Here is a 72,089-nt window from a genome sequence, read left to right as displayed (position 1 = left end):
TCACCCTTCTATTAATTTAACTAGGTTTTGATGAGCTCTCATGATTCACAATTTAAAAGGATGCTCACCTGGGAGCTGTGATATAAAAGCTGGCCTGTATTTACGACACTCAACTGTAAGAAGTGAGCATCTATCAGGAGAATAGTAGTGCTGATACACAGCAGGACTCTCTGAGGACGAGTTAGAACCATTTATCCCTTCCTGAGAAATGCACATATTTCTTACTTATGCCCTGCTAGTGCACCTGGAGAGACTCTGGAAGTCTGGCTGCTGCTGGTAGCTCCCAGCTAATATACATTGATTTACTTTTACTCCAGAGTACACGAGGATAGATATGAATCTGCTGATCTGTCTTCTGTGTTCTCTGTTATGTTGTGTGCCTTGCTTAACTTGCGAGATAGCTGAGTTTTTAGAGTGTTTGTGAGGCCTTTCTCTTTTTTGGCAGCCTCTGTGCTAGTTTTCCATGTTAATGAGATGTAAACTGAAAACATACGGGTGTGTTTTCGTGCATATTTCTTTGTATTCTGTGCAACATTTTAATGTGTCAGGCAAATAAAATACTCATTGCTTGATGTCAGCAGTGGATGGAGGTGTGGCACAGTTGAGGACACACTTCCAAGGCATCTTTTAGACCAGGCTATTTTGCCATGAAGTCTGATGGTAGCTGCTTTGTGCCCAGACAAAGCAGTTGGTTTCTCTACCTTAAGTAGTATCAGTTCTGTTAGCAGTGAGACTTCTCCCAACTCCATTTTTGATGGCTTTGACACATTAGTGACAGATGCATAAAATCTTTTTTGTACTCAGTGTTTATTGCACTCAGTTTTTGTACTCAGTTAAGCTACAAAGAGTTAAGAGTTTGCAGTGAGAATCCAGCATGTAGACAAGTGCCTGCCCCTCTCTTCAGTTGTGCCTTGTTTTATGTTTTGATGAAAAAAAATTAATGGACTTAAAAAACGTTCAGGATAAATAATGAATGAAATGAGGCTACCAATAATCTATTCCAAAGGCTACCATGTGTTAGAAAGAACTGGAACTGCAGTGTTAACAAAAACTCATTCTTTTAAGGCTGGCTCCAAAGGGCCATTAATGCTGACAGTGCTTTTGTATCCCATGCAGAATTTTGGAGGGAAAACAAGCAGAGGGGAGGGATTGAGCTGGTGGGCATTTTGGCTGTCAGAACAGCACTAGAGTACCAAACAAGGGTTGGATGGGCTGCTCTGCCCACAAAATCTAATCCTGGTGTACAAATATCCCTGCCTGTGAGCCTTTCAGGAGTAAAAATGGATGGTCAGGTTGAAATATACCAAATAATGTGGTGGTTTGTTTGGGTTTTATGTGGAGAAGTAGAGGTTGTCAAAACCACTGAATTTATTTGCACTTGAGACCCAAAGGCAGGCTCAGCTTTGATTTCCTGAGGCCATGCAGATTGCCCCACCCAAATCTTTATAAAAATGTACCTCCACCAAACGGAGATATGCTGTGATTTCCAAGCCATGTGGGTCACTTTTGACTAGAATGAGGCTCTTTCAGTCTTCTCTGGAACAGCAGATCCCATAGGAAACTTACACTGCATTTTCTTTTGATCGGCTTCTCTGAACACAGTCTGCCAGAATATGTGAGGTGATCTGAAGTGTCCATCCAATATTATGGATTACTTCTGCTGCAGAATTCCAAGGGTTCATGACTAGGATATACAAGAAAAGATGTATACAGATAGTCTTAAATCCAGCTTGTGTTGGTTTTAAAATGGAGATGCTCTTCCTCAAAGTTTAAATTTGCGATTGATGAAAATTCACATCTATGTAGTACATAAGTCCATCTGAAAATCAAGAGTACCTTGTACTTAAAGTGTTTCTGAAATTTGGAGTGAATTTGTCTTCCATGGTCACAGTGCTTTTTGACAGTGAGTAGAAGAGAATTTTAAAGAAGAAAATCTTAGAATATCTTGAGATGGAAGTGACACAGGAGGATCAAAATGCACAAAATGGATTGGTTTAAGATACAAGATCGTGTTTCTAAGTCCTAAGCTGATGACATTGTGGCATCTGGTGAACTGTGAAGAAGCTCACCTTGGAGAGAGAGCACTGTGCCCTGGTCAGAGGACTGTTCTCTTGAAAAGAACAGGGAAAATCCAGATGCAGAGCACTTAGAGTTTTAGAAAGGGAAAAGCTGGGAAGCTTAAACAGGACAATGGGATGATGAACAACAAATGCCTTGTTAGTGTACAGGTGAAAGTCCTTGGAACAGATTTTTTTTTTTTTTTGTGGAATTGTTTCTTGGATTGGTTTGGTATTTTTTCCAGGTCTACATATTCTAGATGCTCTCTAGTTTTACATCCCATTTTAACACTTAAGCTTTTGTATCTTGATCCTCAGAGCGTACTTTTGAACAAAGAAAGACAGTACCTGCACATGGTGGTGTGTCTTATTTTACATTGTGATAAAGGTTGTGTTTCCAAAACCGTTTCCCAAGTTGATGTGGTTTTGGGCGGCTCTGGTGGATTTCTGTCCCAGGGAAGCCAAACAAACTTTTGCCATTGATTTAAGGATAGGGTTTAATGATCAGCTCCACTCTAAGTCAGTGAAGAACACAAGTTTTCCCTGCCTCTAAAAGCAAAACTGTTGTCTCAAAGTAGGTAGCTACTGTGGGGAAGAAAAAGTAGGTTTTGTGGAAATGTTAGGTGTAAGTGTTCTCTTCCAGGATATTTCTGGTATCTATTCTGTGAGTGAGGACAGGTAAAACTGGTTTTTTTTTTTTTTTTTTTTTTTTCTCTCTAAAGAAACCCATCTCTTTCAAAGAAGCACTTCTGCCATTTTAAACATATAATTAATTTTTAAAATGTTTTTATTACACTTGTATTTCTTAAACCAACTAAATAACAAGTACACTATTACTTATCAAGCTGTTTTAAACCACAGACTTCTCTCTCTAAGCCCTGATTTGAATACCAGGATCTCTCATTTTTCTTGTGCCCCATTCATGCACCCTGCATAATAAATGTTAACATAGGCAGGGCTTTGCATCATCAAAGAAAACATGCTCCATCAAATATCGCCTGTATAAAATATATATAATCTTCATCAGAATTTGACTGCCTGTTTTCTCCCTTCTGCCTTGTATTTTGTCAAACATACATTGTATATTAATGTACTGCTTCAAAAAAAATAATAGATTGTTTCTGGTTCATTTAGCCCTGCATGTGTTATCTCATTTTACGAAGCATATGCATGCCTTTTAATCTGCTATTAACGTTTTCTTCAACTTTGCCCCTCTCTGTTTTAGCCTGGCAGTAGGCAAGGGAGATTTGTTTATCCTGCTCCAATTCTGGGGTATTTTCATCTTTAATTGCAGGTCAGGGAGCAGGGACCTCTCCGGCACTTTTGTTTTCCCCAGCTATGTAAATGTGAGCATGCCGGCTGTGCTGGTGGGACCTTCTTTCCCTTCAGGGTTACTTATGCAGCAGATGCATTGCCAATCCTCTTATTGTACCGATATTGATCCCACCTCCCCATAATGAACTGTAACAACAACTCTATTATTCGCAGGTACCTGATTGGCTGAGGATAATATGAAATTAGCTGGCGTGCATCGGGCCTGTCAGTATCGATTTCCCTACCCAGATTACTTGTTACAAAAGAATAGAGCTGTCTGCACCGTAATTGAACAAGTTAACTCCTTGTCTCATAAAATGTAAGCCCATATTGATTGCCTACTGTAGTATGCAGAAGGAGGAAAGTTATAATGGTATTTAATCGCCATGGTGCTGAGAGGCCTTTTTTTTTTTTTTTTTTTTTTTTTTGGTGAACCAAGTGACAGCTGCTGAGAAAAGGCTTGAGGCTTCCTTGCAAACAGAGAAAACAGCAGGATTTCTCGGAGTGATACATAATGAGGGACCACGCTGAATAAAGAGAGCTCCTTGCTGCTGTTCCATGGCTCATAGCACTTCTGCTGCTGCTAAATGCAGTAATTTTTATTTTAATTGCTTTGTGAATGAATGGCAGGGCACTCTTGGGTGCACATTGGTTAGTTTCCTTAAGCCACAGTGTGTCTTTGAAACCTATGATTTAGGTGCATTCCCCTTTTTAGGCATCAAGAAATACAGCTCAAGATTCAGAGCTGAAAATGTATCATGAGCATGGAAAGTCCTGGGTGCATCATCAGAGCAGATGTGAGAGGAAGGGGGTGGCGTGTGACATTTTGGGGAACTGCTGGGCATCTCCTGTCCCCAAAATGAGGTTGGATGTTTGCAGCTTTAGAGGAGCCCATCCGATTCTGCTGTAACACTGCTTCTCAGAGTGTGTGCAGTGACATTTTAAAACAACAAATTACTGCAAGTCTACCAAGTATGTGTTTCAATGTCACCTAAAGGGCAGTTTGTAGCAAATGATGGAAGCTCTGTGTGCAGGGAGAAAGGGATGGGTTCTCCCCATGGGTTCTCCTGCAAGGTGGGGAGTGGTGGTTTGCAGCACTATGTGGATGCTGTGGCCATGGGGTTTCAGAGATGGGCAAAGGCCCTGGAGAAAACATCTGGTTTCCAGGGACTGACTGTCTCTTTCATGCTAATATTTTGCTGTGCCATTGTTTGATTTCTGTCTGTCTTCAACACTTTATTTGTAGTTTCCTGTCCAAATTCACATCTCCACATGGTGCTGGCTCTTTGCCCCTCTAGTTTGTTCCCCTTTCCAATCTGTCATTCTCTTTTCATCTGGTTTTGGGTGGGGTTTTTTGTTAGGTTTTGTTTGTTTGGGGTTTTTGTGTGTGTGTGTGTTTTTGTTGTTGTTGTGGTTTGCTTTGTTTTGTTGGTGTTTTTTTTTCCCCAGAGGTGTAGCAAGAACTCAATACTTAATACCTAAGTACATGATGCTATTTTTTTTTTCTTCCTTCCTCCCCCCACCCGCCCTTTTTTTTTATTTCTACTATGGTAATATATTTATTTCTCCTTGCTTTAACCTGGTAAATATGAAGAACTGTTCTTGCCAGTCCTGATATGGATGCCTAAGAATTGCTTGAATTGACTTAGCTCTTACTTTTCCAATAAATTCAAGGGAAGCAGCAGTTTGTCTTCACCTCTTTCTATTCCACCATGCCTTCCCATCAGCTAGGTTGGTTAGATTTTTCAGAATTGCTGTGTAAGTTCCTCTTCTCTCCCTTTCCAACCTTAATTTTTCATTACACAAGATTTATTACGTGGCATTTAATAGGGATATAAATGCATGAATAATGGCAGCAGATTTGCTGGGATTTATTTAATTTCACTTCTCAAGCAGGGAGGGGATAAGACCAAATGATTTTTGTTTTCCAGAAGAGTTGTGCAAGGCTAGAGAGAGATCCTAAACAAAAGTAGAAGAGATCACAGGAAGGAGAGAAATAGAACAAGTGATATAAAGCTGATGGTGAGGGAGGAGTTGTTCCAAATCACAGCGTCTGGCTGTGCGGCATGGGGAAGGCTGCACTGATACTGCCTTCCAGGGGCTCCCCGCAGAGCCTTGAGGAAAAGAATCCAGATAAGCAAGTAGAAGTTAGAAACACACTGCCAAGTGGAAGAACAAAGCACAGGGCACCATCCACACCATTCCTTCAGAAAGTACAGAATGACACCAGAATGACTACAGCAAAGGAAATAAATTCATTTTTGTCTGCATTAGGGTTCAGCATGGTTTTGCCTGCAGATGTTATTAATTTTATCCCAAATCTGTGTCAAAACACTGTAAGGCAATTTACAGATGTATTTTATATACTGAAATATGTTAAAGGAAAAGGATGTGTACTAGACCAGAATGCTATTGCCTTCATCTTTGAATTCTGTATTAGTTTCACTGCCCTAAAACTAGACTTTGTGGACTGAATGTATACATTAATCTAACCACATAAATCATCTACAGGGGTCCAGTAGCAATTGCCACTGGAGATGGTGCCTTCCCGTGTCCATTTCCATAAAACTCTGGGGGGAGGGAAGCAAATTAATTCCCCTTTTCTGTGTTTATATATCTACCCATACCAAAGGAGAATTAATATGGAAACTGCTGCCTATAGCTTGGTTGTAACAGTCTGTAATGCATATGAGATAATAAGATGAAATCAGGAGAGGGTGGGAGAAGGAAGAAAAGGAAGTCATCAGTGTTGTTCCTTTCAACTCTTCACAACTGGAAGCAAGCTGCTTTGCCAGGACAAAAGCTGCAAGTACACTGTGGATTTCCTGAGATCTCTAAGATGGATTGTGGGAGGTGGGTAAGAGCAGGGAGCTGCTGGTCTTTACTGTATTCAGCCTTGGGTGCCACAAAGCAGAAGGCAAGTTTCTACTGCAGCTTTTAGCTTGGGGTCTGGTTGAAAAAATAAGGTTGACAAGAAATTTCAAATAGGCTTTGCAGTTCCCCTGCAGTTCCTCAGCAATGGAGACAAGCATAGCTTTCATTCTTTTCCATTCCTAAGATTTAAGAGCTTATCAGTCAAATGACACCAAATATTCCCCAAAGCTGTGACAGACTCTTCCTGCTTCCATATCCAGTCTGCCGTTGTGGGCAATGAGAAACGCAAACCATCGCTTCAGTAATTGCCTTGATGCTTTTCTTTAGACTTAACATCTTTCCCAATAGAGAGCATTTTTTTATTTCTATTTGGTTTAATTTATTTAGTGAAAATTGAGTTCTGGGGAGTATCAGTCAGCTCGGCTTAAAGTCAAGGTTCCATGTTCATGACTATTATCATGTGGCTGTGAAATGTGTCATTCTGTGGAAACAGATGCATCTTTTCAGGGTCCTAGGTGTCCACATCTTTTCAGGGTCCTAGGTGTCCACATCTCCAGGTCTGCTGGGACAAAATGTACTACAAATGTGGTTGTGTAGAGGCAGTATGAGTATGCAAATGTGCAGATTCTGTTCTGCTTGTTTATTGAAACTTGTGATTTCTTGGACTCATTTCACCATCACTTCATGGTTCCATTCTATTCCATATGTAGGGAAAATGGGTCTAACAGAAACAAGCAAGAAGCTCAGTGAGTCCATGCTTGCAAAGCTTTAGACATTTTGCCCTCTACCCAGATAATGTGCATCCCAGACTTTTAACTGGTACAGTACTGAACAGAATGGGATCCAGGCTGGAACTACTCAGTGCTACTGCAGTACAAACGATAAATAACAATAAATAGGGAAAAAAACCATTGAGGCTAGGACATGACCTTAGAGCAACCTAATAAATAATGCATCTAAAATCTGCCAATCAAAAACAAAAGAAAAAAAACAAACTAAACAACACAACATTGCAAGTATTTACTTGGGCTGCAGACTCAGCACAGTGGGTGCTGTCTTTGCTTGTACTTCTTTTATACATCCATGGCCTGAATTCCAGCCACAGCTTTGCAGCAGAGGAAGCTTTACAAACTGGGGTCTTTTCATTGTTTTTACTGCAATGTGTGAGTGTATAGGCAGTCTATCTCTGTCTACATAGAGAAGACCTAAAGTACCATGGTAGTATGCAGGGGGGAAAAAAATCATATTACCCTAAAGTAATATCTGCTTTTTATTTTCCCTGTTCTTGAAGCTAGTTGAATTTATTATTCTCCATGACAATTTTGATATGCTGACATTTCTGTCCATAATAAATGGTAAACATAAAGCTCCCTCCGTGTGCTCTGTCTACAAGAAGATTTTTGGAACTCCTCTGATGCTGTGATGAACTTGCTGCCTTGAACTGGTGCTGCCAGATGTCGTTTGTGGTGGACTCCTGTGGATGGGTCCTTAACCACAGAAGCTGTACTGCTCAGGTGGAAGCAGTGAAGTTGCATGCTTGTTTTGCTGCATTAATGTTCCTGATGCCATAAATATGTTAGACCTGGTGGGCATTGGTCAGGTTGATGCAGGAGCTAACAGCCAGTGGAAAGGGTTTTGCAACCCAAGCAGATAAATTTTGCCTGTTGTTTTTCGCTCTTGCAGAAACTGCCCTTGTGTGGGGGCAGTCCATGTTACTGTATATGCCTTTTGGTCCAGAAGGTAGAGTATTTTGAGATTGTTCTGAGGACAGATAGTTACTGTAAAATGAATTGAATTATTTACTTTAGAATGATTCTGAGTGCTTTTCTGCCCTGAGAAGTTATGTCCTGTACTTGGGGTCCAAGCTGCTGCTGTCTGCAGTCATGCCACCTGGCTTGCTGTGTTTGGTTGACTTAGTTTCTACTGAAGTGTTTTGAATTTGCAATATTTTCTTAAGCCAGTTTGTTTGTTTTTTCCACCCACAGCATTCAATAACTAGACCGATCATCTTTTTAGTCCTAAATAATTTCCTTCTCTGTAAAGCCTTTTTTCCCTTGAAGTACAAATATAACCTCAATGCTTTTCTTTTTTATTTTTATTCTGTATTGAAAGTGTGCCTTGATTCTCCTCTTGATTGTGTATGGGTCTGTTTAGACTTTCGAGTTTGATAGGAGAGAATAAGGCTACAGAAAAGGCAAGCAGAGTTTAGAAGGACGTAGAAATATTTCACATACAGGCTGAGAGGGTAATAACAAAGAAAGGACCTGTCAGGCAAACAGCATGTATTAAGAAGAATTATAGTGCTGAGACCCCCTCGAGGTAGCAGTTCGTTCTCATTCTCTTCTATATCAGTTGCCTGCAAGACTCCAAGACCTCTGGAGCAGATATTTTCTGTTATCTGTGTGATAAGTGTCCAGAACAGTACAGAGCCCAGCTGCAATCTTTGGGTGCTACAACTAGAAATAATAGTAGGGAATCATCCCTCTCCACAGATAATCTTGATATGCTGCTTATGGGTTTACCCTGCACTACAGAAATCAATGAAAGTTTAACAGCTGACATGAGATAAAAATCCACTGTAATTAGGTTTGTGATAAAATGATCTTTGAAATTAAGGTTGCTTTCCAAAACTGAATGGAGTTGGGAAATATTCCATTAACCATTTAAAAGCCTGTGTCCTTGTGAATCACTCTGCATTTCTGCATTGTAATACAAAACCACCATCGGTTTACAGCAAAACATTGCTGCATTGGGCTTTGGTGTAGGATAGAAAGTGTTGAGGTATTATGCAGAACAGACTACATATATGCCCAAGATTCCTTCCCATTAGTTAGGTCATCTCAGCATCACCTCTTTTTTTTTGTTTTACTTTGTTTGGTTTAGGGTTTTTTGTTTGTTTTTTTGGTGTTGGATTTGGTTGGTTTGTGGGGTTTTGCTTGCTGCTTGCTTGTTTTTAATTCAGATCCAGTTTTGGTTTTTTCACTTGCTACTGATGAAACGAACAACTTGTAGTTCAACAGAATGGGAGGGCTTTTGCCTTCCTGAAACTTTTTACTGGCTGTAAGAAAAGAGAATTGAAATCTCTAGAGTTTGTCATAATGACTTCTGTGCCAGAAAGCTGTGATTTTTTTTCTGCTCTGGGTGTTGTAAAAGGATGAGTGTTTGGATTTACTCTTACCAGTTAAGTAAGGAATAATGATTGAAGAAAAAAAAAAAATAAAGGGCAGAAAACACAGAGAATGTGATGCTTCTGTAGTAATCTCAATTTAAGGTCAGGCTGCCTTAATAAAGAAGTCAGGACTGATCCAAAGCAGGAATTGAAGTCAGTGATAAAACAGCTATTGATGTGCTGCCAGCAGAGTTGGAAAGTGAAGGTGGAACAGAACACGGGCACAAATGTGTCTGTAATATTGGTGTTCACTCTTTTCAATTTGCTATTTCTGTTTAAAAAGCTTAGAAAGTTGATTTATAACTTACAGTTTGAATGGAGGCTGTAGGTCTCTCGCCAGGTGCTTGTACATTCAGGAGCTTGTACATACCTGCACTTTGACATCTCCAGAGCAGCAGTGCAGGATGCTTCCACCCTTGCAGACCCTGGTAACCTTAGCTTTTTGGCAATTTGTACATCTCGCTCTCACCAGCTGGATTTCTTATGCTCCCCCAGTTCTGATTGTGTGCAAGGGGGTTTCCAGCTTCTCTAACAAGCCAAGGCAAGCTCCCTATTTACTCTGCCTGTTATGAATGCTCAGATCTATGTGCAATTGTATATCAAATAACCTTGCCCCTAAGCAGATGAGTATTTATTTCAGTCAGTTACCCCTTATAATTACTATATTGAACCTAGTTGTCTATAAAATGGATGGTTTGCTTATACAGTTTACCAAAATAGTTCATTAGGGGTTAAACAAAATGAAATCCCATTTGCAAAGAGTATAATAAATTGTTTCATCTGTGAATTTAGCTGTTCTCCCTAATGCAGACATGGATGTTACAGTGGTTCTCCCTTGATAGGGTTATGGGTTAATGAAATGCTTTTTCTGTTGCTTATTTTCCTCTCTTCTGTGCTGAGTGATAAGTAGCTAACCAACGAAGCTTGTAATTACAATCTTACAGAAACCGGGCCGATCTGTATATAAATCTCACCATCCAATTACAAGATGTAATAATTTTGCACTCAAGCTGGTAATGAGGTCTAATACTTGTGCATGTGATAATCCCCTCTGGATGCCGGCTTGATCAGATGTTGGCTTTGTAATTAGACGGGCAGAAAATCATTATTTCATGTTCAGGAAAAAATTAGGTTGGTGGGAAGTTAATTTTCTCTCCGCTCTCTGAAGCGTAGACAAGAATTTAATGATTTAATCATGATTGTTAGCTCTTTTGCAATCAATTTGTAATGATTGTGTAGCAACTCTCTTCAAGGGAAGCTGCATCAGGGAGGAGTATGCAAACAACTGTCTAGGAGGGCTGATTATAAATAGTATCACATGTCTCCAAAGCCCATTAAAATCTTCTTAATGGTGACGTACCTATTCTCACATTGTGTCTGGGCAAGAGGGGGACCTGGGCTGGGTTGTTTTTACCACGTGTACAGGAGCTTCCAGGTAATTTGGCAGTCGCTGAGTGCTGGCAGAAAGCAGAATATGTGGACTACTGGGCTGCTAAAGCTGTGATGGGCAGTGATCTGTGTTAGCCACTCTTGTGCATCCTCTTTTCTACACCTGCCTTTTATTTTTCCTCAAATATTGCACAAGTTTCTATAAAGTGTGACTAAGGAGAATATTTCAGTTGCTTACTTTGAAACAGACAGCAAACCGAAGAAAGATAAATGCTCTAGTTGTAAAGGAAAAACTTGTGTTTGGTCATTCAGAGCTCCTGGAAGCAATACTATTGATTGCCACAACCAAATACACCTTAAATATTTGAGCATAGCTGATTTACCAGCTTACCAAAAATAATTTGCTTTTTCATTTGGGAGGAAATTCAAGCAATACGTGTTGCTCCAGAAAGTAGAGTGAGGAAAGTTTAGTGAATGGGAAATTCATAAAAACATCTAGCAAGCCCAGTAAGCAAAATATTTTAATAATTCCTAAACCATTCAGGAATTTGGGTTGAATGTAGCTCAAAAAACTTCATCAGGAAGAGGAGGGGTAAAAAAGAATTGGGTACCATACCAAATGCTGAGAGAGTTCCCTGGAGGAGAGAGTCATATAACAGATCAGCTTACTTTGTTTGACTTAGGGGGCTGAGAAGGATAACAGCCTGAACCTCTGTTTTTTTAAGTCTTTGTATTCTGACAACTTCTCCTGTTACATGAGCAAGCAACAGCCAACAGCCTTGAGGAGGACATTGTCTTCATGTCATTCCTGGTGGGCAGCTGAGGAATCTTTGAGCAGGGGGGAGGGAAACTAATTACTGCTACACTTGGAGCTTTCTCTGTTCCTATTAATTTCGATGCTATTATATCATATATATTAACTCTAAATATTAGTTCTGTTTCCATACTGTGCTCTTGAAATTAATTCTGTATGTATTCTACAACGGTTTTGACTTGTAGGTGTCTTCCTTCCTCCACGCTTCTTCTATGTTTTGCTGATTTGTTATCAGTACAGCTCTTCTTTTTCAGCTGGATCCAGGAGCTGATCTAGGGGTTAAGCTTTCATACAGTCCAGTCATATCTAACACTAATTTTACTAGACATTGTTACAAGGCTGGCTCAGGTTGAGCCTGGTTCAACCACATTAGGCTTTACGATGCACATGTACAGCGTTAGATGTGCCTCAGCAACAGGACCTTTTCCATCAGGTTTGTGAGCTTACTTTTCCTTTTGTTCTTCTTTCAAATATTCATTCAAGATGTTTGTTTTCAAGCTGAAACCTGTAAGTTGTAATTTCCGAGGGGAGGGAAGAAAAGTGGAATATTCACTTCATTTTGAACCATGTTTCGTAGCTGTGGATTTCATATATTGCTAGCTGTGCCAGCTGTGACAGACTGTACTTAGATGCCTGGCAATAGGATAATTAAGGAAGCATACTCAGGGAAAATCCCCCTTTTCGGTCTCACAGGATATTCTTTTTCTCCCAACCAAATTTTCTGTGGTTGGCACCAAATGTTATTTTTCTATCATTCAGCCTTGTCAAGAGAATAACTCAGAATAATAGTCAAATAATGCTTAATTCCCTGATGTTGGTACTCAGTGATGTGCTTTTTGTCATATTTCTTCTGGGACTGAAGCCTTTTCAGTTGAAATCATTATTATCTTGGGTAGGGGTCAAAGAGGCTAAACAGCTGGTGGTGATCTAATTACAAGAGTTTGCAGAGAATCATTTTAAGTTTCTCTTAACACTTCAGACCCATTCTAATTGCTATTGCTGCTCAACTCAGCCTCTATTCAAGCAGGGGTCTGGGGGTGAAGATCTCCACATGCATGCTTCTTGGCTAATCCTTATCCATCAAGTCCTAGAAAATCTGTGGATATTCTTGGGAGCTTAGCTTTTTGAAAGAGGAGGTAAGGAGAGAAATATCTGCCACAACATACAAAGTGCAGTGGCACATAAACAATGCCTTGTGTGATGTAAGTTAGGACCTGTGCTATCAAATGGAGTTATAGCAAGGAAATCAGCGCTGTCTTTGAGGCCCTTGCATCTTCATTTAATTTTGTTAGCTGAACCTTCCCATGCAGCAGTAGAACAACTGATGGTATTTTTGATGTTTTTGAAACAAAGATTTACTTGGAAAATAAGTAATTGCACGCTGGATTATATTTGTTATAAGATCTGAGCAATGCCATAAAGATAAAGTCTCTCTTTCTTTTATTTTATTTTTTTTAAAATCTCTTAGCACTTGCATTATTTTGTTTATAAGCTTGATGTGTAGGAAAGAGAGGGATCAAGGAAAGAGAGGGAAGGCAGATAGTGCTTCCTTCATAAAATATACAAGGGGCTGTGCGTACAGAAGTGCCTCTATGAATCTGTTTATGGCTTTTTTTTTTTTTTGACTGGCTAAATTACAGCTTCATTGTTCTAAATCCCCAAGGACTTTTCCAGAGATGTTGTAACTAAAGCTGTGCATGTTGTGAAGCTCTTCCTACCTGTCACTATCAGCTGCAGATACAACTAATTTACCTATTTCAGTTAACCTCTTGAGGAATAATGTAATAACCTTTTAAAAAGCATGGTTGTCATCAGGGAAATACAATGACAATTTCAGATATTTCTATCAGGCAATCATACAGTGGTTTAAAGCAGTGCCAGTGTCCAGCAGCACTGGCATGTCCTTCCAACTGCATTTGGGGTTAGAAAGCAGATGCCAGAAAATGTTGTGCTGCATCTGATCATTTCTTTACGCTGTTGTGTGGAGTGCCTGGCAAGAGCGATCCCACTGTGGTAATGTTCCTCCAGAGAAAACCCCTCTGCACTCACACAGCTGCACAAAGAGGTGGTAGACTCCTAGGACATTCCCAGCAAACATGGCCCACTAAAATGGCTGGCATCCTGCATTGTCACCCTTTGGATTGTAACAGTGATTTTTGGCTGTGACTGGTTTTGTCCAAGCTCTGGGATTCCTGTCAGTGCTGTAGAAGGAGGACTGTATTCTGACATGGCTTGCTTAGTGGACACTAGGAATATTTTCAATAGAAGAAGAGAAAAAAAAAAAAAACCCAAAGGCAACAACCTAACAGTACTATCTGAGGTATAGTGAAATTATATGAAGGGTTTTGAGGGTCAGCTGTTTTTCAAGGAGACTTAGGTGCGTTCTTGCTTTTTTCTGTGACTGCACAGTGTTCTGTCTGTTCATGTGACACATCTCAGCTGAGGAAACAAAACTTGCCCACACTACAGACCTGCTGCCCCATATTTCTAAAGTTGGACACTTCCGGGAAATAAATCCTTAGAACAGATTTTTCAAAGCAGAGAAATCAAGTTCTGTTGTATCTCTTCCCCTGTTGTGACTGTACAGATTTCCACATCTATTACCTTTTTCAGTGCTGATGGGACAGTTCAGTTGCTGGTGCAACTTCAGGACATTTCACACCTGTCATTGCTGACCAGTTTGTGCTCGGACAGCAAGTTCCTGGGTAGGAGAACCTCATGGAGAGTCTTCTGTCCTGTCTTGGTCCCTTCCCACCTGTCAAAATAACAGAAGAGCAGTTATTTTTCATTACCTGTGCTTTACCAGCCATGGAGCAATGGCCTTATGGTTATTTTTATTTTGTGCTGTTTAGGGCTACTTACAGAAAACTTCAGTACTATTATTATGGTGTTGTAACTGATGCCTCTCTCCAAGAGCTTCCTGGGAATGGAAGGAAATGCTATGGGCCTTGTGCATTGCACTGTCAGCATTTGTTTGATGTATTTTTCAAGTACTGTTTGGTTTCAGGCACAGTGATGTGATTTAGTTCTTGAAAAGATCCAGAATAGTAATAATTGTCTTAGGACGTGCACTAGAACTTTGCTAGTTCATACTAATGACTGTAAGAGATTTGTTTTATGATAATACTTCATAATGTGCAAGTAAATGGTAGCAATATATTTTGTAAAAATAATGAGGTCTTAGTAATGTGAGAATGCTTTCAGCACGCTGCCATTAAATCTTTGCTGAGAAGTAGGGAGATGTCTATTTTTTGCAGAAAATCATAAAGTTGGATGGTGAGATACAGTTTATTAGGCAGTCTAAAAAGAAGAACAACTCTACTCCCATCCACTGCACAGTTCTTCATTAACACTTTCCCCCACCCACAGCAGACTCTAGGTAAGCATTCTGCTGAAGATGAGGCAAGGAACTGGGAGCTCTGCCACACACCAGCTCACATGAAGGTTTTCCTTTCTAAAATCTTCACTTTAGTAACTTACTGACTTCTTTTCTTTGTAAGAAAATAATACTGAAATGCAGTGTGAAATGGGTGAGACTGCCTCCCTCTAGTGTAGTCAGGGGCTGGAACATTGGGCACTGCAAGACTTCAGCAGTGACAATGGAGTGGCTTGCAGAGTCTGCCTTACATTGAGCAGACTGGAGCATTCTCTTCTTGGTGCTGGTTGGGGGCATCTGGGCAAGCCTTTGCTATGTGATCAGCTGAAGTAGAGGGAGATGCTGTTTGCTTGGCAGCATGGTCAGTGAGCTGCTATGTTCTCCAGCCCGTATTTTCATTCAGTGCAAGTAGTGGGATCTACATTGTATAGTGGGACACACTTGCCTACATCAAATCTTGCCCACATCAAAATACTTTCTTCTTGTTAGCAGACCCATAGGGGCTAGACAGCTGATATCTGGAAACATGATGCTTGTCTGTGCAAGCTAAGGTGTGACCTGGCATGGGCTGGGTGGAGGACAGTGGGCACTGTGGGGACGTTACCTGGTAGCCCTTCTGCAGTCCCTGCCAAGAAGCATTGTTGCAATTGCAGATGAGCCAAGAAAACTGTGGGTGCAACAAATTGTCCTTGTGAAACCACATTGATGTTGCCACTGAAAATATTTGAATCATTTTCTTTCATTTCTGTGCTTATTCCCACACAAAGCTGTTTCCTGGTGGTCTGGTACATAGCTGTGATGGTCATCACGGACTGGATTTTTCCCTTTCTCCATAGTTACTCTCAGCTTTTCCTAGTGGGGACCCAATAGCTCTGTGGCCGTCTCTTCAAAACTGACTGTACTCTGCTTGCACTCCCTTCCACAAGTCTTTGAAGATTTTTGGCGTTCCTTGTTCATAGGCTGCATGTTAGGGTCAAGCTTTTGAGTCTCCTAATCACGCAGTTCTGGCATAGTCCCGTTGCCACTAAAGCCTCTTTTCATGCCTATTTAATGCCTCAGAAGTGCTTTCAAGTGGTCTTTGATAAATCATAGTAAGTGTTATTCCAGTCGCTCAATAGCAGTACCTGCTAGAGTCTTTTTTAGCTCCCAAGGCAGCCGTTCCCTCTTGCCTTATTTTACCAGTGACAGTAATTCATTCCACTTGAGCTGACTAGCTTATTTCACATTTATTTGCACATTATGAGCAGTGTCATTCTACTTACCCTTCAAACAGTAAATGGTTTGAAAAATGCAACTGTAACAAATATTAGGCATGGGGAGGGGAATAGGAAAATGAAACCTTTGCATTTAGAGCCCAAATAAAAACATAATGAATAAATAATATTTTGAAATTATCTCAATCATTGAGTGTATGCAGAATCAAAGGTGCCGCATAAACTTGCATTATCCCTTTGAGAATACATTTCTCTTTCCCGCCAGCTAGTTTAGCTTCCCTAGTGTGGACTTAAATAAAATATTACCCATCAGGTCAGGAAAATAATTAGTCCAGTATTATTGCCTCCTTCCTAAGCAATCAAACTTGACCCCTATGTATTATGCATGTTTGCACTCTGTACATCTGAGAAGTGGGATGTGTATAAACAGATGAATTTGGGCTCCATGGTTGCTACTGCCACGCCCCACTGCAAAAAAGGCAAGCTGAAAAATTACCAGAGCAAAAGCAAGCCCTTTTTTTTTTTTTTTTGTGTCCTGAAGTAATTTCTTTTGAATAATCTTTTGCTGGCTGTGGCAAGTAGTTATGACACTACCATAACTTAAGATGATGGCAAGTGTTCCCCTTGTACGTGACAAATTGCAGAGCACACATAATGATGATGCTTTCAGCAATTTAGAAATGTGTTGTGTTTTATTCTTGTAATGGAGACAGACAAAGGAACCTCAGTCAGGAGGGAAACAAACTCAGAATTTCCCAGAGCCTGGAGAGTCCTTGAATTGAAATCAGGATGGTCTTTTGCAGTTCTTATGAGGAGGATATCTTCTAGGGGTAAATGAAAATACAAGATTTTTTTCTTTTCATTCATTAACATTAACATTTCTAGGGCTCACAGCTTCTAAGACCAGTTAAGGACTCCGTAATTATTACTGACTGGAATAGGTAGCAATCTTATATTTTGGTTAACAGGACTCAGCCTAACTTATGGCTTCCAAGTAATGCAGTGAGATAGGAGATGTTCGAGAGTGGGCTAAAAGGAGGAATGATGGAGGTGCAGGGAAGTCACCACTCAGCACTAGGCTCAGGAGTTTGGGTCATTTTAAGGAAAGGAGTTTTCCTTGCAAGGTGTGAGCTCCTTCCTGCTCTCCAGCCAACCCAAGTTCTCTTTGCGTTTGCAGATCAGGTGTGCTGTAAAATTCCTTTCCCCTGTGGAGATAGTAAAATGCTGGATACAAGCTAAACCTTGTATTTACAGTTCTGAAAAGTTGCCAATAGGTTTGGGACCCTGAGACGTTGGGGGTTTTTGGGTTGGGTTGGGTTGGGGTTTTTTCCCTTCAAATTTGATCAGGATAGTTTTCTACATCTGTCCAAATCTCTTCAGTCTCCTCTGAATCTCTGTAGCTGGAGGGAAGCCAGGATGCTGGTCTTCCTGGCAGTAGTGTGAGAACCCACTTCTGGTACTACTGAGCCATCCCTGATGTTTTGTCTCTCATTGCAGCACAGCTGATAGTCTAACAGATTGGTCCTTCAGGGCCTGCAGTAGTGTTGGAAATAACCTTGTCTGACCTTCTTCCCATGTCTTCATGTCTCTTTCTCTACCACTGTGAAGGTAAAGTGATGATGTGCTAAAGAGTGCCAGGAGATGGGAAATAGGATTTGTTCTATTTGGCTTGGATATTCTTGTAAACAGTCTTGTAAATCATCCCCTCTCTGTTTCCTTGCTCTTCTCTGTGTGGTTGTATCTTTTATTTGCCTCATCCTTTTGTTGTAAGTTGTTTGTTATTTCTGTTTCTGTGCAGCTGATGTCAGTTGAGAGTTCACATGATGTTGTTGCCCTTGTGGCTATAGCATGTTCCTTTCAGTTCAAAGATTTCAGGAATTATTCCTTCGTGGTTGCAGAATAATTAAACAGGGATGTATCTGTGAATTGGGAGGGTTTATGGTTTATGCATCTTCTGTCCTATGTTTTTAAAAAGAAAACAGAGTATAACAGAAGACAGATGTTTAAAAAGTCTTTAATGAAAATCTGCCATGGCTTGTCATGTCCTTTAGCACAGTCCATCTGTACCAAACTGGAGAAGCAGCAAAAGGGCTGTTTGTTCCAGCCAGCAGTCTTGCCTCCTTTCCCTGCTGTGCTGCAGACCTCTGGCATGCAGAGCATTGAGCCAATTTTGCAGCTTCTCCTCTGCTTTGTGCATGGTGAGGGAAGGCCTTCTTGAACATCCCTAGAAAGCAATGATGTGGCAGCAAGTGCATTTAAGAATTGTGATCTACCCATTTGCAGTAGAAATGAAGCAGGAGGGGAGGACATCTGCCGATAAATATCTAAAAATCTATATTGGATGCAATTATATTTCCAGGAGTTTAATTCTCAAGTGCCAGACAAATGGGTAGGGATTCAGCAAAGCAGCAGGATTTGGTTGACTCAGATCCCATAGGCACTGTTGCAGCATCTATATTAGAGGAGCTGCAGGAACTGTGAACATGGAGTGTGTCTGCTCATTTTTAGACAGTTGCAACAGTGAGGCACGGAGAGGAGTGTTTACAGACTGCAGCCTGTGTCCTTGGGTGGCTTCAGGTCTGTCTATGTCAATGCTGTATTTACTTCACCTTCTCATCTCTTGGACAAATACTGGCCTTCCTGTGAATCTGATGTAGTGATTGCTCTTGGACCTGTGTGCTTTGGTGCCTGAATATCTTGGGATACATATATATGTATATATATTAATGTTGGTGTGGGATCCAAAAGTGGTGGAACAGAAAGGCTGCACGTTGGAGCAAAATACAGGCTTTGCAGCCTCCAGAGAGGCCTGGCTTCACTTTCACAAGCCCTTCCTTGTGGCACATAGGCTTCTCAGCTCTCGCAGAGCACACTGTTTGGAATGTGCATACAAATGTACACACAGATACATGAAACGGTTCCTTTGGCTATTTCCCATATGGTTTAATTTTTCACAGCTCTGTGAATTCTCATGTGCAAATTCTCTTTTCATAACTTCTATTGTATGTTAAAAGCAAAGTTTTGAATAATTATTAAGAAAATTCTCTCCTAGTCCCTTTTAAGACAACATCTTTGGTTGTTAATGACAGCACAGGGAGCTATTATGAATCTTGGTTTTGAAAGTAACTTTAGAAACTTTTTCCTGCTAATGCTTTATGTTTTAAAAGCAGAAGGAATGATCGCTGCCTCCCTTTCCTTTCATGGTTGGTTCTCTTCTATTTCCTTCTTTGCATCTCTGAAGTGTTTATTCTCATGCAGAAATTATAGTAGCTGCTACAAACCCTGTGAGCCTGCTGAAGCTGTGAGTTAGCTCCTAATCCCAGTACTATTTTCTTCTTCTCTCATCTCACTTACATATCCCTGTGCAGTTTGTATTCCATTTGTTAATTCAAATTTGATTGACTGTAGACATCTTTTGAACTCCATCATCAACAAAATGCCAGTGTCTCACTGTGTAACTTAGTATTACATCCATGCTCTGAGCCACTATATCAGATGTTGTAGACATCTAGATTTACTGTTTCTCTTTGTTTGAACTTCCCCCCCCCCCCCCCCACACACATACAGTTCAACACTGTTGGTCTCTTGTTTCTCAAAGCTCAAAGTCAGCAGGCTGAGACAGTGGCTCAATCCATAGGAAAAAGAGTGACAGATACAAACACAAAAAATAATTAGCTTCTTGTTTGCCATTTCCAAATGTAATACCACACTTCAAACAAGACATTGCTATTCCATAGATCACAGTGATTGAGTGCAGATTAAATTGTTGTCTTATTATCTATGGTAGGTCCCTGTATGAGCCTAGTTCCAAGCAGTGAAAAGAAAAAGTCCTTGCTGTGAGTGTTGTACATATTACAGATAGACAAGCAGAAAGATACAGGAGAAAAGGAAAACCAGGAGGAGGACAGGCAAATTTTGTGTAAGTTCATGTAATGAATATGGCAGCATTGCTTTTGGAAGGGACTTGAAATGTGGCTGGAGTGAGAACCTGCTTGGTGCAGTCTGATGGGTCACATCTGTGACTGCAAATCTGATTTGTTGGTTGTAGCTTGCAGTACTTTAGGCACAGAAATGATGGGGGAAGAAACTGACAAATGAGCAGACAACTGGGTCTTGAATAAAGATGTAGATTAAATCTTCCTCTGCAGAAAATACATTTGTTTATGGTAGAGCAAGAGATTCATGAGGATGAATAGAGTGAGGGTACAGTCTCTCACCAGTGCTCCTCACAGATATGCTAATGCTTTTCTACCTTGTCTTTCATGCTGGTTTGGGTTTTTGTGATACATCCTTACCCTTCACCTGCCACTTCTGCATAGATATTTATTTTCCATACAAACCCATCCCAGCACATCTCTGCCTTTCAAGGTATTGTTACTCTGAAACACTTCATTCTTTTGTTAGAAAATAAAGGAAAAGAGGGAGAATTAGGCAGGAATATGTTTATTCCTGTGATGTACATAACTTTCTAATACAAATTTCCATTTTATGTAAAACTAGATGGGCAAAGAAAATGGTGTGAAGTGGTTGATGTAGAAATCTTGATTTTTCCAAATGTGCTTTGTTGATATATTTGAAATTCCAAGGCCTAATAAAAACATTTTGAATAAAGCAATGTCTCCTTTTTGTACATTAAAGTCTTTTCCGTATGGGACTTGGATCCCAAAAATATGTTGATGCTATCCTAGTATGACGGTTTTCTTGCACACCTCAACAGAAACCTTAGAATTCCTCTGAGACAATTCTTGTTTCAAATTAATAGATTATTATTTCTATTGCCTAAAAGTAATGAAAAATGTAGGGTAATGCCATGCCTGATTTATTTTTAAATTTCTTTTTTCTTTTCCCTTTTTTGTTTTTCAAACCAACTGTTTATATGGTCCTTTATAATTATGTTATCAGAGTGATTCAAAGACAATGGTGAAAGATGACAAAGAGAGAAAGGAATGTTCAAAATCCAAGTGCATCAATAGGTTTTTCTGGGGAACATCACAAAGGCTCTATTGTGTATACATTGGAGAGATAGAAAGATTATGAGCCCAATCTCTACAAGAAAATGCTGCAGACTTTTCTGCAGCTTGGTTGCTGGTGTCATAAAAACTCTAAAAATATTCTCAGGTACAAAAATGTTTCTTGTAACATGCCACTACATTTGTTCCACTCATAATTCAAATAATGTCCTTAGGTAATGTTTGCATATTGGTGTGGTCAGACAGCATTATCTGTCTCCTGCAAAGTACTTCTGGCCTGAGAGAAAGCACTCCTGATGTGTTCGTTGTGGGCTGTGGCAATCAGATGTTGATAGCTGTGCTTGAACTGCGTGGTGGCTTTTCAAGGTCAATAAAAATATTGGGCTGTAAGAGAGGGAGTGGAAGACCACCGACCTCATTTTGCTTGTGACTTCATCTCAGTTCAAAACCCTCCTGATGCATTATCTGAGTGAGTCTTTGGGAAAAAATATATTAATGCTCTCTTATGCAGTGCTGTTCTATTACCTATTCATCAAAAATATTGCTTTTGTGCATTTTTCATTATAAGATTCAACATTACCAATGTTAATAAAGAGAGAACTCCTTTTCTTTTCTTAGAAATAGAATATGTAAAGACATTGCCTCTTTGATGTTTCTAAGCCAATACAATATGTATTTGAATGAGGATAAAAGTCATTCTTTTAACAGAAGATCTTCCAAGTCATTTCTGATGAAACTCAAGAAGAGCTGCCTTTTTTTTTTTTTTTTTTTTTTAAGAGGTGGTTAGAAATGAAGATTTTAAAAAGGGGGAGCACCTCTTCAGAAGTAACAGCTAATGGAAATAAGTCATGTATTTGACTGTCAGGCAGCTGTTTTCATGCAGGCCTGCAGTGATACCAGCTTCCATTGCTGGGCTGAGCTGTTCCAGCCGCAGATGCCTTTCCTTCAGAGGGAAGACACCTCTCTGTCTGAAGCAGGTATTTCACATGATGCTATCCTGAACTGTGAATGGACAGCAGGCCAGATTTTGGGATTCTCTCCCAAAATTTCCTGGGCTGCCAGGGCAGCTTGTGTCACTGCCCGGTTTCTTCATGTGGGAGATTTTAATGTGGAGTTTCTGGAGCGGACGGGCCACTACATAACTTTCTGTTTAAGAGGTGCTATAAACTTGCAGCTAACAAATTTTGTGAGGCCTGTGAAACCCTGGGACTGAGATGCTTCTTGATTTGTGTCCCCGCTCACTACTGTCTGGCTAAGTGCCTGTGTACAGGCACAGGACAGGGTGGTGGCTTTCCTTTATAAGTTATCAACTTGTGTGTACGCTGCAGTGTGTCTTCCTTGAGGGAGCATGAAGGGGGTTAGACACTTCCTCCACTGATGGAACATCCCTTGAAAATCTGTCTGAAGTTTGATCTTTTGGTCAGAATGTAAGAATGCTCCGTAGAGTAAATAAATAGTGGAAAAGTTTTCTTGGAGCCCAGCAGATGAATCTAACAGGAGAGAGGCAGCCCATGCAGAATTATCACTGTTGCTCCAGTATTTGCTCCCATTCAAGTGCAAACCTATCTGTGGACAAGGGCAGTGTCTTAAGTCCTTGCCTTGCTATTCAAGAACGTGGATCTGTGCTGTGTAAGACTGGCTGCCTAGGAGCACTGCAGCACTGTCTGGAATTGGACTTTACATGGATTTAGGTCTTGTGCTGCAGCAAGAGATTTTTGGTTTCAACTGACTGTCAGGGAGCCTGGGGACAGCTACAGGGGTTTCAACACAATGAAACTGATTTTGTAGGGCTGGTGCTTTGCTTTATTGCTGTTGGGTTTGGTTTTTTCTGCAGTTTGAAATGAACTTATGAAAATGGATATTATTGTTATCAGGAGAATAAGGGTTTCTTTTCTCACTAGAGATATGTTTTCTGAGGTGGGCTAGACATTAGCAGCCAGACATAATAACCCTTTTCTCTTATCCCCAGTTCACAGCAAGTGTTTTCTCAGCTCACAAGCCAAGTGGTACGAAGCCTGCACGAATTGAAACTGTCTCCTGAAAGCCCTAGTGTTTGCTGGCTGCTTTGCAGCCTTACTGAGTGGCATGCAGGCTTCTTTTTTCTCAGTGTATAGTTTTAAAATTCTGACTTTAACAAATTGGAAGCCACTTCAAGAAGCCTCTGTATCCACAATACTCTCTCTAAACTGTGAAGTGCTCTGCCCACACTCTCCCAGTGACTAAGGCACACATGAGCTTGGACTCATCAGGCTCTTTGCAGCAGATGAAGTTTCTGAGAGTGCAGCTAAAGGGACAGGTCTAAAACTGAGCAAAAGCTTCCATTACCTGATCTGATCTGAGACATCATCTAGGTAATCTGCTGGTATATTGGAAAAAAAACCCTGAAACCCTTGTATATAAATAACATTTTTTTAAAACTTAAAATGCAGGAGCATATGTTACAAGTCTTGTAAAATGCTATGGGAGAGCATTGGTGCCGTGAAGCCAGAAGATGCTGTTAAGGGGCTGTGTTGCTCCAAGGGTATTTTCAGGTAGGATTTTTGGCTCAGCACATCCCTCAACTTCTATAGGAGCAAAAATTGAGGTAGCAGTGTTGTGGACAGCATCAGTGCCTTGCCTGTGCACTGTGACAGGACTGAGGTAGAGCACAGTCTGGAGGCCATTCAGAGCCAGCACCTTGTGCTCTGTCTTTCTAAAGTTAAAGGAGAGACAAGCACCCGACCAGAAATGCCCTGCAAGGAAGTAGATTCTACATGGGCGTGATGGGGTCTGTTACTCTCCCATTACCTCCTGCAGACACATGGCAGTGGGCAGGATGTCAAGGCAACTACTGAATGATGCTGAAGTAATTTCTCAGCCATTCCAGACTGTTAAATATTGTGCCTATTAAGTAACTTAATGGTCTTACTATCATAAAAAAAGCCCATTTCACTCCATGAACTAAACACACACAAACATTGAGTTCAAAAATCTGTAGAAGGAAGATGGGAAATAAATCTGTTTCACTTTTCAAGCACCCCCTTGAATTTGGACAATACCAGGCAAGCAATCGCCATTAGGAGAGGCTGAGATGCAAAACTTGATTGTTCTGAATATTTATCTAGAAAATGTATTGCTACAGCTCTGGTAAGAAACAACCTACTATCCTGTATCTTCCATAAATCAGGCAAGCCTTCCATTTTCTAAATTATTACATTATAAACCATGTTGTAATTACAAAACTTTAGTTGTTCTATTTATGATCCCTATGGTTTATTGTATTATTGGTTGGACTTGAAAGCTGAGGCTCTGAATTTATGAAGTCCACTAAAATATTATATTCCCCATCCCTTTCTCCAGCTGATCAAATGACTAAATCAATTGCTGGGGCGATGCCAATGGTATTATGATCAATAGGACTGTGAAATTTATTGCACATTTTTGTTGCTGTATAAAATTAGATTGCAGACTTTATGACTGTTTGTTCTTCTGAGTACTGGATTTCTGGTTTGTCTGAAACATACATTACAGGAGTTTAGTCTTTGCTTCTTATATAAACAGTTCAGTAGCAATGCTTTAAATGTTTTCTCTTTTTAAAAGTATTAATAGCTATCGGGTTTGTATAAGTTTCATCCAAATTAATTTTCATAGTTATTCAGTCTTTTTCAGGCCCTGAACTGACTCTACAAAGTGTGTATTAAAATGTCTTGCTGAATCTGGGCCATGCAAACAAACTGAAAGCTAATGGAAACTTTCTTGATAATTTTACTGGTCTCGTGCATGGCCTCGTGCTCTTTGTATCAGAGAATCTCCTGCCCTTTTTAGCTGGTCTGCTTCAGATGCTTTAGACATTGTATAGTGAGGTGATTTTTTTTTTTTTTTTTATAACTGATTCAGCCAGCTCTCTTGAATTTTGGAAAAGAGGTGTTTAAATTGCCTCCCTGACTTTCTGCCAAGGGGCCAAAATTTCAGGAATGTTTCTCTGTGGGTCCAATTGCACGGCAGAGCAGGTGCCCATCAGTGCCAGGCTGTAAGGAAGTGTACAAAAGCAGCAGCAGCAGTCTTGAGGGAGAGTGAACCTGAATGCAATATTGGGGACAATACGAACTTCTGTTTCACGGTCACTAAATATGTATGAGGGGAGTGATCTTTTTAAAAATGAGCACAGGGGAGAAACAATCCTATAAACAAAAGCTTGGATGTTAGAGGATCAGGGTGCTAGCAGTGTGTCCTGCAGTATTTAATGTAATTACATTCGATTTGGAGCTCTCCCCCAGTTTTGACATTCTCTCCTGTCTCTCAGACAGGCTAACCCCTACACTGACATATAGGTGTCTGTAGGTTTCTCAGCCCTCTGTGAAGGAACTGGCGAGCTTGTCCTGGTACAGTGTGATCAGATCAGCAGCAGTGCCTTCTGGGATGGCAGAGTCAGCCAGGTGAACTCATGCAAATGCAAGTGACTCTGTTGGAAGTGCTTTAGGAAGAAAGCTGTCTCAGCAGAGTGATTCAATTGACAAACTGCTAAATTGCATACTGCTTGTTAGCTTTCATCCAGGTTCATGTGTGTATTTGCACATCCATTTCTGTACAGGGGAGGAAAGGAACAGATGCTTTCTCATTTTTCAGATGTTAACCAGAAAAAAAAAATCATTCTGTCCCCATTGCTTTGCCTTCAGGCTTCCACTTCCACATCGCATCATCAGAGGGATGTCTAAATATTTTGATTAGCTCAGGCTACTGGAGAGGAAAGTATAGGCTGCTGCATCTTCCACACAAATAGCACGTTGCTGTGTAATTAGACTAGGGGCTGGAAAACACTGGCAAGATTGGTGATCTTTTATTTATTTTCCTTTCAGTGAAGAGTCCTTTGTCCAAAGTATGGTTGTTGAGGCAATTCATCAGCTTTCTTGTAATGTTCAGTAGAGGCATATTAGACAATATAATTCGCTTTCTAATCTGGTTTATAGGCTTAAACACGACTCTTAGGAAGGAGAGATCATGCAAGAAACTGCAGGCAGTGGGTACTCCTACACATGATCAGTTTTAAAGAATACATCTATGAGTTGTGTAGCTGCTTAGGTTCCCAGCTGGGTTTCGTCCTGCATAGGGTGAGCTTTGACAGGGAAAAATTCATCAGTTGTCAGCAACAGAATGGGTTTTAACTTCTGACTGAACTCTGGAGAGGAAGGATGAGCCAGTGACCATGGCACTTTTTTCATGTAGAAGCCCAGCATGGTTTCTCTGCAGACTTCCTGTGTGCCGTTAGACAAGCCTGTCATCTGTGATCCAATGCTATCAACAGGACATTGGAAGGAATACTTCTCCACTAAAACTGAGCTAATATTCCTTACAAATGTGTTTCACAACTGCTTAAGAATTCCAAGTCTCTCTAATACCTCAATAATTTAGAGCAGTTAAGCTTCATAGAGTCTTGTCTCTGTCATGGGATTTAAAACTTCTTTTGTTAACCTGGAGACAAGTGTATGTGTTTTCATTTTAGTTAAAAAATAATTAAGTCTGAGAGGAGGGGGAATGGAAGAATGGGTAAAAGCTATATGAATTTTTTTTCTTCGTGTGAAAACCTTCCCATGTAGCTCTAAAATTCTTACTCTGTAAAAACTTCTCAGAGCTGCTTGGCATGTCTTTACAGTTAAAATGCTTAGCTGTCGTTATGTAAATATAGGTTGGGTGAGGAATGCTGTAACAATACGCTACTGCTAGTAGCTGTGACAGTAACAGAAAGGGACAGCATTAAGATTTTTATTTTTCTGTTTGGTCTTTCTTGAATGTGATATCTTTATTTTTAAATAAATAACTCTTTCTGAAATATTTATAAAGCACAGATATTGCATAAGGGAAGAACCAGAAAAATGAGTTCTTGGTAGTCAGCTTTTAAAGTAGAGGATGTAATTCTGTTTATCTTTCAAAAATTAAGCTTTTCAGAGGTGCTGTCTATTAAATCCAGTAGAGCAGCACATGGATGAAATATGATGTTTGAAAAATCTTTATTTGAAAGTATTAACTTTGCAATTTGTATGTAGGACAGTGAGCTATACAGTAACAGCTAGTTACATGAGTGACAAGGACGTGGGGGGAATGAAGGAGACAGGACTTGAACCCAAGCTTCTTACATCCCAAGTTACTTGGTAATAGGTTATGATGGAATGTTCCTGTGTTCTTTTTCCCCTTTTTACCAAAAAAGCCCTAAAGGAACTCAAAAAGAAGAAAGAACAGATATTGAAACCTGTCTATGTTTCATACTGTGGAGCAAGCTGATCACAACTGACTCATTTCCTTGGATTTGTCTTGTATAAGTAGCTTCTACCTTCCTTATTCAGGTGCCTAGATCTCATTTTCAGAATGTTTGTTTAGGGCACTCCAGTGGACTGGGACTACACAGGAAAATGAAGCGGTGATAAAATACCTAAGGCAGCACAGAAAGCCAACTTGCACATCAATGGCTTTAGCTTGCATCCTCCAAGGTCTTCGTGTGAGCTGATTTACAGTGTGTTTTAGATGCTATTTCAGTCAGATTGCTCCTAAAAATGGGCTACTCTGCAAGTAACTTCAAGTGCCTGCAGTCTGGATGCCCTGGTGCTTGCAGGTCATCTTGCTGCAGTTATAAAGGACAGTTTAATCTTAGAAGTCAGTCGATGGTTTCTCTTCAGTGGACTGAAGAGAACTGCAGACCATGAACGTCTATAATGCATTGAAGCAGAGACCTGAGCTTGAGGTGAGGAGAAAGTTCTTCACAGAAAGAGTGATTGGCCAGTGGAATAGGCTGCCCAGGGAGGTGGTAGAGTCAAAGTCCCTGGAGGCGTTCAAAAAAGATTGCATGTGGCACTTGGAGCCATGGTTCAGTTGTCAGGAGGTGTTAGGTATTAGGTAATAGGTTGGACTTGATGATCTCTGAGGTCTTTTCCAACCTGGTTGATTCTGTGATTCTGTAATTGGAGTGTAGCTGTGTCACTATTTTAATCATAGTTGCAAGATGCTGAAGTGTATAATACAAACAATCGTTGTAACAGTAAACCAATGTATTACATGATAAAGATTAGTTTATTGATGGAGCACAGGTTTGTTTGGAGCTGTGGGGATGGCTCTTCCAGGGTGTACCAGTAAGTATTCTACAATGTAATAATTTAAAACCATTAGTGGCATGTTGTTGTCTTCTTTCATTTTAATTGTCTTATGTCTTCTGCTGTATGTTTTTTAGCACTGGCACATATGCCAGACTTTAAAGAGTCTATTGTGGAAAGTTTGTCACAAACAACCAGGACTAAAAGGCTTGAGGGCATGAAATAAACATGCATTTACATTAAAAAATAATTGCTGAAGGAGTTTGCTTTGTGTTTTTCTTTTTTGTCTTGAAGGAAAGGATGAACTCTTTCCTGCATTTGACAGGGGCAGAAATATCCAGACTTCAGAAGTGCATGCAGGTTTGCTGAGATGTTGGGACAAGAGCAAAAGCAGCCTGTGCTGGCCCACCCACCTCTCCTGCTCCATTTGGTTTAGTAGTCCCTCCAGATGAGAAAGGCAAACATGTTAGACCAGGAATACTTTTATTCAGCTGCCTGACATATGGTACCGCATAATCTCTGTTTCATTTTGACAGTGCCAAAACCCAACAGCCTTGAACAGCAGCCTTGAAATGTAACAGGATGAACACACAAAGCCACAACAAAGCTGCTGTGTGGGGTGTGTAAATCTATCCATCAGTTAACAAATTCCTCATAATATTTGTTTTCAGGAAGTTGTTCTGATCCCCATTTGGTTTGTTGAATGGGGTTTGCGTGATTTGGTTTTCTTACTTCTACTAGAGGCAGACCTTTGGTTTTGGGTGTTGGGGTGCTCTGTGTGCAGCGTTTCTATTTCCAGTCTCCCTTTGCTGTTGTCCTGACCTCTTCCTTACTCTGTAGGAAAGCATGAGTTAACACAAAGATTACAGTAAATTTGTTCTATGGTAAACTTACATCAAGAGAAGAAGCAGGAAGGCACTTCCACAAACCAGTAATGACTGCATGTCACTACAGTGTGGCTCGTATATCACTGGAAACAACAAAGTGGTTTGGAATGCATGAGAGCATCAAAAGGCCCCTTGTTTACTCAAGGTCACAGACAGATGGGATCTGGTGGATGGCAAGGCTATATGAAAGTTACGGTTGTTTGGAAATGGGAATGGATGAAACCAAAATTGGAACAAGATGTAGCCATAAAGGCAGAAGATGGCCTCGAGAAAGATTATTAGCTCAGCACAGTTAAACTAAACTGGGTTTATCCCAATTAAGAACAATGATATTGGGGAAAAATTAGGTGGTTTTTTTAGGCCTCAGGCATGACTAATTTCACATTTGGTGCCTAGGAAGCTTTTGGGGTTGGTTTAGACATTGTCTTATTTTTCATCTTTCTCTGAAAGTGTTGACTTTTTTTAAGGTACTGCAACTTTGGTCTTGCCTTTTTCCCTGTAAACTGGCATGCTGAAGATCTAGAGAGCTTTTTATTGGAAATCACTGTTTCCAAGTATCCTACTCTTGAATGTTTTCTCCACATTCACATTGTAAGGATAATGAAGAAAAGCCTCAGATGTTTAATTGCAAAATAATACATTCAGTTTAGGTTTTCATCACCACAGAAAAATGTCTTTGGTTTCCTCCTTCTATACTCAACAATTAAAAATAAATGTCAGTTTGTTTCTTGTGGAACATCCAGGCATGAACTCCATTTTCCACCTCACCTTTATTTCCAAAAGCAAAACCCAACCAGCTTCTCAAAACTATTTTAATCACGTCTCTGTGGTTAAGCAGCCTAATGACTTGGCTTAGATTTTCTCCAGCACAAGTGTCAATAATTACGAAGATCTGTTTTCCCAATATTTACTAGTCTTCTGCTATGGGGGAAATTTGCTGCAATAAATCCATTGTTCATCATAATTCATGTTTTCTCCTTCTTTTTCCTTATTTGAAGATGGCTTGAATCTTTAGTTTCAAATTCTTGAGTGTACTGTAACTTCACCCCACCCACAAAGGAGGAGAGGGGGAAATGGGGAGGAGAGGGGAGTGGAGGTGTCTACCAAAATGATCTACATGTTTTCACATCCAAAACCAAAGGTGTGATTAGTATCTGCAAAACCATCATTGCACACAAGAAATGATTTCCTGTCGAAATTTGCCCCAACCCTCATTTTTATAGATAAAAATTATGGTTCTTGACTTAAATATTTGCAGAAGATGACTTGGTAGCTATAAAACTTGTTCATCCAAGAGGCCCTGTTACTATTTCAGGCTGTGAGTACCAAATTGTCTGTATAAATGTTTCCTGATCTGAGCTCTTCCTATGTTTAGAGAAAACTTCCCTTAAACTTGTCACACCCCTAATTAATGCCCTGGACCACTAGGCATGTCAAACAAATTACATCATATTTTGTGTATGTCACAGATTGCAAGTTTATTAACTTGGTTCAGTAATTGCTGAACTCAAAGTTGTTTTGATTAATACAGAGTTTGAAGCCAGTTTACTGGCACTCTCTCTGTTTTGGGAAGAGACAAAGTCTCAGAACAAATATTACTGGATTATAAAATTGATGGGAATTGATTTTTTTTAATGAGGCTTGAATTTCGCAGGGAAATAATCTTTGCTATAATTAATGTTCAGTTTCTGTCTCCTTTCTAACCTGCTAGTAGGAAAAAAAGGAGAGAGGACAAGGAACAGTTCCTCATATTCTCCTGTTGAGAATTAGCAGAAGGTACAGAAACAGTAAAATTTGACTAGAGACTTATTTGGCTTGAGATTTCTAGTCACCTTTTGAGAACTGCAATTTCCTGAGTTAATAAACCAGTTCAGCTTACTTCTCTGTGGAATATCTTTACTCCAGATGAACTCCACTTTAAATGTAGAGTTTAGAAGGCAAGACTTTTTGTTCCTGTAGTGCTCCCATGTTTCATCTCCTCATTGCCATGAGAGTTTAGAGAAATGAGCAGAGCCCATGGAATACTCGGGCTCATGTTGAATGGTGGCCTTTGGAATGATGCCATTACACATGCACTGCTAGAGACACAACTGCCTTGTTGCTGGAAGTCTCAGGACTTCAGTGATTTCTGAGTCACTTGCAAACTATCGTAACTCCAAAAGTCTGCTCCATTTACTATTTTTTCTATGGCTTGTAATTCATGCAACTATCATGAGCTCTTGTAAAATGCTTGAAAAATCTTTGTCTCCTGCACACTGGTATTTTTAGGTAGCACTTGGTAAAAGTGGGAAAGTTTAGAAGAGAATAGTGTTTTTCAGTTCTAATGGACCTACGATGGTCATGTAGTCCAACTGCCTCTGTGTTCAGGGCTGACCAAAAGTTAAAGCATGTTATTAAGGGCATTGTCGAAACGTCTCTTGAATCCTGACAGGCTGACACCACTTCTCTAGGAAGCCTCTTCCAGATTGTAGGTTATATATTCTTTTGGTGTCTTACTTCCTAAATGTGGGTGGCTTGCAAACTGAATGTAGCCTAACTACTCCTAGAGTACAGTTTTCTCTGTACACTAAGTTCCCACAAGTGACTGGAGAACCAGCTCCAGAGTCTTGATCTCATTAAAATAATTGTGAAATACAGTTTAGGAAAGTCTGAATTTTAATCGTTAATGAGAGACTGAAGTGATAAAGTGGGTCTAGAAAGGGTTATTTTGTGGTCTAGTTATTTTCACTTTGACTTTGGCCAGTTCAAGAGGTGTAACTCAGGTGTTGATATCCTGAGTTAGCTCCATCTGGTAAAATAAATACCTTAAAAGAGGGCCAGCATAATATTCTATTATTCAGTTATGGCCTTCCTAAATCTGTAAAATACCACTTAATCATGGCTAATCACTTGGTAAATCTTGTGCGGATTCTTTACACAGAGGGTGAATTTCATCCTTATGCAATAGATCTCCATGGATCTAACATATCTTTTAAGCTGTACTTTCATATTACAGAAAGCCATCTCGTCTCTTTCAAGAAATACAGCTATTTTTTCTTTTCCCCAGTTATGAGTGCTCTTTTCTTCTTATATTCTGTGGCTGCTGAGTGATTCATTTCCCAAATGTTTACAGAGAACATCTAGTGGAAAAGGGGATCATGACTTTTTAAAATACCTATTTAAAGAAGATGTCTCAATAGTGCTGTGTAATCCAGTGCAGCTTCTCTCTCGTGGCCAGAGCCCACGGCAGAGCTGAATTGGTCTTAGTCGGAGAGAAGGATTTTTTTTTCCAGGTATACCTGACTATATATATTTTGAATTTTTTTTCCTATATATGGTGCAGCAGATATTAATTGAAAAGGCCAGATGGAGTATTTTATTATTACTCACCTTTAGTATTGTTTTAGGACAATCTAAATTATTAGACTCTCATTTTAATTTATGAATGCTATTTAACCATTTTGTGAATGTAGAACAGTGGTATAATTTTATGACTAAGATAATAGAAAATTCATCTTGTCTGCAGTGTTACATTCTTTACATTAAACATACCAAATATAAAAAGTGGTTTAAAACTGGACATTAATTTTCTCAGAAGTAGATTCCAATATTAGTTTCTAGGCTTTGCAAATGATACAGACTGTTATGTTTAAATCCTGAAATGTCCTTGGATCACATTTATCTGAACTTTTGTATTCAGAATTTAGAAGGGAGGAAAAAACTAGAAAGCTTTAAAAAATAAATGTTTAAAGCCATTATAATAACAAACCTTTCAACTTTTGCTTTTTTTAGTTGTATATAGTGTGTTTTGCTCAGCAACGATTCTTCACATGGGACAGAACTGGGTTTTGCTTGGATCATTCAGTTTTTTTCTTCTTCTGTGTCAAAAGAAAATTGTCCTTCTGGTGGAAGAAGATTTATACATCCATAGCCACATCTCTGCCTCCCTTGAACCAGTTTTGACATTATGGCTCTTGTGCAGTTTTGCAGTTGTATTCAAATGGTAACAGGCTGTGATCTGAAAATGTGAATATACATATGGTATACATGTGTGTTTCTATGGATGTCTGTGCGCAATATAATGCAAGCTAGCTCAGCAAGTAACCTGAGCATCCAAGTTTTGTTACATTCATACACAAGTAGAATTGTTTCTGATACTGTGGTGTCTTTCTGAAGTGCTGAAAAGCTTTAGATATAAAATCTTAATGCAGATCAGCTCTGTAACTTACAAATATCACTGGCGTCCCTGCTTCTTCCAAGTACTTTCATACCATATGTATCCAGTAATAAGTAATAGGTGTGTTTGCTGCCAGCTTTGTCAGAGATCCAAAATTAAAGCTAGGTTCTTTGCAAGAAATCACTGTTATTCAATCAGTTACCAAAAAAAATTGTTTAGAACTCGTGAGTCAGACTAGAATCCAAGTCACTGTTTTATAGCTCTACAGATTTTGCAGAATTAAGGTGAGTGGAAAACAATAAAATTCTGTTCCTGTTGCTAGCAGCGAGGAATTACAGCTCTGAAATGGATTTCTTGCATAAGATAATGATGCCCTAATCACAGCTGCGCTTTTCAAACTTGTGCCAATTTCACAGCATTCATCATTAAACACCTGGATTTGTGTGTTATGATAGTGATTTTCTGCTGTGTTTTACATATCTGATGAGAATACTGTAAGAGTCCTCTCCTGATATCTCTTTTATATATTGTTTTAGCCAGCTGAATTTAATGCTCGAAAGTTGATTAACAGCCTGAAGGTATCAAGCTGTCTGTACTCATCCAAATTACTTTCTATTGCAGCATTACACAGATGTCAATGGATTTATATTGGTGTCCATATGCAATATCTATGTATACATCCACAGATTAGAAAGAAACGTTAATTAAGATTTCTAAGGTCTGTGAAACATAGGCAGGTCTATTTAATGAAATATGTATTTCACTGGGTTAAAATATTGGGGTTTACATTATGAATTTGGAAAACGAGTTGCAATTATTACTAAATGAAAGGTGTTACAAAACAGACTTGATGCTGTACTCTTACCCATGTGTATATATTCTGTAGAGTGTGGGTGCAGGAAGATTGCTCTAAGTGCTGCTAGAAAAAAATAAACCCTGCTTAAATCCTCCTAAATACCTACTCTCGGTTTAAGTGAAGAGACTAGAACGTGGAATGAGGCCCACAGAAACAACATTTAAAACAAACAGCAATATTTAGTATTCTCTGTGTAGTTCAAGTTTGATTTTAAAGATATTCAGGAAGAAATAAATATGTTTTAAAGCTGAAACATAAAAATGCCTTTAAAAGCCAAAACTTCAATCAGATTTCTTTCCAGTTTTGCAGAGAAGTCTCTATTTCATCTGGGTGTTTTCTCATCGTTTTTCCATTGTTGGCTATCTCTGTTGTTCCTGTTTGGCAATGTTAGTTAACACAGCCTCTCTTCCCATGTAAAGGACATCTTGACCTTCCATATTTGCAGAAAAAGAAGTTGGGCTGGAGGTGGTAAAACCGATCTGATGGAAGTTCTAAAGAATACCTAGTGCAGAGATGGAATAAAATCACTGTATTTCAGTCTGACCTTCTATTGCAGCCACAAAAGTTCTATCAAAGTGTAATGCATATAGTGGAAGTTATTTAAAGGGTGTAAGTCACCATCTTAATAGGTGAAGACAGTTCTCTAAGAGGCTTGGAGAAGCAGGGCCATCCTGTACCAGTGTGTAGTTCTTTGTCCAAGTCAGAGCAGGGAACAGTCACCATGCAGCTCTACGTGTATGATGCCAGAGCTCCTTTGTCTCCTGGTACTTCTCAGATAAAATGTACAATAAGGAAACTGATGCAGTTATTGACCTTTAAATGTATATTACAGTCTTTCATTTCATGGTTTTAAATAACTGTTTTCTTATTATAATGTAGTAAATGTCATGCCTACAAACCTGGAAAAAAATTACTTGTTCCATCAGTTTCAAAGGAACACAAAGTACACTCTGTACTCTGTTGTCAAAGTTATTAAACTTGATAGCATTTAAGAAAGCATTTGCGAGTTGCTGACACAATGATTCCAGGTTCTTCTTGGCTTGTGTGTAGCCCAAGCAGTGCTTGCAATGAGAAGCTTATTTGCTGAACTGGTAATTATTACTCTAGACGCAGCAGTCTCTGTCCGTAATATCTTTTTAGGTCTCACTGCATTAGATTCAAAAGAAGGGTAAAGATCATCTCGGGGAACAGTTTGCCCTGAGGGATTTCAAGTGAGCAGATAAGAGCATTTAAGCCATTCTGCAGCTGCTGAATGATAGGCATATTTTGTAGGGAAGCCTGGAGTGGTGCTAGGATGGGTGCATTGATATAAAAAACAAGTCAGGCTCATAGCTGTCAGCTAAACCCCTATGTAAAGTGAGATGAATGGACCTTTGGGTAGCTTCTTGTATTAATGTGTATTGTAGAAAAGAAATCCCTAGTAATAACCGCTGAGGAGTGGATCCTTTTCTAATAACCTAAAATTAGTTCAGTCTTCAGTGTGAGAGTTGCAAATGTCAATCCTTATATGACTAGAGAAAGCTATTTTTCAGGAATGGGCATCATTCTCTGATAAATATTCATGTCAAAGCCAAAGACATTTGGAATTTGCATGAGCTCTGACAGTGGCTGTAGCCTAAAAATATCCCTTCTTTTCAGTTGCTTATAGTGCTTGCCTTGCCATGTACCTTTTGGTGTGCAGGAGCCCTGCTGATGCCTTCAGGGTGACATCAAAAAATGTAAATGCAGCTGTTTAGGGCCTGTTATATCTCAATGAGTTGTGCTAGCTGTGAGAAGGTACAAGAAGGGAGTAAAATGCTGGTAAGCACCTTGGTCAGAAATAATACAGTAGTGCATGAGGGTTTGAGGAATATCTACTTTGAACTGAAGTGGCGTCTAATCTAGAGTTTTTCATGAAGCTTATATACTGGTCACTATTGGTAAAGATAGTATCTGCATGAGAGGAAAAAACCCCTCAAGATTGTTTTGTGTAATTGGAACTGCTACTGATTTTTATGGCATTTTCTCTTGACATCTAAACAAGGAATCAAACCTTTTAATAGTTTACTGTGATATAAATATTTTATAGTAAGAAGACAGTGATGAAAGAGAAGGAGATACATTGATATTCCTGGCTGAGGGAATGAATCATGGCTGCATTTGACCCATTCTCTGTTAAGAAAATTGTTTTAGAAGCCTAGTTATAATCAGTAGTTAGGCAATGTGAAATAAATACACACATTGGAAACCCAGGCTTATGATTTGCATAATTTTTTAAATGATCATTTGACTTTGGACCTGTGGGACTTGGGGCTTATAATGGAAATGCTTGAGATTGTGAGAGTCCTGATGAGAGTCCATCCAAGCCAAGCAGTGTAAGTTAATGATTGATGGAAATTTTGGGGGTGGAAAGAAGAGTGGAAGATGTTTTTTAACTATATGTCTTTGGTAACATATCTATGTGTGGTGAAACAGCACCCAAAGGGACTCTGAAAAAACCCTGAATTAATAAAGCTGTGTGGGGTGAGAAAAGCCTTGTTGCAAAAAACCAACAAAAGTGTTGATCGGGGCAAGGGAGAGAGGAAACCTCAAAGAACTCATCTCTGTTCTACTAACAGAGTGTCACAGTCAGCCATGTGGTCATGTATTCTGTGCATTCTTCTTGTCATTTGTTTTCTTGGTTAGTGTACAACAAAGAACAGCAGTGATGGACGGAGCCACAAACCCACAATGACTGTATATATAGCAAAAATATGGACAAAGCTTACAGGAAAGTGACACAGCAGATTTAAAACGTGTGGTAACATTAAAAACGTCTCTGTTTATTCTGGTTCCCACACTTTTGGGAGTTACAGGCATATGCTTTTCCCTTGGCATGAATCTGACAGAGCACTTAGTGCCTACTGAAGGCTAAGTCAAGTATAGCATCAGGGCCAGGCCCTGAGGCCTAAGTAGCAGACTTCATCATCCATCATCCCCTGACAGCTGATTTTCTGGCTCTCTATTACTTAGGGAGAAAATGTTCACACAATGCACAGTAAATATAGATACAAGGAGAGAGAATCTCCTTTAGAAATTACTTCTTTCTTATCCATGACCAAATTATTATTGAAAGCATTTAATTAGCTAATGTAAGGCAAAAGCTCGGGGAAACAACGTTAAATGTAAATGGTAACAAGGAATCAGAGCTGCACGATTTCCTGTAATTTGGTTTCCTCAAGCACACCAATGTTGGGGTGTTTTATACAAAAAGCAAACACACAGAAATAAATGAAAGTTATATGTTAGTTTAGCTAAACAGATTCTCTATTTTTATGGACAGGAAGTTGGGTTTTTTTGGTGAAACTGTTGGTAGTTTGAGTTGGAGTTGTCCTGTGTGTGGTGAGCTCATTTGAATATTGGCACTTTCTTGTATTTCTGCTATACTGTATTTGGGGTGGATGGAGATTACAGTGGTGCCTGGGTTGAATGGGTTTTAAAGAAGATCGTGAAAGAGTAAGATGCCAAATACTCACTATGTTGAGTTTACTTATGTGGGAACAGATATCAGTATTGGGGGACTCTTTGTAACTGCTGGACTTTTATAGTCAAGGCAGATGAAACCCAGGCAAGACCCAAGGTCTGGAAGCTGGCATATGCAGACTGGAGAGGAGGCAAGTTTTCAGCTGTTGTCAGTTGCTGGAGCGATCCTGCCAGAGGTGTGGCAACTTGCTGAAAACATTCTTGGCTGAAGAATAAAGATTTCTTTTTCCATGGATATTCTTACACATAGAAACTAGTGCAGGGGATCACAGCCTGTGGCTTGAGGGTAGCACAAGATTCTGTGAGTTCTACAAATCTAATAGAGATATATCTATTATCATCTCAGACTTGTGAGCCTGAAATGGGACGTCATTTGACAATATTTGTATGTCTGTTTCCAACTGAAGTATATCTTTTTATATATATATATATATTTGTATCTTTACCAATGTCTTCTTTTGAGCTAAGAGAGCCTTAGCACAAGCTGTCTGTGCTGTCAGAGCTTTACTATTATTTTGTCCTGGCAAAAAGCTTAAAACTGGCTGACAGTAGACATCACAAAAATCACAGAATGTTAGGGTCCTCAAAAGATCATCTAGTCCAACCCCGCTTGCCAGAGCAGGATCACCTCAAGTAGGTCACACAGGAACATGAAAATGCTTGGATCTGACCCTTTCCACCTCTGCATTATCTGTTCTTCCTTTTCAAGGGCAAAAATACTTTGTTACATCTTACTGAATTTTGATAAAGGAGTTATCTAAGGACCCAGGAGAGATGTATCTAGTGAAATTAATGGTTGTTCATTATTTGACTCGATGATGACAGTGTTTTTGCACATTGAAGAAAACTTTCTCTAAGAAACTCTTTTATCATCTTCAGGTGCATATTCAGGCTGTCTAGTGGTTGCATGTACAAATGGATGCTTGCTGAAGCGTGCTATTGATGCTATTGTAAATGAAAGAAATTGTCTGGCATTTCCTGTGTATGTCATAGAAAATTCAGATCAGATTCTTAATATTTGCTTTTCCTATCAAAGTTATGCAAACCACTAAAAAGTCATGAGCTACAAAAGGAAATTCTAAGAGTTCTTATGTGGTCATTGCTAGAGAAGTCATTTCCTTTAGTATCCATATGTTCAGCATCTTTGCTTCATTCTATCTTTGGTAAAGTTGTGGTAGTGCTTTTTGGGGAGAAGAGCAAAAACATGCAGATAAATCTTTTTGGCTAACCTATTTGAAAACAAGGTTATCCATGAGATTGAGCAGAATGCTTATTTTGCTGTGGCTCTGGAAGCAAGTAGGAAACTCTGCTTATCTCTTCCTTCTTACCCACTCTCTCTGGCTCCCAGCTAAGGCTGGAGAGGATCATTCTTTGTTGTCTTACCTTTTCAACTAACACATTAAGTTCATGAAAGGAGATCCCTCATTTAAAGTGATGTTTCCTAAGTCTCAGCTAAAGCCGAGTAAATGAAAACACCAGTTGCTGACCCAAACTCTGCCAAATATGGTGCTTTGGTCTCATCCTGGAGTGTGACATAGAAAATACTCTGATGTTTTTGAGCACTGTAAATAGACTCCAGCTGGCTGTTTTTAAGTGTGCAGCATTTACAGATGCTTTCTTTCCTACTTTCATATCTGCTAAACTCTGGTAGACTAAACATCAGCAAGGCCGAGGTGTGTAATGCAAACAGACCTCAGTGAGTTCCTTAGATGTGTTTGTTATTTAACAGCATTGGATACATTGAATCCACAATATGTATTTCTGTTGTGATTAGTAGGAAACATGGGTCTGAATCTGTCAGTGAACACAATATTCTTCTTTGTAGTTTCTTCTTTCCCCCCCCCTCTGTTTATGAACTTGTTATGGGTGTTGTAGTTACGTGATCAAAAATACCACAGGGATATGTATGCATGTGGTGCCTGGTGTTCAGGTCTCTAGGTGGCCTAACCCTGATCTGTGTCAGTCCAGTTTGAGCACGGACTGGACAAGATGATCTCAGAGGTCTCTTTTACCTGAAGTTCTTTTAAGATTCTGTGAATTCTGTTTGATTTTCTTTTGTACAATATTCAACTAGCAAGATCTCATACAGGCAGGCTGGTTTGTCCATAAAAGAGCAACAGCCTTGGGGCATGTTGATCCATCCGAGTTACTTCTTGGCAGCAGGAGCGCAACCCCTGGTTCCCGTTTTGCCTGCTTTTACAGCTGTGTCTGGGTCTGGTATGGGGTTTTGCCATGGTACAGAGGATTACTCTTCAGGGTAGGTACTCATTGCTGCGGTGGTTGTGTAGTTGGCTCAGTAAAAGATGACTAGCTGCTTTGAAGAAGCTTTCTGCGTGTGTTGGCATGCTAGGCAGGCATAATAATAGTGTCGATCTTGCTATGCTGCCTTGTGGTATGCTTGTTTGTGAACTTGAGCCTTTCCTTGCAGGAGTGATCCTTAAGTGTTGGGTCATCCAGAGTGAAAAACTGAAATAAGCTGAGCTACAGACAACCCATGTTAGTAGGTTTTGTATGTAGCTGTTCACATGATAAGTACACTGAAAGAGTGATTTAGGGACAGCTGTATTGCACTCATCATGGCTCTGATGTCCAAACCTGAAGACGAAGCTGCTGTGTAAAGGAAAACTCCCAGGTCAGTGGTAGGAGATTATGTTTTAAAGCAACTGATGGTCAGTGATTAATCCTTGCTGAGGAGCTTCATGTGCTGCCTTGCACTGACCTTCTGCAGCCTTAGCTGTGATTGTGATTGATGTGAAATTTTTTCTGTTTACAGATTTAGAAAAAACTCTTTTCATAAACCACAACTTTTATGATTGTTTCCAACTAAAAGGTCTCATGTGCAGACACAGCCACAAATCCCTTCTCAAATGCAGAAAACCATAACAGCTAAGGCCCAAAAGATGTGAGGAGCCCCCTTCAGAGAGCAGATGGTCAGAGGGAAAAGAATGTTCTTGGCAGTGGTAGAAAGAGAGGCCTAAATCACCTTTACTTTCTATTTTGCTTTGCCTATTTGGGGATATTTTTTCTTTTTAAAAAAGAGGGGAAAAAAATTGTGATCTGATGACATTATATGCTTGTCACGAATCAGTAAAATCTTAGTAATCTAGTACCTAACTGTGGTCCCTGTGATGCAATTGAACTAATCTAATTTAAAATCTAATGCTTGAAGGTTGGGGATAATATAAAATCCTTCTAGGTTAAAGGAGTTAGGGAGGGGGGGTTAGGTCAAGAAGGATCAATTTCCTGACTAGTAACTCATTGTACTTGTGAATGAATAATGATTTAACTAATTAGTATTATATTTAGTGGGAAAACATCTGTTCACTGAATGTAATTTTTTTTTCCCTCTTCTGTTCTTCCAGTAAAGTTATGCTTTTTCATTCACTGGCAAAGATGAAAGTACTATTCATTGAACACTCAAGCAGTTTGGTTTAATTTTCCTAGGTTTCTGAGAAGAGCCAGAAATCAAAACTGGAGCCTGTTGCTGCTAATCAAATCATGGCAGAAAGGTAAGAAACTGTCTTCTTTTTTCCTAGCGTGTTTGCCTTCTACTTCTCACTACTGCTCACAGTTGTATTTCCAAAACTTTGGATGTTATCTCATAGACTCGCTTTCCTGGAATGTCAATATCCATCCATAATTTTTTTGTGAAAGTAAAAAGGTTCAACCAGCTTTTGTGACCAGCAGGAACTGGAGAAGGATCTCCATGCAAAAGGCACATTGACACCCATGTATTCCCCTTACTACTGCACAAAAGCCTTGGGGTGAGGCCAGTAAGACCCGCAAGAAAACGGGAGGTTCATTCACCTTTATACAGCTTGGTTGGTAGCATTCAAGCTGTGATTTGGTTCTAGAATTAGTGTCTGGTGTCAGATTTTATACCATGTGTTCTGCCATGGTGAGTTGTAACAGGATGAGTGAAAATGTTCAGGCAATCCCAGCTCCAGATTTCCCTGCTCTGTCATTTCTTGCATTGTAATTTTACTTTTCCACTTTTCTTTTTTATCTTTGGCATATTAGCACAAATATTCCTGAGGACAATCCACATCAGCTATTCATAGTCATAAACCTATTCCTATCTGTTCCAGCAATCTCAGCCAAGAACATCCCAGAACTTACTTTTTAAAATCCTTTTGTTTATGGGAAATTTTACACATTGCATTTTCCAAATGTTCAAGTGGGGAGTGATCACTGCAAACATCTGAGAATACTTTAGCTCTTCTAATTCCCTCGTGACATTTTACTAATAACCAAAGAGAGAGCAACTGCTTGTTTTATAGCCTGCCAGGTTTATTCAAAAGTTGTTATGGTCCCAAATGTTCAAAGCAGACATTTATATCTTAGATGCATTTTGGTTTGCTCCTCCCTATCTAGGACTAATATTTTCTCTCCATGGCACGTGTCATGAGTAAGGTTTTCAAGCATATAATATCTGTTGTTGGGAGGTTTTAAATGGAACACAGGCTTAGTGCAAGTCCTCTGCACAGGGGTGAATTTTGCCCTACTTCAGTCTCTTTTTAAATATAAATAGATGTAAATTGATCATGAACCTTGGAATTCAACTTTGTCTTTTAGTTCTGGTTAAAATAAATGCTGCTGAATTTTAAAAGTTCAAACATTCATTAAAATGCATACAGCACTGCCCCTGGGATTGTACCTAAAGTATTTGTAGATAAGCAATATTAATATACAATTTGCAAAGCAATAACCCATATCCCAAGTGAAAAGGAAACACTGTGAAGCTAAAAGGTAAATAATAAATACTGATGAACAGGGACTCTGGAAAATCACAACTGGAAAAAGTGGTAAATCCCAAGGTTTTAGTTGTTTTGCTCTAACTTATTAATTTAAGTACAGAGTTTTGCTGTTTTCTGCTGGTGCCCTGGGGCAAAGGTCTTTGTCACTTTAGATGAAAAAGACAGTTTTTAAAATGTTACCAATATGTTCTGCCTTGCTCACCCAGCCTTACAAAAACCCAAACAAACAAACAAAACCAAAAAGGGCATTTTAGCAGAAAATGGAGACAGTAGCAATAAAAGAAAGGCTTCTGCAAATTATTATTGGCAATTATCAATAATAATTATTTGCTACATCCTTTGGGAAAATAGCAAAGCAATGTATGAGTTCCTCCATGGTATGCTGATACTGATCTCTGGAATTGTGTAGGGAAATGGGCAAGATTTCTGGGACCACCAATCAAATGCAAGTCTTTCAAACTTGGTTATATCTGTCAAAGACTCCAGTCAGTGAAAACACCCAACTTTTGAACACATGAAACTGCCACTGGACTTAAAATTGAGCACAGCTAAAAGTGCTTCCTGGAACTTTGGTTAAGGGGGCCCATTTTGATCAATGAATAAACCTATGACTCTTAGCAGACATACTGCAATGCAAAAATGCTGCTGGTGTTTTCAATCATGGAGCCTCTGCTGAAACAGTGAATGCTATCTGACCCGCCAAGGAAAAGGTGATGTGAGCCAGTGTGCTCAGAGAAGCCACTGTTTTGATGTCACAGTATAGTCAAGTCACAAGGGTAAAGAAATGCGAAATGATTGCACATTACCCTCTGAACAATACCATGATAGCTGGCTGGGGACGATCCTGAGAGTAGGGAACAAAATTTTACAGGGGATTGAGTTCCAAAAATGGCCAAACAATTCAAATCTAAGCCAGCTCTCTGACTGGATAAATAATGTAAAACATCCAAGCTGAACAGAAATAATTACAGTGACATCACTGACAAGAAAAATTAGTTGATGAAGAAGGTATGTAAAAATACCAACAGCAATTAAAGCAAGAGGCCTGTAGGCTGAGTAATTGTCTTTAAAACACTGAGTGCCATCTATATTCTTTACAGAGGAAGCTTAAATGTTCACAGCAATTTAATGGACAGGTTTAAATTTATCTGTAGTAGGGATTTTTCAAAACTATTTTTTAGTAGTGAAAGTGGCTTAGTTAATGCATTATTCATGTACAATTAAACTAGGGGAAATTTAGATGAAGTAGTCCCATCTCCTACTTAATTATTAATTGGAAATACTTACAGACTTTAGTTACTAAAGGCATAATAGCCTTGCAGACTGAATTTCTGCTAAGGAAGGGTAGAATTTTAAGGAGGGCTGTGTCATTCCAAAATTATGTCATCATATGACTACCCCCCAAAAAAAAATCAGAAGAGAGCATGCATCTCCTCAATACTTCAACACTTCGTTACACTGAGATGAGGACTAGACGGGACAGTGATAGGTTGGGATTAAGACGGATACAGCATCCTGTACCTCTGGTTCTAGTGCTCTAACCCATGGGTTGAATAAACTAAGAGAGCTGTGGCTTTAATAGAAAGCACAGAATCTGGTGGGTTTTGCTTCTTTCAGTCTAGAGTATGGAATTTTAAGAAGATAGGGCTTTGTGTATATCTACAAAACCCACTGCCCCATTCTTTGCCTCCATCAGTGCATGCATTAGCAGGTCTCTTGGTATAGCCAAGGATTCAACACTTGTCTATCTAAACACAAGTGCTTTATTAATAATACTAGTGTGGTCTCACTGTAATACAGCATGAAAAAAAAACCCAGTATTTTCACACTAGAAATAAATTATGCCAGTGTTTTGAATAATAAGAAACTCTTCAAAAATATTTCCACCTTATTTGCATCTCCAATCAAGAAAAGAAACCCAGTTTTAAGACAGTGAACCAAACTTCTCTTCCCAGCCACAATATTTCCTGGAAAAGAACTAGCAATATTTATGCAGTAGAGAACATGCTACAAGGCCAGCCAAGCCTACCTCCTGTGGATAGTTAATCTATGGCTATAAAATTATATTGTTCTTTGTACTACTCTTAAATGGCTTGTACATATGTCCATTGTTGTCAGCTTAAAAAGTACAGTTGTGAAACTTTGGTTCCAAATGCTTAAGTGTTTTGTCATATGAGAAGAACTGAAAGCAGCCCGTTTTTTAAGCCTTAGATGGCTAGGTTAGAAAGAAGTCTTTCCTAAATATTCTTCACAAGGAAAGTGCAGGGAAATAGTTTTGTTTTTTTTTTTAAACTGTTTAACTCTTGCTGTTCTGGGTAGTGTTTGGGAAGAATGCGCTTACAATGTGCTGATCTGTACATTGATATTATTGCAAGTGCTAAAATTAGGTGGATAAGCAGTCACTGACATACAAACAACTATGGCCTCCTTTCAGAAAATAATGTAAATGTTTCAGTTGGTTTAAGAACAGGCTAAACGCAATGTGAAATGAGCTGTTACATCTATTAAGGTGTTATCTGTTAATCCAGAATCTGCCTAGACAATGAGCTGTATTAATAATCAGATCTGTTGGAGAGATGAGAAGGCAGAGCCAATATAGTGTGTGCTGCAAGTGACTTATCTTTGTATTACTTCCTCCATAGCTCGTTTTGGTTGTATTTTGGTCTTTTGCACTGGATTTTCTTCTTGAGAGCAAAGAATCAAAAGAAAAGTCCCTTCAGGAGAAAACACTGCTTGAGTTAAAATACTGCAAAGAATGAGTGGGAACCTTGAGGTTTAGATTTGGGGGAATTTATTTCCTTTTCAGGTTTGAAGTGGAAAATGCACACCTGCCTGGAGTGCATGTCAGGCTAAAACCACAGGCACTGGAGGGCCTGAAGGGCTATGGAGGACAGGTTGTCTGAGAAGTGATTAGGGCTCCATGAATTTCCAGGCTTCAGCTTCCGATAAAATTGGGAGCATCAGACACATAAATTTAGTTTGCAGCATCTGATCTGCCATGGGAGTCCCCACAGCACTGCAGAAGCAGTGGTAAAGCCCAGCTATAGCCTGGGGTCAAGAAACAAAGTGAGTTTTACTTTGCCACTGACCAGTGCCTACCTTTGCTTCACCCTAGTTTTCTCTACTTCCATTTTGCAATCTGTATGAAGAGGCCTCACCTTTCATTTCCCTTGTGCTGCAAGGGAGAGGACATCTGAAGACGTGATGAGCAATTCTTCACATGCAGAATGTATATGCTCTCTAATTTTCCTCTCATCAGCTGTGCGTAGGTAGTCCAATACTAAAATGGCTTTGTAGGTACCTATTTAAACTTCAGGGGGAAGTAAGGTTTCATGAGGTTGATGTCAGATCTCTTATGCCTGCAGAGCTGGCTATTAAACTCCTTTTCAAAGTAGTTCCTACATCTGTTACGCTTATGGCTTCAGGTAATGCCTGGCAGGTGTGATCTCCTCTGCCACAACTGCAACGCCTTTCTAATCTTGTAACAATTTTAAGGAACAATTAGCAGTTTTACTCTTTTAAGCCAGCTATAAGATCTTGTCCTAGGAGAAGTGTACAGCTGAAGTCAAATTTAGGCTTTTTTTTCCCGTTTTTGAGTGACTTATGGGAATCTAGGTATGGAAAAATTCTGAATTGAAGTTGAACATCTAATCAATTGGTAAGTGATAAAGAGGCATTGTTTGCTCTTCAAAACATTTGTTTTGTTTCTTTACACAGTGTTAGGATAGCAGATCATTAAATATTTTCCATTAACTGGGCGTGTGGGGGATTATTATTTGGAAAGAGACTAGAGTTTTCCTTTCCACTTTGGTTCGTACCTTGTTGCGAAACAGCAGGAAGAGAGTTGGCATTCAAAAAAAGGCTGTTGATGCAGTTCAAAAGAACTCTAATGTTGCTCTGTATATTGTGTTTCATCCCATGCACTAGAACCAGAAGGTCTTGGGTAGAAGTCCCTTGGGAAGCAGCCTTGTTCTCAAGTTTGTGAATGTAAATATGGTTAAAAGGCAAAACCAGGCTAAAATAGCATTGATTAGTAAATAACCATTAATGAGAGAGAGAAAGGAAGGGTGGCAAAGGCTTTTGATTTGGAATCTGCACTACTAGGCTTAATTTTTATTTTATTTGGGTTTTCTAACATGTACCTCTGATTCTCTAATTTTGTAACAGTGGTGTATAGTAATGTAATTGAAATAGTCATATTAGTAATTACATGCATATAGAAAGGGTTGGTGGCTGCAGTGGCTTAGTTAACTATAAGTCATCAAGAGGTGACTAGTTTTGACCGGTTACACACAGTTGAAAGGAATGGGAGAAAATACCTCTAATGTAAATTTCAAACTTCCTCAGTGGCTCAGGCACCAGTGAACTGGTATTGCTTGCAGGCTTCTCTTGAGGAGCCCTATTTCAATTCCACATAGCAAATAGCTTTGCGTCGTAATCTGTCTTTGGCCAGCATTGTCTTTTCATCTGTGTCTACAGCCCTCAGTGCTGTGAGCCTTTAGGCCTGGCTAAGAATTGTTTCATGCACCACATGGTGGGTAATAATACAGGAGGCCTCCATCTCTCTAAACTAAAACTGTTTCTTTATTAAGAGCACAAAGGTTCAGCATCTGTAGATTGCACTCAAGCCATGTGCATGCAGAAGAGCTTATCTGGTGACCAAACTCCTAAAAAATGAAAAACCCATGGTCTTTCATCCAAAGTCTGTGGGAGGGTGCTGCAGAAACTACCTTCATATGAATATTTCAAGAGAAATGCACATGCTAGAACAAACAGCCTGACCTCAGTGCCAGGCAAGGATATGGAACAGGTCATCCTGAGTACAATCACACAGAACCTGCAAGGTGGTCAAGGGATCAGGCCCAGCCAGCATGGATTCAGGAGGGGCAGGTCCTGCCTGACCAACTTGATCTGCTTTTATGATCAGGTTACCCGTCTGGTGAATGCGGGGAAGGCTGTGGATGTAGTCTACCTGGACTTCAGCAAAGCCTTTGACACGGTCTGCCACAAGAAGCTCCTGGCAAAGCTGGCAGCTCGTGGTTTGGACAAATTCACTCTGAAATGGGTCAAGAACTCGCTGGAGGGCCAGGCCCAGAGAGTGGTGGTGAACGGTGCCACATCCAGTTGGTGGCCAGTCACTACTGGTGTCCCCCAGGGATCAGTGCTGGGCCCCATCCTATTCAATATCTTTATTGATGATCTGGACGAGGGAATTGAGTCCATCATCAGTAAGTTTGCAGATGACACCAGGTTAGGAGCCAGTGTTGATCTAACAGGTGTTGACCTAACAGGAGGGTAGGAGGGCCCTGCAGAGGGATCTGGACAGGCTGGATGGGTGGGCAGAGGCCAATGGGATGAGATTGAACAAGGCTAAGTGCAGGGTTCTACACTTTGGCTACAACAACCCCATGCAGCACTGCAGGCTGGGGACAGAGTGGCTGGAAAGCATCCAGCCAGAGAGGGACCTGGAGGTGCTGCTCGATAGTAGGCTGAACATGAGCCAGCAATGTGCCCAGGTGGCCAGGAGAGCCAATGGCATCCTGGCCTGTATCAGGAATAGTGTGGCCAGCAGGACAAGGGAGGTTATTCTTCCCCTGTACTCAGCACTGGTCAGGCCACACCTTGAGTACTGTGTCCAGTTCTGAGCTCCTCAATTCAAGAGAGATGTTGAGGTACTGGAATGTGTCCAGAGAAGGGCAACGAAGCTGGTGAGGGGCCTGGAACACAAACCCTATGAGGAGAGGCTGAGGGAGCTGGAGGTGTTTAGCCTGGTGAAGAGGAGGCTCAGGGGTGACCTCATTGCTGTCTACAACTACCTGAGGGGAGGTTGTAGCTTAGTAGGGGTTGGTCTCTTCTCCCAGGCAACCAGCAGAAGAATGAGGGGACACAGTCTCAAGTTGTGCCAGCGGAGGTATAGGCTGGATATTAGGAGAAAGTTCTTCACAGAGAGAGTGATTGCCCATTGGAATGGGCTGCCCAGGGAGGTGGTGGAGTCACCATCACTGGAGACGTTCAAGAGAAGCCTGGATGAGGCACTTGGTGCCATGGTCTAGTTGATTGCTTAGGGCTGGGGGATTGGTTGGACTGGATGATCTTGGAGGTCTCTTCCAACCTGGTTGATTCTATGATTCTAAATGAGTATTTTTTAATGTGTTATGTGTGTATACAAATATACATACAGAAGCAAATATGTTTGCACAGTTCTAGTTGCAGGAAACTCTTTCTGGAGGAAGGTGTAATTTCTTTTATTGAGGTTTCTTGCATTTTATTCCAGAGATACTTGTTCTGCCACAGTAGAGACATATTGCTGAGCAGGATCAGTAAATGATTTGGCACCTCTAGCTCATATATTTACCTGTGTTGCACGGAGAGTGATGATTTAGAGCAATGAAAAATGCTTGCTGCTTGGTGTGTGTGTTTTCTCCACTGAAACTAGAAAAAGTTTGGCAACTTCACTCTATTTTTCTTTGAAATTCGTTGCCATGGATTCCTATGGTCATGCTGGTTTTTAAAACAGACTTTTTGGTTTAACAAAATGTGGATAAGTGACTTGACGTTTTGGATTAAGAGAACTGTTAATATTACTTAAAAGTGATGATGTTTTTTGTAATGATACAGTCTTTGTTAATACACACACTGTGGTTTATAACATTGATTCTATCTTCCAAAATGCCAGCTGGTTTAAAAAAGTACAATAGCTGAGAAGGCAAGGACAAAACAATGAATTTAGAGGCAGGGAATCAGCTGATGTGATTTGATTCACATTTATTCAAGTAGAGAATAAAAATGAATATTTGAAAAAAAAGTATTAAAAACCTGAAGCCTCATAATTTTTCTGCTTTTGGCATGTTTGCCAAGGGACGCAACTGTAAAAAATGGTTTCTGGTCTGAGATTCTATTAAATAATCTCTTAGTTGATTTAAAATTTACTCCACAAACTGCACTTCCAGACTTGTTTATCTATATGTTTAGGGACAAACCTACCAATGCTTGATGCTTGTCATTGGCCTGGTCTGGAGCTTTAACATTAGTGTGTCTGTCTCTAACAGAACTACCTGAAGCTCACAGTGCTACTAACTGAATGCTGAATTGTAAATTCTCCTTTTTATTTTTTTGGTCAAGAAATGTGATGTTTTCGTGACTACACATGGATCTTTTCACATGGAAACAATTGTGTGCAGAAAATTGCTGGAGCAATTTTGGAGGCCATTTGTAATTTAAAAATTTGCCCATGCACAGTGTACCCTTTTTCTGCCTAAAAACGTATTTTAAGAGTCAAGTAATATAAATTCTCTAGAAATAGAGTTTTATAAGGGAAATACTGATACCATCTTAGTTACTTGCGTAGCAATTTTAAAAACAGTCCCTCCCATGCATTTACGCTGAGTTTTCATTTTCCCCTAGCTGTAACTGTCTTTTCTTGATGATTACTCTTTGTGCCATTGACTGTTCTTGCATTGACAAGAAAATTCTCTGCTGTTTCCTTTTTACAGCAGGTTTTCATGAAAATTAAACCCCAAACTAGTTATGTGGTTGAGGGAATGTTTCATAGAATTGTATTTGAATCATTCAGTCAACATTGATACAGTTACTTTCCAATTTCAGGACTTTCTTAATTTAATTCTTTTTCTTTCACATTTAATGCATTTTCTCACCTAAATGGTGTTTCTACCACGTCCATCAATTTTTATGGTACACTGTAAATTGTTCCAATGTTTTTTGTGGTGATTTAGACAATTTATCTATTAATAAAATTGTAATACAAGAATACAATAATTTTCTGCTTCTTGCCGTAAAGTTTTCAAGTAATAACATTCTTCTGTCAAAGATGCTCTGCCATCCTAGAACATAGATACTTTACTGCCCTTGATTATGGTGTTTCAGGAGATTTTCAGTGAAGTCAAGCCCCTAATGAATCATGGAAAGTAGCTTAGTATCCTTAATTTAAACAATTCTTCAAGTAGACATTAACTAAGTTATTTCTCAAAGTAATTAAAATCCTGCTCACGATTTTAAATTTGTATTTCCTTCTTGGTTACACAACTGATTCTCAGTGCTTCATTCCTTACTAACTGCATGGTTAACCTTAACATATGCACAGGCAAATTCAGTTTTGCTGTAGTAATTAGTATGCATTTTGAGGTTAAAAAAAAAAAAATGCAGCAGCATGCATACATAGCAAGGTTTGGTATTACCATATATATCATACATATATTGCAAGGAAGAGATCATAGATATAATTAGACCCATTAGCAGTATTTCTGTAAAGTTCTTTAATTGCACCATAAGAATTTTTAAGTGGAGAAAGCATCAAGGGACAAAACTGGGGAGTTCAGGTAGTGTGATGTGGAATCAGAAGTGAAGGAAAAGTAGAGTGATTCCTACCTGTAAGAATTGTTCGGAAATCTGCAAAATTTCTTGTCACAAGATTTTGCAGAAAGCGGGAGACTTAGAGTAGAAACAGAATTAGGCATTAAATAAGTTAGTAAACGGAGCTAAGAGATAGAAACCCTGCAGAGGTTCTGTGGAAATAATGGTGTGTGTGTATGTATTTTTTTAAAAGACGGTATACTCCTAAAACCCAACCAATGATGTGCTACAATTGTGGGGTTTTAGTTGGTGGAAAAAGGCATCTTTCATTTATTGGTGATTTTGGTTTAGGGATTCTTAAGAAAATTTGTGGAATACACATTCAGCTGGAAATCAATATATAGAGAAAGAGATACGGGTGTAAAATAATACCTGGAGTTTCAGAAGTCATGCAGGATTGTCTGTCTACCAAAGGCAATCTCTGACCGATCAGGTGTGTGAAAAGATTTTCCTTGTATGTAAGTTTTTCTGTAGCTGCATAATGCATAGGGTTTCTTTCACCTCTCTGAAGTAGCCAGCAGTAGCCCCACTTAGAGATAAGACTGACAACCACTTACCTGACCCACAGGAAGAATTTTTAATCTGCTGACTTCAGTTTTACTAGAGTATGATCCATGAGCACCAGGAGAATTGCACTCCCGTTGTTCAAGTGAAATACAGGGGGAGTTTTATGGGCAGAAGGAAGGATAGTATGGGTGTACTCTGTCCTGTCGTGGTTTGGACGGTGGCAAACATGGTCCCAGGTTACATGCAGTTGTTCCTACACGTGCTAGTTACATGACAGTGATTCTTGAAGCTAACTCTGGTAATAATTACTGCTCTGGCTAAAGATGTTCTATCTCCCCACCATTGTTCTTCAGGGTCTGAATATAACTCAAGTCGTATGTTGCATTCAAAATCAATAGAATGAGTCATTTTATGGCTATTTGTGCCTTAATAAAGCTATAGGTAAAGAACTCATTAAGAATCACTTACATTTACATGGCCTTGTCTCTCCTTGACCTGAAAGCTATCTACATCAAGATGATTGAAGTTTATGATTAGGGTTGCAAGATGTGATATTCCCTTCATTCAGTGGAGACTCTTCAGAAAATCGTTTCTGTAAGAAAAAGAAATGCTGTATAAAAAGGTGCATGATTAATCAGTACATGTTTGTTAATGTTTCAACATTATCTTCCTTTCTGAGAATATAGTAGCGATGAATAATTTTTAACATCAGAAGCTACAATCAATGAGGGTTTTGACTGACTAAGGATTTCTAGACTTTCTCTATGAAAAAGCCAGTTGACATTCATTAGAACTTAAAAAAAAAAAAAATCAATAAAACCTTTTTTACTTGAAAATCAGAAAGTTAAGCTGAAAGATGTTTCACAGAAACATGCCGATGCAGCTAAAATCTTTACGTAAAGTCAGAGTGAATCAACAGCTTTCTAATTTCATTTCAAGAACGTTGAATGCGTTATTTTGTATTCACTTAGGTATATTTAACACGTATACAATTATACTTCATATTTTAGTGCTGTACAAGGTAGTGCAGTGGTTTCACATTCAGAGGAAAGTATATAATGGTATTAAGTTGAACGATTTTTGTCGCAGGAAATTTCTTCTTTTTGCTTAGAAAAAGGAGGAGGAGGAGGGAAGAAAATCCTGAATTTCCCAATGAACTTGGATTCTCGATTTTTATCAGCTGACTGTGGCTGCTGTATGAAAAGCTGCTTTTTAGTAAGTACATTGGAGGCTACAATATCATTTTTATTATATATGTAACTGACAAAATGGTGCTATATTTCTATTTGTCCTGATAATAGCACAGTTCTGATGACAGTGCGAAGGCGTACAGCTCTTTCTGAATAGTGAGCCAAAAGGATGAAGAAGTTTGGTTCACTGAGACCCATGTTGCTGCATAATGTTTACTCAAACAGGTAGAATTGACATTTTCACTTGATTGGTGTCTGCCATCTTCTCACAGTAAGCTGTCGAAAAGCGCTCTACTAACTGGTCCCTTTTGGGAGAGCCAGGCAAGCTTCTCTGTGCAGAACTGTTCAGAGAGCTTCCAAGCTGGAAAGGGAGCCTGCATCCTCCTGCTGTTGCACATAAGAAATCATTGCTCCTATGTACTCATCTTCCTGCTCCATTTGTATGTAACACCCACCAATTCTCCCTTTCCATCTCCTCTTTACTCTCACATCTCCATATGCTTCTCAGTTGAAAAAGTCTTCTCAGTTAATCTATGAAATGTGTCCAGTGCTCTCTCCTTCAAAGAGATTCCTTAAAAACCAGCCATATTTCAATTCTAGTGATTCCATAATGATATTTCTCTGTATCGTGAGTTACAAAGAGAATTATTTTAAGAAATGATGCAGCAGTGAAAAAGGCAGCACAGCCTTAAGATGCATTAGGAGTGGTATTTCGAGAGGAAATGCTAGTGCTGGTATAAAGGCTGTGGTACAACCTCAGAAATACCGTGTGGTGTTGGTCACCCATGGACAGGAATGTTCAGTAAAACTGGAACAGATGTAGAGAAGGGTCACAAGGATTATTAAGGCAACGGAAAGACCTGTTTTTCTGAGAAGCAGCAAAATGATTTTGCATGTTCTAGCAGGCAAAATAAAAGCTGAGGGCTTATGGTTTGTCTAGGATGTAATGATTGGAGACATAGGAAAGTACCTAAACTAACTGACAGTATGGAAAAAACAGATTTTAAATTAAAATAAATTTTTTTCCCAAACTGAGATGAAGCAGAGTATTAATGAAAATGCAAGGGTAGAAAAGTTCTCTATGCGTTCATGGAAACCAGGTGAAATGCTGGGAAACCAGAACAGTGGCCCTAGGAAATCCGTTCCTGTGACTCCGGCAGCATTGTAAGTTCTCTCCATTAATAATTTAAGTATTTTACTTTATGCTTCACGCATCTGCTGTAAAACATTTAGCCTCATGCTCAGACGTTCCTTGTCTTCCCCATACTTCCTGTGCAATATTAGGTAGGTCACCATGTCCTTCTGTTTTCCATGTGTACAATGTGTGTATTAGTATTCCTTACCTCAAAGGGATGCTGGAAGGATAAATATAGTAACGGCTGTGTTGGCAGAGGCAAGTAAATATTTTATCATAGGCAAGGAGCCTCTTTGCATTCATACAATTTCTCTGTTACATGGTATCATTTCTGTCAGAAAGCCTATGTAAACCAGGCAAGAAGAATAATTAAATATTTTGTTAGTTCACTTACAGATATCTGCATATCTGCATTTCTGAGTTTTTACGATATAGAATGTAAAATTATTCAGAGCTCATTTAGGTCTCTCCAGTATAAAACTGAGATAGGCATACTGGGGTCACAGAGATGGTTAGGGAACATCTGGTTTAGGAAGGGTGTCTGAGGTTGTTCAGCCAAGAAAAGAGAGGGCTTGCGGATGCCGTGTCAATGTATACAAATACCTAATGGGATAGTGAAGAAGATGGAGACATATTCTTCTCAGAGCTCCACAAATTTAAATATAAGAAATTCTGTTTAAACAAAAGGCCACACACTTTTTCACCTTAAGACTAGTTGAATAATGGAGCAGGTTGTCTAGGGAGGTTTGTGTAGTCTCCATTGTTGGAGATAGTGTAAAGCTCAACAGGACCTGGTTCTGGTCCTGAGCACCCTGCTCCAGTTGACCCTGCTTGAGTTGAGGTTAGGGTTTGGACTAGGTGATCTTCAGAGATCCCTTTGCAAATCATCTGTTTCCTTTATATGAAAATGAGTAAAAGAAAAGAAAAAAACTGGTTTTGGTAATGTTTCTGGAGCGAGTGAATCCTTATATAGGTCGTATGTACTGCTAAACTAAATACAGCAGGACAGAAACCTGAGATTTGATCAGGCCTAATAGTGCTATGGCAGCTTGAGTAAGGTATGAGTAGTGGTATAAAACTCACAGTGTCACTTGGACTTTTGCCATTGACTTCCATTTGTACAGAATCTTAATGTAAGTGACTCAAAGTGAAAGCCGTTGTTGTTCTTAGAGCTGATGTTTTCTTTTCATTCCTGATCAGTATTGACTTGCTTCTCAAGAGGGAAAGCTTAAGTCTGTATATGGGAGAAATAAATAGTGACATTTTTGGTTTATGCTTGGTAAAACAAACATACATCCTGTAACAGATCTGGCAAATTAAAAACAACAACTTGTGGCTTCTACATCAATTTTATAAAATAAATATAACCCCACTCTGTGAACAATAGAGGGTTAAGTTTATGTTTGAGTTTAAATTCTCTCTAGTGGAAACCCAGAACTCCAAAGGTGCAGATTCCTTCCCAGTGCAGACATCTTCCTGATTAAGTTGCTTCACAAAGTGAAAGGCTTCACTTTTCTAAATCCTAAAGGAATATTGTAAATAAATATTTTTTTTTCCTAGCAGTGTAATTCTTTCCAAAATAGTAGAAATTTAGACAAAGGAAGCAAATGATTCCTTGAGGAAGCTTTTTATCTTGGCATTTGCTTGAGAGGGCAACATTCACCTGCATCTGAGAGATAAACCATGCTGAGATGTGCTGGGATAGCTCTAGTCCCAGTTTATAATTACAGAGACCTTTTCTTTTGAAAACTTTTAAAACATCTTGTCAAGGCAAGATTCACTTTTTTTTTTTTTTTTTTTTTTTTTTTTTTTTGTAATCAGCCAAACTATCTTAAAAAGAACATCAAGATCTGTCCCAGAGGGACTCCTTCCTGGACAGAGCTTTTTGCTCCATGATGAGAGACAGAATCAGAGCTGTCTGAATAATAAAAACCAGATTCCTGAAATGGTTTTGAGGAGCAGGGAGGGGAAGAGAGAACCAAATTTGATTTATTACTCATTGTAGGGCCTGATTATCTACTGCTGTGAATTTTCATTTGGCCACTGGTATATGCCACATTGTTGTGAAAGTTTAATAAAAATTTGAAAGTGCAGTGCATTTACATTATTTACTGTTCTACTCCACTTCTGTTTAAAAAATAATAATAATGTGCTATCAGTCAGACAACTAAAAATACTCAGTAACTAATCACATGCCATTAATGCAAAATCTGAACATGGAATACAAAATAATTCTCACCAGGGATATTCTTAGACTAATTCTAATTGGCCAGATCTGTAAAATGCTGTGATGGTTTGAAACTGTCTTTTTAATTTTTCCTTGCAAAGTTCAGAACAGAGAAAGTGAAAGAATGTAAATAAGTCACTATTGGGTGTAAGAAAGCAAAATAACGATTGTTCTAAACACTTCCATTGGATAGATAGAAATGTTTAAGAACTATTACCCAAAACAAAGTAGGCATTCTGCACATTCTGCGTTCGGCAGTGGGGGCAGTTGCTGGGCTGTCTGGCTGCTGTTTCTTCTTCTCTTCTGGCTGAAGATAACACACTGACCTTGGCAGCTAAGTTAACAACTTTCTGCTTAACTAACTCTGCTTCTCTGTCCAGGGGGGTCTGGGGGGGAAGCTCCTGGGAGAGGGAGGCCCCTTTGGGAGGATCCCCTTGGGGGGAAGCAAAGGGAGATCGATTGTGCTTTTTCTGTTGATTGTATATATTTGTGAATGTTGTGAATTTTGTATATTTGTACATATTCATTGCATTTCATCTGCTTGTAAATACAGCTTTTCATTTGCTTCCAGACTGAGCTAGCCTGGTTATTGTTGGTGGGGGGGGAATTTCAGCTCACACCGACACAAATGCAAATATATTTATAGAAATTAAAAGATGCTTATGAAGTGTGTGTAAGAGACTGCAGTTTGGGTTTGACCCCTCAGAAGTTGTTATGTAGGTAACTCTCATTAACCTGCATTAGCTGTTTGCATATCTTATGACATAAAGAAAAACCCCAGTCAGGTGTGGTCTCCCTGTCACTTTTTAATGCCAGCTACAACAGGGTTTATTCAGAACCAGTTGTCGTTCCTTAGAAAATGGCATTGTCTTGTAGGGTACTAATAAGGAAAGTCAAATGCTCGTAATGTAAAATTAAGATGGTGTCAAACATGACAATAGCTCTGAAATGCTGTGTTAGTTGGTGTTCCAATGCACATTACTATGTGTGATGGCATTTCTCCCTTTGAAAGGTAACTTGATGATTTTTGTGACAAAGTGCATTTCTGTGACCTGACTTTAGAAGTGATTTAACTGCCAAGGCTACTCAGTCTAAGTATGCTTCTGGTGGCATCTCCAGTGCGTTCTAAACTTGAAATAATAAAAAATGATGATACTTTCAAATGCAGTCTTTGGGTTTTTTGCCGACATGCTTGCTTAGGCTGCTGTCATACAGCAGAAATTTAACAAGTAGAATATCAAGGTTAGTTTCTCAGGCTGTGTGATTTACTGAATTGGAAAAGATGGAAAGGGAGATCAATGGAGTTGAAGATGTAAGTGGTATATAATTTGTGGAGAGGATGTTTCTCATGGAGTGAGGTATTTTCCCTCTTCCCTGGGCTTCTGAGGAGCTCTGGCAGTGCCCATGCTTTCTTCTTTCTGCATGTAGGGTTTTTTTTTTATATTAGGAAGAAAAGACTTGCAAGAGCAAAAGACCTACTGAAGAAGTGTGCAGACAAAGTGATGGCAAGCGAATGCAAAGTAATGTATACTGGAGGCAAGAAAATAGACTATCGCTGTACGTTGCATTCTGCTAAATTAACTGTGTCAACTCAGGCAAGGGAATCCACTATTCTATTAGACACCTCAGTGTTGACTTCTCAGTGTGAAGCTGCACATAAAAAATTAAAGAGAATGGTGAAGGTGCAAGAGGAGGTGACAAATAAGCAAGTAATGCCATGGGCAGTCCTGTGTGAATTACTACATGCAGGTACTGATCACTAGCTCTCAAAATTAAAAAACTGAAGGAGATGCTGGAAACAGAGGAAGGACTGCAGCCAGCTGGAAAAGATAGGCTGGTTTGCCTTGGAAAGAAGGGGTGACCGCTTCACCAGAGCTGAGGGCTTGGCAGCTCTGCCTTTCCTGTGCAGGACTGGAGCTGCAGTCTGTTACTGGGTTCTACAGAACTCAGGCCAACCGTTAGGAGAACACTTGGGGTTTTAAAGGCCTTTCTCTAAAGTTTTAGATCCCATGGATTCACCACCCTTAGGTTTATTATTTTAACTAGTTTACAAGGAGGCAATATATTGTATGAATATATACTGTATATATTTGTCTAGTAGAGTTGCCTTCCCCCCCCCGCCCCGACTAAGCTTGCTCTTCTAGAATGTTGAACAAATAGGAAAAAAAAGTTTATTGGAAATTATTGTATTTGAAAAAGGCCTTAGCTATTCCCCAGAAAGAAGAGAAGCGAACACAGGGTCAATTTACAACCTGACCTGAAAACACAAAGTTGATAATCGGCCATCATTGCTTATTGTATCTATGATCTGATTTGTTGAAATGCTCAATAAATCTACTATTAGGAGAAAAAGTGCTTATGTGCACTTTTTTTCGTTAAAAAAAATAAATTAAACAACAAAATAAAAGATTGATTGACAAGACATCAATAAAGCTTTGAGCATACACTGCTGACCTTTTTCTCTTTGCACTGCAATCTGTGTTTATTAGAATTCAGCTCCTATAAATAGGTTTCTGTGGATAAAAAAGCAAGCAACTTCTTAGGAGTTTTGTTCAATAAACTTCTGTGAAATTTCTAAAGACTTAATACATGGCTTTCAATTTAATTCATTCTGTCTTCCCTTCTTAAAAGTAAGATATAAGTGGGGATGAAATAGGTTTAGCTGGTGGAGTGCTTTTTCTAAGTCTGTATTCTTAAAGCTCACCTTTTCTTTTTAATGTCTGCTACAGCAGTTCATTTGGAACAGACAGGATATATATCATCTCATGCCTGGTACTGTAGGCTATTTCTTCTCTTTAAATAAAAACATATTATAAATCTGTGCTGCACTTGAGTGTTGTAAGCACTCAGGTTAGTGACTTCAAAAGTGGAGCTGGAATGAGGCTTTTGCAGGCACTTAAGAATACTGACCAAGTCCTTGTACCCTATTTCCTATTTGATCTTCCCAAGGAGAAAAATCTCTTCAGAGCCTTTCAAGACAGTAAAGGTGGCACAGCAGTGATGTCAAGTCTTTTAATTTTATTGCAAACCTAATGATACTCTTGTATTAGGATTTTTGATCTTAAAGCCATGCTTCTTGGAATCCTGTGAGATTCTCTTTCATTTTGTGCTGCTGAAGTAAATTTGTAGCTGCTCTAAGTAAAAAATGAAATAGAAACCCTGGGTTGCAAGGGTCAAAATTCAAAGCCTGGTGACAAGGGTCTCTGGATGGAGGCTCAGAATAGGAAACTCTCCTCAACATGTATTTTACTGAATGAAGCCTTCTGGGGCTGGGTCTGTCCTGGTCAGATTAGGTGTGTGTTTTTCCTCAGCTGCCTCATAATGGAAGAAACATCAGTGTTACCAGATTTTGTCCAAGAGTCTTTTCTTTGTTAGTACCCCCTAAAAATCGGTGGTTATTCTCCATCTCTGATGCCTTCTTCTAACACAATGATTCATGCTCAAGCATCTTTCCCTTGATCAACTATGCTAATGTCTGATTAATTTATGCTATTTCTTTCCCTCCTCTCGCTGTGCTCTTCTGATGGTTTGGGTTATTTTGGTTGTTGCTGGGTTTGTTTTTGTCTTTTGTTTTTGGTTGGGTTGTTAGGGTGTTTTGTTGGTTTGTTTATTTCAGGGGTGGGGGTTGTTTGTGTTGGTTGAGTTTGGTGCTGGGTTTTTTTAAAAATATTTGTAAATATTGATGGTAATTCATTCTAGTTATGTTTTGCTCTTATCCAAGAAGAGATAAAAAATACTAAACTGTCTTTGGAAGGGATTTATACTTGGATGGAACTGACTATATATACAGGAGTTTATCTCTGCTGGTATTAAACCTGGTACTGGGACAAAAATATTGAACATGATTAATCCTCTCAATTCTGACTATGCTGTGTCATGATTAAGGTAAGGTTGCACACAAAGCAGTTCTTGTAAATCAGAAGGTGCGAAGGTATATAGTACTCTGTGAAGAAAGATGACACAGAGACCCTAAGAAAAAAGTTAATTAGAGGTGATTTTATCAAATGCAAGAACTCTGTAAGATCTCCTACTAAAAGGAAGAAGGTGGTACAAATATGAGGCCATTTTAGAAACTCTGTACATTTGTAATATATACTGTATGCTACAAATCATTCTCATTTCTGCACAATATATCTACAAGACAACCACACTCCAGTAAAATTGTATCTATTAAACATAACACTTTAAAGAGACATGCAAGCATTACTTTCAGATATAAAAGGACTATATAAAACTTTAATTCTGCTTATTCAGTAATAATTTATTTCACAAGCTCTGATCATTAGGATTATTATTAATTACCGTGCCATTCAGCTGCGTTGACAGAAAAGAAATCTTTCTGGTATAACTGAAGACATTTAAAATATTGGATTAAAGAATTAGCTCTGCCAAATTTTAAATAGAGCAAAATAAAATGGCTAATCAAAATCTGAGCACATACAAGGTGATCATTTACTTACTTCCACTGCACATTGTTTGAGTAAGTTTGTATTACGGATGTGAAATTGCCCTCGAGGAGGTTAGTTAAAGTAATAAAGGCTTCCCTTTGCCTCAGGAGCCACTCCCTTTGTGATATGACCTTTCTGTGACTTCTGAGCTCAACTCATTATGAAGAGAGACAAATGCGTATTTTAAGTCTTTTTGAAAGCTTTCCTGGCATTACATTTTATGACAAGGTCCTTTTCCCCCCTCTCTTTTTCTAAACTAGTTACAATTGGGAATTGTGGGAGAGAACAAATATTCAGAATCAGAGACCCTGGACAGTGGTTTTGCTGCCTTTTTTCAGGTGTTTGGGTCAGTTTTAAGGAAGGAGGGTGTTTTTCCAGTCTAGACCAAGGCAGTCTATGTGGGGTTTTCTGTGCTTTAGAGCATTGTGGGGTAGAAGCTGTTCGTCCCAGTGCTGCTTTACCTTATGCTTGACCCTGCTTTTCCCACACCAGGATCCACAGCACAATGTGTTGGTATTGTGTTAGGACTGTCAAGGTATTGGCCCAAATTTCACCTCACCTTAGGCCACTTCTCAGAGTTGTGGTTGATGTTCTGGGATGAATTCATCTCAGCTGGGGCCTGTTGTTTAGAATCATAGAATCATAGAATCAGTCAGGGTTGGAAGGGACCACAAGGATCATCCAGTTCCAACCCCCCTGCCATGGGCAGGGACACCACACACTACATCAGGCTGGCCAGAGCCTCATCCAGCCTGGCCTTAAACACCTCCAGGGATGGGGCCCCAACCACCTCCCTGCACAACCCATTCCAGGCTCTCACCACTCTCATGGAGAAGAACTTCTTCCTCATGTCCAGTCTGAATCTCCCCACTTCCAGCTTTATTCCATTCCCCCTAGTCCTATCACTACCTGATATCCTAAAAAGTCCCTCCCCAGCTTTCTTGTAGCCCCCTTCAGATACTGGAAGGCCACAAGAAGGTCACCTCAGAGCCTCCTCTTCTCCAGACTGAACAGCCCCAGCTCTCTCAGTCTGTCCTCACAGGAGAGGTGCTCCAGCCCTCTGACCATCCTGGTGGCCCTTCTCTGGACACCTTCCAGCACCTCCATATCCCTCTTGTAATTGGGGCTCCAGAACTGGACACAGTATTCCAGGTGGGGTTTCACCAGAGCAGAGTAGAGGGAGAGAGTCACCTCCCTTGACCTGCTGGCCACAATTCTATTGATGCAGCCCAGGCTCTGGTTGGCTTTCTGGGCTGCAAGTGCACATTGACAGCTCATGTTGAGCTTCTCATCCACCAGCACCCCCAAGTCCCTCTCCTCAGGGCTGCTTTCCAGCCACTCACTGCCCAGCCTGGATTTGTGCTTGGGATTGCCTCGACCCAGGTGCAGGACCTTGCACTTTGTCTTGTTGAACCTCATGAGGTTGGCTTATGCCCACCTCTCCAGCCTGTCAAGGTCCCTCTGGATGGCATCCCTTTCCTCCAACGTGTCTGCTGCTGTTTCTAAATGACTGGGCATTTCCATATGGGCTTCTGGAGACAAAGAGGTAGCTTTCAGTCATAGTGAGGAAATGGCGCCAAAACGGGCTGCCACCCTCTGCCCTTCACCACGCATCGCCCCTCAGTGGCAGCCGCAGGGGAGCCATCTTGGATTGCTACGGACTCTCATCTCAAAGCAGAAGCTTTGAGTCTTTTCTATCTAAACAATGCACAGTAGTATGCTAAGAGCAAAGCATGTGTCTCACATCTTCAAACTATGGCTTTAAGAGAAACAAAATGTGACTGTTGCCCCAGAAGGCCAAGGCCCTCCTGACTTGCTGAGGCAGTAGCCTGAGCCCCACGGGTGCCTGAGGACGTCTGGAAGTGTGGAATGCTTGGGTTGACATCCAGGGATGTTCAGCCTGTTGGGAAAAAAATGCCCTCTGGCAGAGCAGCTCACTGGCTCTGGACTCACCATTGCCACCTCAAGGGGCTCAGGAGAAGTGAGGTGATGGACCTCTCTGAGAACCAGGAGGGTCAGACTTGATCTGCCCAAGAATGCTGGTGTTTTGGCGAGGAGGAGTGTCTTCATGCAGCATGCATCTGCTGCATTGTCAGCAAACATAGTGGCTAGGTAAGTTGTTGCAGGGTTTTTTGGGTTTAATGAGGTACCAATTTCTTATGTTTAATTGAGAGTTTAAGAAGAAAAACTGTGCCACTCTGAAAGTTGCCATAAACTTAATGGGCTACTTAGGAGCTCTGCAGAAGACTTATTTGTACCCATCCAGAGCTGGGTAGCTCACTCTGCCTGATAACCTTGAGGGGGGATTGTCTGTGAAAACCCAAAAGCTGCTGAATCAGAATTAGAAAAATAAGGGTAAGTGCTGTAAAATAATTAACTGCATAAATATGCTCATGTCTAGCCTCATTCCAGTTCTGCGGTAATTGATTTTCTGAGTATGTGTGTTCGGAATGACTCACCAGACAATTTCTACAGACTTTCTTGTTTGCAAATGGTTTAGGAGAAATATCTCATGAGTGAAAGCATTGAGGGAAAGCTGAAGCGATGTGACAGTCACCTGCTTGGTGTTTTCCAGGTGTGTATCTGGGCAAGCAGAACACTTGTACTCAGGTTTTCAGGAGGTGTACAGATGCTGAGATTGTTTATTTTAAAAATTGTTTTTCTGTAACATTCAGTAAAAGCTTATTGTTTGTAGAAAAAAGTGTATGGAAAAAAGCATCTTTGTTAAGAGCAAAGAAAGACAAAGCACAGACAAACAATTTGTTCATCTGAGCAAATATTTATAAGAAATTGCATGTGTAGTTGCATACTTTGCCCCGCAGAATTTACCAGGGTGCATCTGGGAGTATTTTACTCACTCAGCTGTAACCTTAATGTGAAGTGTAGAACTAAGTATACCATTTCCATTTCAAAAGATCGCTTCATATCTTTTCTGCAAATTTTTTAATTTGTTTAATTAAACTTAGCACTCCATTTCACTTCATTAGATCTACTTAATTTTCATGTATCTAAGCAGTTTTTCAAGTACATAATTAAAAGAATAGTTTTATAAAATCAGTACTTCTAGTACATTAACATGCTCAAGAACAGGAACTGTATTTTCCTATTGATTAGCATGTGATGATTAAAGCATTAGTGTAAAAGTAATAAGAAGGAAATAGTCTAGTTCTGTTTTAAAAGTGCACCCTGAAGCTGACTACCAGGTATTTGAAGGTACTGAAGGTTGTAAGATCTGTGTGCTTTACTGAAATTTGCAGGAGAAGCAAATCCTTGATATTAGTTTCTTTTAAGCAGTAGGAAGTGTTCTTCCTGAAAAGAAGTGGTATGTAGCATGGAACTTGGAGTGCAGTTTTCAGTTTCAGTCCAGATACCATACAGAGTGAGACTTCATGAAGTGGGTTTTTGCAGCTGAAGTAACTGAAATGTAGAAAAACTGACTTGCATGTGGTTGGTCAGTAAAGAGGAATCAGAAATAGCAGGGTTCCCACCAGAGTGGTTTTTTTTTTGTCATACTTGCTCTGAGAGGAGACAGGACTGTGGTTGTTCTCATGTTGCCTAGTGGCCATGGCCTATGGATGTCTGAAAAAGGAGATAATGTTTTAGAAACTGATCTTTGTGCAAGATCCTATCTGCATTTCCTGTCATAGACCAATGCTGTGACTAAGGGAAAGAAATTACTACATACCTTGATCACCTACTTAGCAAGATGAAAGGTACTGTGTGGATATATACTACACAGTTTCAGTGTGTAGCTACTTGAGAAGTGGGCAAGTAACTGTATGATGAAGTAGATGAGGAAACAACAGCTCATCCCACAAGAGCTATCTATAACTTCCTTACAGTCAAAACTCTGCAGGATTCGTATAATGAAGATCAATCTACAGTACAGCAAGAAGGTGAATTGGTATAAGTTCACTGACCTCCCACTAACTTCTGTGGTCATTGAAGCTGTTTTTCAATATGTACTTTGGCTAAACTGTTTTATGCAACTGGAATTTTGTATTATAGAAGACAGACAGTATTGTCTGTAAGTCATTCACGAGTGTGTTTGGAAGGTTTGTGTTTGCATGTGTTGGTGTATGTTTGTGTGTAAATATTTGAGAGTGCTATTTAAAAGGAAGTATGATAACTGGGAAGCACACGTTCCTGATTTAATTACCTGTGATGGTAGACAGCTGCCTCCCAGATCTCTTCCTTCCATAGGCTCTAGACATCATGTGCCACATGCCACACAGTGCTGTTGCCATGGTATACATCACAGTATGCTTTACTGTATGTGTTACAGTGTACACAGTAGGCGTTAGCATAACAAACTGAAGACATTTATTAGGAGACTAATAGCTCATAAATCCTCTTCCACAAGAAGAAGATGGGTGAGATTTGTAGGTGGGATCCACCTGAATGTTTAGATGCCATTTTAATCCTATGCAGCTTCAGAATGAAACCAATGTAAATGAAACTTTTGAGTTATCTGATACAGATCAGTGTTAGCAAAGCTCTTTCAATGCTTAACTATTATACTTTTAACATAGTGTTTTTAATCCTTTTTATATGCTTTTCTTCCTGAAAACGTTGTGAGGAAACTTAAACTGACAGTTCTACTCCAAAGAACATAATTAAGCAGAGATTTTATTAGATTACTTCCAATGTATTTTCATGCATCTTATGTGGAATATAAAGAACTATCAGTCTAAAGGCAGTTGAGACAAATGGGAATCTTTGGGTCTCAAGACAAGCTCTGTAAGAGTTTTTCTTTTAAAAGAAGATCAGAGGATTTCCATGACACTTAGAAACCAGTAGGATTGGTAGCTCTGTTAATAAAACTCCTAACTAGAGCTTCTGTTTTTCTCAACTGTCAGCTTTAAGGACATTGGTAAAATCTGCCAAGGTTGAAGGATTCATCTGTTTTCTTCCTGGTCTTTCTTGATGCGTTCTTTAATTTGTATATTTTATCTGTTCTTGGGGAGTGTCTCCAGACTAGGGAAGGCATTACAGCAGTACTACGTGCGCTAAGAGCCCTTGGCTGGTTGATTCACCTGAATCCTGGTACCCATGTCTTTTTCTTTGCAGGAAGTTGTGGCAGCTGGTGTGCAATGATCAGACATACTACTAAGCATATTTATTTGTCAAGGGGAACAAACCATAAAAGGAAGAAAGACTTTGCAAGCACTTTACATGTGCATCCGTTTGACATAAAAACTGCTCAGCTGGGAAACCGAATGTAACTTTATAGATATATGGGTGCATTCAGCCTGCTGTATTTGGGGAGACCTGGGCATCAGCTTGTTCTAACATCAGCCATTGATGAGCCCTGTTGCTCTGCAGAAAAGGGGACCATTGTTGACCCGTTATTTTGGCTCGTTTACTTTTAAAAATTGTTGTTGAACCAAACTGATGGAGTGTATCTCTGTGTAACCAGGCTAACCCACCATCTTTATAAGCTGCTGCAGGATGTCCCTGGTGCTTTTGCAATCCTATTATAGAAATTTAGTCCCTAGTTACCTCTGCAGAGGAGGAGTATGCTCTTTGGACTACAGTCTGAGAAGATCAGTATGTTAAATATTTCAAACTTAAATAGGAATTAGCAACATTGTTCAGTCTGAAAGTGATTCATTTTGAGAGCTCCTCTGGCAGTTGCTGTTAAAAGTCTTTGTATTAAATTTGCCATATTGTAGTCTCTGTTCCTGTTCCGTGTGTGAATGGCAGTTCCTTCCACAGGCACAGTACAGGGAATTGTGACAGTATTCAATTAGCTAGGTAACCTCTGAAGACTTGCTAATGTATGCATAAAATAGAAATCCACTCTTAAAGCTTCTCTGGCATGCACATTCATTTCAAGTGCTAAATAATGGTTATGTAATGCACAAAAGGTAGCCCTGTGGTGGCCTTCCAGGATTGTGCTCTGTCCCTTGTATACTACAGGGGTGTGCTCTTTATTGATGGATCAGAGATCTGAGACCTGAAAAAACAGTGAGCATTGACTTTCATGAGAAGGTCTCACATGACTTTCATGATCTGACATGTAACATGATCTATGTGAAACGGGTAGACCAACATGTATTAAAGACTATTTTGCAGCAGTGAATGATGATTCAAATCCAAATTTCAAATTCCAAAGATAGTAAATAACATGTACCCAAAGATTATTCCTTGATTTTTTTTCTTGTAATGGAATTAGAAAGCATGTGTGTGTCTGCATGTATATATACAGTTACATTTACAGGTAGGTATTCCATATGCACAAGGAACTATGCTTTCAGGTTGACTTTCCTTGCAGATAAAAGGAACTGACAAAGAAATAAAAGAGAGAAATTAAAACTCCAGGAGAGAATAGAGTATGCAAGACTCCCTTGTTAACAACAGACATCTGCTAATATGCAGACAAACTGTGAGGGAAGCTTGTTTTATCCTTAGGAGTATTAAGTGGAGAATAGTCCTACCAATATTAAGTTGTATACACTCAAACTGGAGAACCCATTGTAGCACAGCTTCCATCAAATTTAACACAAAATAGTCTCACCAGTTTGTTCATACTGCATTTTCTTGCTTTTGATCACATATTTTTTGTATTTTTTTTTTAATGAAATCTACATTACATTTCATCTCTTTCTGGTTTAACATGAACTGTCAATAAGAACATTGTATGTGAAATCTTAATAGATTGTAAATTCTGCCAGTTTCTGGGACTGGATTTTTTCCTCTCAAGCTTCATAAAATTTAAACATGAGAGGGTTAGAAAAAAAAGGTGTAATCTATAACTAATAGGTATTGTATATTTCAAGCAAATTAGAACAAGTTAATCACTAGAAGAGATCCTAATAATTTACAGTATGTGTAAAGTATTCTGAACAGAACAGTTATGCAGTGGTAGAAATGCCAAATGTGGCATATCACTTAAATATTGGATTGGTGAGAAAGAGTTTGATAATGTTTTAGTAGTGTTTCTATTGCTATTTCAGCTTTCAGGGAGATGACATGTTTTACTCCAAGAAATAGCAACTGAGAAGCTGTCAGAGTGAAGAGATGAATGAGGGTGTGCAAAACACAGTAACTCATTACTTCGGAGGAGGAGTTTGCAATGAGATAAAACTTCAGCCAATTTCTCCAGTACATCAGAGAGTTTGCTTTTGGTTACAAAGGAACTGTAAGTGCAGACACTTTGGGCTGAGCACGTACAGCCTCTCCTTTTAATAGATGATATAACTTCAATAGAGGATGTGTTTGTCAGTCTACAACATGCAGTGCTGTTAGTGTTTGAACACGGACTACTTGGGTGTTGAAGTTACCACCATGAGACTGAAAAACATCGATATTGTCTGTCCTAGGGTCCCACATGTTTTCAAGGAACCATACAGACAATTAGTTTTCTCTGGAAAGCATACACATAGGTTAAATAGTTTGTTAAAGTGTACTGTCCATGCTTGGGGGTGGTGGGCAAGGGAGCAGCAGAGTGGTGCTGGCTTGAGGCATTTTGTCTTAGGAGTGAAGCCAGAGGCAACCTGCCTGCAGCTGGCTTGGGGGCAACATCATGTCCTGCATGCCCTACACCTCTAAAAAGTCTTATGTGCTGCTTTTGCACCTGCAGTCAAGGTCTGGCACTCTGTCTTCCTCTTAGTTGGGCAACGCTTTGGATGCTGTTGACTTCTTGCACGTTTTACCTCCTCTGCACTAAGCAGTCATGGGGAATGACATGCTCCTTCAACACTGCTTGCTGTGTCAGGACAGGCAGATTTCTGGATCTCTTTAAAACTTGACCCTCTGCGTTATTCCATCAGTCCAAAATAGTCAAGGGACTGATCCCAAGTGTGTAAGACAATCTTTGTTTAAAGAAGAGGAGAGTTGTATTTCAGCATTTTTCTGACAATTACGGTAATCGAGCTAAATTATCCATAAACCAGAAAAAAGTATCAATTTTACGTTTGAAGGAAAGTTTATTAAAAGATAGCTTTGTTTGGTATTTTATGCCTGGGATATAGCCACTTTAGCCACCCAGAAACCAGACTGTGGTTTGTTTTTTCTCGATTATTGCTTGGCAAGTTATTGAAGAAAAATATTAGAATCTGAGGCAATTCCAAAAGACTTTACTTGCCCTGACTCAGAAATTCTGTCTTCATGAATTTGTATGCTTGCGGATTGTCATCTTGGTTATACATCTGCTTTAACCACAAAAATCCTTTTAAAATGGGGAATAAGCTCACATTGTAGACCTGAATTTCAGTTTGGGTTAGCAGTGAGGTGACAAGATACTCTGAAGGACCCGAAGCTTTGCTGTCCCCATAAAGTAGGGGAAGCAGAAGGGCATGAAACCTACCCTTGTTGTTGTTTCTGTAGTTCTGCTCCTTGCAAGGACAAGCAGCTCCTGACCCCTGGTTTGCTCCTGTTCAGTGGTGTTGTCTCAGTGCAACTGCGTGGTTGTTTCCATGCATTTGTATCCAATAATCCATGCACTGTACAGAATACACATTATGAATTTAAAGATATCCATAATACTGTGAAATATATCTCTCTGCTTTTTCTCTGTGCGTGACTTCTCTTGAGACTTTATGTGAGGAAGTCACGAACTATCACTCTTAACAACACAGTTCAGCTTTGGAGATGAGGGGGCACAGCTTCTTTAATAACTTTTCTGCCTAAACTTTTGTTAAATGAAATTAATTTAAGTATACATACACCTACAATGGACAATACTTTAGAAAACATATTCCTTTTACATACTTTGTGTAAAGTCAGAGGTTCAAAGGTGGTATTTCAAACAGAAATATTGTCTGGTTGAACTCTTCCAATTTATTTTGCTGAAATTTGCTATTTTGAAATTTGAGTTCATTGCCTGGGCAAATAACAGGTTAGGGTTCCTGTTTCCAAGCACAATTTCAATGGCAGGATTTATTTCAAGGATTACATTGGGTTCATTTCACTTACCAAATAAAAAAGACCATTCCACTGAAATCCAAAAAATAAACCTAAAGCAGAGTAAATTATTTTTGTAACATCTATCTTCAGCACTGAATGAAAGAATGAAGTCTGGAATAATTCCTGAATTGAAAATTAAGACATCTGGATCCGTCCCTGGTTCCACTGTAGTGTTTTGCTTGAGGAAATTGTGTCATCTGTCTCAACTTCAGTCTGTAAAACTGAGAAATATGCAAAATGTGTTGTGAGACACTGTTGTTTCTCATTAGAAACAAAGTTCAAAATAAGTTAAGAGCACTAGTTTTAACTCCTAAATATAGGGCTGTACTTAATGATAGTGTATGGATTGAATGTGATTTATATGATGCATTTAGTGTTTTTCTCCATGCATCATTCTGGTTTCTACAGTTGTATTCATGATTGTGCAACTATCTGCAATATAATTAGAGAACAAAGTTCAGCCTGTGGATTATTAATGAATGACTATAAATATCATTTAATGGGTAGTTTTTGCCCATAAATGGGTGGTTGTCTAAATCACATGGTGTTTTTTCTGCTCACTGGTTAGACTAAAACCCAAGAGACTAATAATTACTAGTCAAACAGCAATTTTCAGTTGGTGAATGCTTTCAGGGATATTTGCAGCCATCATTGCAGCTGAGCAATGTGTTACGTGATCCTTCAATGGCAACTCTTGCAAGTCTCGTGCTTAAAAATGATTGATTCTTGTATTATTTGGTTGTCTTGCAGGTCATATCTGTTCTGTAGCACTTGATATCTGAAAAGTACAAATTCATTTTACTGCAATAAAGAGCAACTCTAACAAAACCAGCCAACAAAGCATAAGCCAAATGCTTTAAAGCAGGACACATGCTAGTCTGCTCTGCTGTACCTGCTAGGTCTTGGCTTCGTTTTGTCACTACTGCTGTTTTTTCCCAGTACAATATCAGAATAAATATTCTCTGGCGTGCTCCAAGACTACACATGACAAAGGTAGTTTTTTAAATTACCTTTCTCTTGAACTATAAAATAGCTTGTTCCAGATGACGTTGTGCAAGTGGCTGTATCTGGGTTGTGGTTTTGAGACTCTATAGAACAATCAACAGGGTTTTGCATTTTTAACTTCATTGTGTTTTTAGTGTTGGTTTGGGTTTGATTAACGCATTTTACTGTCATTTGTCTGTCTTCTACTCTTTCGCCAAAGGAAGTCTTGTGACTCTGTTTCTTGTCTCCTTCTCTGAGGAGAACTTTAGTGATGCCTTTTCTAGTCTCTGAATAGCATTTTCCATCTGTTTCTGCTTGCCTGGCTCTAGTTGTCCTATTGATTGGTTTTGCATATTTTTTGCATAAAATATTTCCTTACCATTTTTATCATTTGTGAATCTTAGATGTTTACCAGATGTCCCATTCTTGTAGTATTTCACCATTTGGTCAGTCTGTGAAATAGCATTAGTCTCATCTTACCTTATAGACAAGGTAGACAAATGCGCAAGTGTTCCCGGAGAAGTTTCTGAACCCATAGTAACCACCCATAGTAGCTGCGATTATGAACCATTGCTCCTACCTTTCTACCTTTCTCTCCAGAATCTGAAAGTTGAGCTGATGTTGTGATGATCTGTGTAAGACTTTTTTTTTTTTTTTTTTTTGAGAGAATCTGGGAGATTTGATTTGCTAGTGGTTCACCTATGTGTGTGAGGAAGCTGAGTTGCACAGTGGAATGACTGAGTTCAATCTCTAACCAATGGTGCTACACAAGTGAATTGGAAGGCTGTCATCCTATACATACAGATGTGCATATTTAAGAAGTATTTTGAGTAACATGACCATTGGCATCACCACTGTACTGCTTTTTGTGCTTGGAAATTCTTTCTATGAAGCAAGAAATGAAATTTCAGTGTGGCCTTCTGCAGGTGTTTTTCCAACCTTTATGAAAAATTTTAGGCATACAGTCTTAACTGAAGCCTAGATTTGCTCCAGTGACTTTAGAAATTTAATTTCAATAAAAAACTTAAGTATTTGGCCTGGAGTAAAGGAAATTTCTGTTGTTTTCTGTGGGGGGGGGGAAATCAGAACAAATCTTGGGAGATTTTGACACACTTCTTGGCTCTAGTTGCATTCCAGGTGAAGTGTCCTGTCTTTTTTAGTAGACTAGAAGACGAACTTTGGCATTAGGAAGTGCTTGTGGTTTTTCAAGACCAAAAAAAAAAAAGAAAACCAAACTGGTTTTCATAGACTATTCTAGTGCCTGTTCAGAATAAAAGATCTTTTTGCAGCCACGTATGAAAGAAGCTTTGGGCAAACGCAGGCGAATTGCTGAAATTTTCATTGGTAAAAATTTCTGAGAAGTTAAAAAATGCTAAGACATATAAATATTATATAGTGTACAGGATGTAGCAACTTATTAAAGTATGTAGCTGTTCACTGAGGCATATCTAAGCTTCTCTTTCTCACAGCTCTGTTAAACTTGTAAGAACCTACTATGGCTTTAAAGTACAAAAAACCCAGAGCAGATCCATGGCCTCCAGGGCTGTAAGTGTTGAGTCCAGCAGGTTTCACTCACTGCATGTTCCCTTTTCTAGGGTAAGTGAAAGCATAAAATCTGTGCTCCCTGCCTTCCCGGGTTTCTGTAAAAGGAGTGTGGCCAGCCCACAGGTTCTGTGCCATGGTCACTTTAGATGCTCAGGTCTTCTGTTTCGTTACACTGGGTCCTTAGCTGAATGTACCATGCGTTTGCTTTTAAAAATGGGAAAGCAAAAAAGCAGCATAGGGCAGTACTTGGAGCTGTCTGGATGGGCTACTCCTACACTAATCTGTTCTTCAGAGGGAAAGGATTTTTTCTAGTAATGTTTTCAGCCAAAAAATTATTGGTGTGCTTTTCAAAATGTCTTGGAATGTTAGCACAATAAGTTG

The sequence above is a fragment of the Indicator indicator genome, chromosome 19 (assembly GCF_027791375.1).
Source record: "Indicator indicator isolate 239-I01 chromosome 19, UM_Iind_1.1, whole genome shotgun sequence".
Classification (NCBI taxonomy): Eukaryota; Metazoa; Chordata; class Aves; order Piciformes; family Indicatoridae; genus Indicator; species Indicator indicator.
This window is presented reverse-complemented; position numbering follows the sequence as displayed.